This window comes from Gymnodraco acuticeps, unplaced genomic scaffold (genome assembly GCF_902827175.1).
Source record: "Gymnodraco acuticeps unplaced genomic scaffold, fGymAcu1.1, whole genome shotgun sequence".
NCBI classification, from domain to species: Eukaryota; Metazoa; Chordata; class Actinopteri; order Perciformes; family Bathydraconidae; genus Gymnodraco; species Gymnodraco acuticeps.
This window is the reverse complement of record NW_022990004.1, coordinates 773825-834739: the sequence shown is the minus strand read 5'-3', so window position 1 is coordinate 834739 and position 60915 is coordinate 773825. Positions and strand designations below refer to the sequence as shown.

The following is a 60915-nucleotide window of genomic DNA, read 5'->3' as shown; positions in this document are numbered from 1 at the left end:
TGGGGCTCTGACTAACGCCTGATAGATTTGAAGAGTGCGACTGGAAGACAGATAAGGATATATCACAGCATGTAACCAAATGCCATACTAAACTACATGATTCTTAATGTCCCATTGACTCTGGAAGCTTTCTGCCTCTTTTATTATTCCTAATGAATACAAATATTTCTCATTCTAAATCTAAATCATACAAGTCCTCAGTGATGAAGAGTCCATGTCAGGTCCTCAGTGATGAAGAGTCCATGTCAGGTCCTCAGTGATGAAGAGTCCATGTCAGGTCCTCAGTGATGTGTCCATGTCAGGTCCTCAGTGATGAGTCCATGTCAGGTCCTCAGTGATGAGTCCATGTCAGGTCCTCAGTGATGAGTCCATGTCAGGTCCTCAGTGATGAGTCCATGTCAGGTCCTCAGTGATGAAGAGTCCATGTCAGGTCCTCAGTGATGAAGAGTCCATGTCAGGTCCTCACCTCAGTGATGAAGAGTCCATGTCAGGTCCTCAGTGATGAAGAGTCCATGTCAGGTCCTCAGTGATGAAGAGTCCATGTCAGGTCCTCAGTGATGAAGAGTCCATGTCAGGTCCTCAGTGATGAAGAGTCCATGTCAGGTCCTCAGTGATGAGAGTCCATGTCAGGTCCCTCAGTGATGAAGAGTCCATGTCAGGTCCTCAGTGATGAAGAGTCCATGTCAGGGTCCTCAGTGATGAAGAGTCCATGTCAGGTCCTCAGTGATGAAGAGTCCATGTCAGGTCCTCAGTGATGAAGAGTCCATGTCAGGTCCTCAGTGATGAAGAGTCCATGTCAGGTCCTCAGTGATGAAGAGTCCATGTCAGGTCCTCAGTGATGAAGAGTCCATGTCAGGTCCTCAGTGATGAAGAGTCCATGTCAGGTCCTCAGTGATGAAGAGTCCATGTCAGGTCCTCAGTGATGAAGAGTCCAGTCTCGTCGCCGTCTGTGATCTGGCCGATGACGGTCGTGTCGTCAGCAAACTTCACGATGGTGTTGGAGCTGTGTGTGGCCATGCAGTCGTGAGTGAACAGGGAGTAGAGGAAAGGGCTGAGCACGTAGCCTTGAGGGGCTCCGGTGTTGAGGATCAGGGTGGAGGATGTGATGTTTCCCACCCGCACTGCCTGGGGTCTGCCCGTCAGGAAGTTCAGGATCCAATCACAGAGGGCGCTGTTGAGCCCGAGGTCTCTGAGCTTGATGACCAGCTTGGAGAGCACAATGGTGTTGAAAGCTGAACTGTAATCAATGAACAGCATTGTTCTCTGGTCCAGGTGTGAGAGGGCAGTGTGGAGGGGGGGGGGGGCTATGGCGTCGTCTGTGGACCTGTTTGCTCTGTAGGCACACTGCAGGGGGTCCAGAGAGTCAGGGAGAGAGGAGGTGATGAAGGTTTTGACTAACCGCTCAAAGCACTTCATGATGATGGAGGTGAGTGCTACTGGCGGTATTCGTTGAGGCTGGTGATTTTTGTCTTTTTGGGGACAGGAACGATGGTGGAGTGTGGGGACTGCAGACTGCAGCAGGGACCTGTTGAAGGTGTCTGTGAACACCTCTGCCTGCTGAACTGCACACACCCTGAGAACACGGCCAGGGATGCCATCAGGCCCAGGAGCTTTGTGTGGGTTAACCCTTTTAGAGGATCTGCACACATCTACCCTGTATAAAACAAAAGGGCAGGGCTCCTGGTCCCTCTGTGCCTATATTGTATATATTCTCCCCAGTCTATGATGAAGAAGGCTGAACAGGAAGTGTGATGGCTCCGCCTCCCAGAGGGTACGACTTTGACGACTACTTCTGTTTTAAGCAGAAACTAAAGTAACTCATGTCTTTAAAAAGCCCTTGTAATAATTCTGGATACAACATTTGGTTTCACTTCCTTTTTTTATCAGTATTTAATATTATATTTCAAATAACTGAAGTAACTGGACTGGCTGGTGTCTGAGCTATCAGTATGTGTATTTGTAAACAATTGTTTATATTATTGAATGACATATGTGCATAAGGTCAACTTTGTAATCATACAACACACAACAATGTGGCTGAGTGTTTATTGGACACAAATAAATAATGAATGCTACTGATCAGTTAAATGATGATTGTGTTTTTTAATTGAATGTAAAATGCTGCGTTAGTATGAAAGGTTGACTAAAGTGTATGATTTGGAGTATGATACAATGTTACACCCAATCTTCTTCATCAATTGCAGGTACAAATGTGAGCTATTATTGTATGACTGTAGCAGTGGTCGGATCATTCACATGTGATAAGTGCATGTGAAGCGGCTAGAGGTTACATTGACATTTCACTAGCAAAACGTTGAAGATGATGAAGTTAAATCTTTCAACAAAGAGAAATCAAAGCATTCTCTGAGATCAGTGAATCTGATACCATATCAAAATAAATCAAGTAGGTGAGATACAAATGGCCAAGGTTTAAAGAGATTGGAATCTAATAATCATATGTAAACAGAGCGAGCATATACGTTGGATATAGGAAAGCATGAGTTAAAAAGTGCCAGCTGTGTGGATGGGGAAAGCAGGCGGGATAAGTGAGGGATCTGGAGCGTTCCAGTTGAGTTCAGTATTTATGAAAGAAGGCAAACCTGAAACGAGGCACAAAGGTCCACATTCCTTCAGAGGAGGTGTGAGGACACACAGCCAAGGTATATTGTTGGAATTTCAGAACAAATGGTCCTAAAGAAAGAAGTACCTGGAGACCATAGCCTGTGACAGAGAATGTTCAATACCTGTTTCAACATTTCAAAGAATTGCTCATACTATTCTGACATGCTAAGGAAGATAAGATAAGACGTTATTTATCATAAAGGAAATTAGTGTGTCAGAGTTACTAAAGATACAATACATGTAATGTCCATTTAAGTGGTTCAAGAAACAAAGATTTACAAATAATGAATGTGGGAGAACAAGGACAAGGGGCGCTCTTTGTGGAGGATCACGAGAATGAGCGATGTGGGTTAGAGATGCAACCAAACAGAAGGTGAAATTCCAAATGATTTTGTATTTATTAACTTCCAAGAGAGGAAGACTAGACGTACACATAAAGGACAGGTTACCAGCATGAACTTTAGCCCATGCAACAACTATTACAAAAATACAAAGACTGATATAAAGGGGGGGGGGGCAGAATAAGTATTACTAGGGACATCTTGTCAGGACCCAGCTTTTTGACTTAAGTCTCCAGTCTTGTTAAAACTTTGTATCACACCTAGTTCCAACAAAACCCCTCACAGTGCATCACCGTCGACTCCCTCTAGGTGGTGGTAAACGGCCAAACTGGAGGATCTTTAGAAGAAGCGGGGTCAAAGCTTTTGTTTCCATTTCCGGGTCAACGATATCCTTCACAAACCGTTGAAATGTTGACCCGACTGCCTCGGCTTGGGGTCGCTTTGCCCCGGTTACTGTGTAATCCCCCGGCTCGGTTCGTCTCCCAGTCGAAACCCAGTGGTTCTGCCGGAGCGGCCTCAGTGACGGAGCTGCACCCCCCGGAGAAGAAGAGCGGACACGGGGAGGTCAGCCCGTATGTCAAGGTGAGTTCTCCCAGTGGTACCGACAGTACCGGAGCTCACTGAGACCCAGTGACCGAGTCGGGCTCAGGTCATCAGACACACGGACACAGACACTTACTGTTCTGATGTCAGTCTGAAACACACCAGTACACACGGTACTGCTCCGTAGGAGAACCACAGCGAGCTGCAGCTAGCAACATTAGCTAGCAGAGCTACACACACTGTTGATCTGACACTGACAGCTTCAGCCAGAGGTGAAACAAGTACTCGCATCTTGTACTTGAGTAGAAGTACTAGAGTGTAGGAATACTCTGTATTAAGTGTTAGTCGTGCACTCAAGATGTTATTGTAGTAAAAGTAGAAAAGTATTCTCATCAAAATATAGTGAAAGTAGCGACAGTAAAAGTAGTCGTTGTGCAGATTGGTCCATTTCAGAATAATATATATGATATGTTTTATAATGATTGATCATGAAAGTGTTCTCAAAGCTGGTAAAGGTGGAGCTAGTTTGAAGTACTTTGTATACTGCAGGGTAGCTGGTGGATTTACTCCAGGTGGAACTAAAGTCTGATTCAACACTTGATTATATTTCACATCATTCATCCACATCTGTGAAGTAACTAAAGGTATTAAATACATGTAGTGGAGGAAAAGTACACCATGTACCTCTGAATTGTAGTGGAGTAGAAGTACAAAGTAAAGTACTTGAGTAAATGTACTCAGTTACTTTACACTGGCTTCAGCTATGTTGCTTTTAGTTTCTGACAGACTGCGGATGTCTTTTTCAGATTGATGAAGTGCATAAGAAACTGAAAGTGCTATCATATACTAATGGTTTTATATAAATGTAGCACATTATCTTGTCTAAACAGAGGTGTAAGAATATTCTGATACTTTGTAAGTAAAAGTCCTGCATTCAAAATGTTATGTTCCTTTCTTTAGTAAAAGTTTAAAAGTCTTAGCATTAGAAACTACTTTAAATACCAAAAGAAAAAGTACAGTGTTTCCCACAGAATTTGATTCTATTTGTGGGGGCGCCGCGCCGTGCGGAATATTAAACGTCACTACACCTTTACACTGAATCATCAGGAATGTAGAAAGAAAGATGTCTAATAAATCAATGTGGTGTTTTTACTTGTAATATTAATAATTTACTTTACATTATCACAATAATGTTGCAATGGATTATGTGTAATATTCCCACTTAAAGTCTGCATTCCAACAAGTCTGCAGAAAGTGGACACACACACACACACAGATGTTCTTGTCTCCTTCTCTAAATGGTACTGGTTTGGAATGCTCCTATGTAGAGTGTGACTTTGTGAGGATATTGACGAACGCTTAAACCACACTTTCATAACTCGTATTATATTGGTTGAGATGATAAGTCAAATATAAAAAAAGTGTCAGATGTTGAGGTCCTTCAGATAAAGGGGGTGATACTTATCAAATCAGAATTCCTCTATTCTCCCACAATGGGGACATTTGCATTCCTACAACAGCACAAGTATAGAGCAGATAAAGTGAGGAGAATAGACCTCAATATTATAAGTATGCACACTTTATTCATAATAATACACACTCAGTCAAAAAACAACACCCTATTGTAAATACATTGAGGATCAAATGAAGCGTGAATTGCACAAGGGTATATTTAAGAAAGTGTTATTTATATTTACAGGCAGTGTTGAGTGATGCATTCTGAATGTGTGTACTGTGTGTGATGCCTCTCTTATGTAATTGTCAGAATCCAGACTACCATGGCTTCTCCCAGGACCCCGTGGTGGATGAGTGGAACATGAGAGTGGGCTTCTTCTTCAGCATCTCAGTGGCTCTTGTTATTGGAGGAGCATTTATCAACTATTTACCAGACCATGGGTAATGTTACACGTGATAAAAGCTCACTCATTGTTTCTTAATTACTCAGGCTATTAAGATGTTTTGGTGGCCTTCAGTCCAAAGCTACTACCCAGCAGTCAAGCTGGGATTATTGTTATGAATGTTTAGAGTTATTAAAGTTGTATTCTCTTGTGTTTGTGTGTGTAGCTTGCGGAAGTGGGCCAGGAAGGAGGCGGAGCGTGTGGTCCTGCAGAGAGAGCAGGAGGGTGTTCCTCTGTTAAGCGAGTACTACTTCGACCCAGAAAAGATTGTTCTCCCCAGCTCTGGAGAGCAGTAGGATCAAACATCCTCCTCCTGTATTTCATGATTAATGTATTTCACTGAGAGAATAAATGATTCTGTTTGTAACTGTTGAACTGTGTTATCATCATGTGTGAAAATTACTTCTTAAACAGCATTTAAATGTTTTAATGAATGAAAGGTTAATCTTCTAAAGTGTTTGCCGTTGGCTCGGTGCTACAAGCCGTTCTGAGGTTTAAAATCCAGCCTTTAATATAACTAACAAACGATTGAATTGATTGTTCAACATTGACTAGTTTGAAAATGATACAAAATACCTCCAGACCGTACCGTATTGAGGTAACCATCATCATCACAATGTTTCACAAATGTAGCCTGTAGCCTTTGGATACGTTATATTTCCAAGTAATATTTGAATGGAAACACATTTTGATTACGTTCTCTTTAAAAGTCATCTGATCAATAGCTTAATGAATTGCATTATTTAAGCTATAAATATTTAGCCACTAAAACAACCTGTAAATATTATAATGGCGACCTTTAACCTCCAGCACAACAAAAAGCAGGGCACATTGATACAAAGAGTTGCACCTGGACACGAAATTCTTGGACACGTCTTATAATGTTTTCCAAGCATTTATAACCAAGACTAGATCCGAATTCAAATCATCTACGCCCTTTAGAGAGTTCCCTCGGTGAAACTGTTAGCAGTATTGTAGATTGTTCATGGGTGACATCGTTAATGTTGGGTTTTCAGTGAGTCTTTGAACGCAGCAGAGGTAAATTGCTACAGTGCGCATGCGCGCTGGACTGAAAGCGGAAATATGGCGCCAAGCTCGAGCACAGCAGCTCATTGAAGTAAACAGTTGTTCCTGCAGCAACTACTCCTCACTGCGGTTAAAGCAGGTCGAATTATCTGTAACTTTGTTCACACAGTTTAAAGGTGTTTGAAAGCTAACCCGGAGTACTGAGACTTGTGACTGCGGGTTCTGCTGCTGCTAGGAGACCATGACTTCACTTACTCTGAAAGGAGTGACAGTGAACTTCCCATTTGTTCCATATGACTGTCAGAAGGACTACATGAGCAAAGTGATAGAGTGTCTTCAGGAGGTAATGAAATAACTGTGATGGGAGATGTTTCTCAGCTGGACAGGAATCATCCATACATTCATGTACTGGTCATGTTGCAGTTTACAAAAGGTCCTTCTTTCTTAATATGGAGAGAGCTTCATCTGGTCCTCTGTCTGGTTTGCAGGCCCGGACTGGCCATCGGGAGGACCGGGAGGTTTCCCGATGGCCTGGCCTGCTAAGTGGCCTGCTGGCCTGAGGAATCTTTTTTTTATGTATGTATTGTGAACGCAACGCTGCGCAAATGTGGGTCTGACTCTGCCTCACAGAGGGTGACTGGCTGTCTACATGATGTGGCCACTTTCATACAGATCATACTAATGCCCTCGATTGGTCTCTGTGTGTCATTCAAGCTCGGGAGGGTATGTATGTGTGGCGCGAGAGCGAGAGAGAAAGCGCGTGCACCGGTTACGTGTATTGTTGTTGTTAGCATCTGGTGCTAGCTAGCTGCGCTAACGCATATCATGAGCTGTCAACAAGGTGGAGGAGAGTCCTCTGCTGTCAGACTGAGAGACTGATAACTACAGCTCAGGTGAGGTGAAGGACTCTCTGAGTGTTTAGATAGTTAACTCAGTCTAAGTTATCTCAGTGGGTCTCAAACGGTGTGGTCACCATTTATGTAAACACATATTTCCATTTGAAGGGGGAGTGATTAGTAAAACATGGATGAATAATATAAAAAATGTTTTAACTAGGTGAAAAAAGGGTAAGATAAACTTGTTGAGAGCTAAAACTAGTCTTTGCTGCTGCCTCAAAGAGGAGCAGGGGGGAGAGGGGGGAGACAGGAGAGGCTGGTTCAGGAGCACAGACACACTCACAACTATAAATGAACCAAAAACAAATAAATAAACAAGTTTCAGTGTTTTTCATATTGGATATGGTATGTTATTGGTTATGGCCATGTTTTTATGATTTTATGATTATTTAAATGTATACAGTTCTGTTTCATATGGGTGTAGTCTCTTTAGTTCCCCCTCAAAGTGCACCAGATTGATGCTTTTAAGTCCAACATTTAAAAAAAAAAAAATCTTACCGGGGGAGCATGCCCCCGGACCCCCCTAGAGGATTGAGGTCCACCTGCACTTAAAATATGTTCACATAGGTTCCTAAATAGATTTGCACATTATTTTAAATAGTAACCCATATGTTTATTCTGGGGTAGTAGATTTAAAGTTTAGGGCTATCACTATGGGCAGCAATGCTGTAAATATTGACAAATAAATCCAGGAAAATGGCACAAAAGAAAACTGGTAGTGGCCTGGCTGGGTGTATAATTCCCGGACTGACTTATTGTCCCAGTCCGGCCCTGCTGGTTAGTGTGTCCGAATGTCTTTAATGCTGCTGCCTGTTCATCTGCACTGGCTGATCGTTAGCCACTGGTGGAAAGTAACATCGACTCAAGTACTGCACTTAAGTACCATTTTGAGATACTTGTACTTTACTTTAGTGTTTACAGTTGTTGATACTGTGTACTTCTACTCCACTACAGTTCAGAGGTACATGGTGTACTTCTACTCCACTACATGTATTTAATACCTTTAGTTACTTCACAGATGTGGATGAATGATGTGAAATCTAATCAAGTGTTGAATCAGACTTTAGTTCCACCTGGAGTAAATCCACAAGCTACCCTGCAGTATACAAAGTCATTCAAACTAGCTGCACCTTTACCAGCTTTGAGAACACTTTCATGATCAATCATTATAAAACATATCATATATATTATTCTGAAATGGACCAATCTGCACAACGACTACTTTTACTGTCACTACTTTCACTATATTTTGATGTGATACTTTTCTACTTTCACTTGAGGAACATTTTGAATGCAGGACTTTTAGTGTAACAGAGTATTCCTATACTCTGGTACTTCTACTTTTACTCAAGTTCAAGTACTTCTCCCACCTCTGTCTTAACCCTTAAAATAGTGTTACTCCTAAAAACAATCCAATAATTCATACGCCGTATGCGAAGTTTTAGATGTGCTGCCTGGTGGATTGACATGATGTTGCTGGAGTCAAATCCTCTGGGTTGTGAAACATTGTTCAGACTCAGGTAACATCAGAGATAAAAACATGTTTCTCTCTCTCAGAAGGCCAATGGGGTTCTGGAGAGTCCGACAGGCACCGGTAAAACTCTGTGCCTGCTCTGTGCCACCCTGGCCTGGAGGGAGCGCTTCAAGGACACCATCTCTGCCCGCAAGGTCACAGAGAGGCTGAAAGGAGAGGAGATGTTCTCCAACACCCCGCTGTCCTCCTGGGGGACGGCTGCCACAGACGGAGACACACCAAGTACGTTCAGATCATGGCACCATCACAGCAAGTGTTCCACTGCCTGTGTTCTTCTTTAATGATATGAAATAAGAAAGCTTTATTTGTATAGCACTTTTCACACAGCAGGTGCAGCTCAGAGTGCTCACATCACAAACAGACACAAAACAAGAAATTCACTTCAGGTCAAACGTTAAAACATTGTTGCACACATGCAGCATAAAAACACAATATTACAGTTCAAGGGACCCAAGGACGTAAAACATGTGATAAGAAAAGGAAAATACAACAAATAATGATCCCTCACGGTAAATGGAGAGATAAGACATCATTATTAAATACAATAAAATATTAAAACCTATAAAAGAATAATACCATTTTTTTTTTCACGATTAAAAGGCCAATTTAAGGTGGTTAATAAACCTATAAAGTCAATTATTATTAACCTTATTAAAATAAATAATAAGGAATAAAAGACCAATTTAAAGGGGGTGTCAATCTAAATACAAGTTTCTTCAGCTGTTGTTCAAATGTAATGGGACTTGATGTTAGTTATCGTACACTGCTCCCTAGACTCACTTTAAAACCCGCCCACTCTAGCATGTTCCAAACGGGCACTGCACTACTTCTAATCATTGAAGTCTTATATGATACAAACGGCTTGGGGGATATGGTGAATGCTGAATCCTCTCCCTGCTGCAGCTCCTTCCATGTTACTGATGTAGAGATACAGCAGCTGACATGACTCTGGAATATAATGGATTTGTGTTTTTATTGTTTCTCAGCCTACTACACTGATGTTCCCAAGATCATTTACGCATCCAGGACACACTCTCAGCTGGCGCAGGTTATCAAGGAGTTAAAGAATACTTCCTACAAGTAAACTATTCCATTTGTCTACGGTAGTAGATGTTTATGCATGATTAATGCAACATGTGTGGAATGCTTCTTTAGTCGGGGTCAGCTCACTTCAGAAACAACATTTAGAGGGCAAATTAGGTTTTTGATATTAAAGATAAGATAATAACGTTGAATGGAGCATGATGCCTTAATATTGTTGCCCCAGACTTTTTACAGAGAGTCATTACTTGAAACATTCCTGAATGATAGCATGCCTCTCAAGTGAAGTTAGAAGTCAGCGGACACAATGGGTACAGAAAGGGTTAAACAGGGCCTCATATTGCTGATAATCAGGGGAAATATGAAGGGGATTTTTCAAGCTGGTTATTTAAATAAGTTATTGGGCTTTTTTATCAAATAAGATTTGTTAGAAATGTTTTCAACTTTGGGAAAATTGGGCTTATTAACAAATGATTACCCTGTAATGTATTTGTACATATATTTACGAAAAACAATATGAGAAAAGCCAGGTTTCAGGTGTGGGTCATATTCCTTTATACTTTTAGAATTCACTGAGAGCCAGTTTAAAAGGAACCCTAACACCACTACTGTAGTTCTTTGGATGATTTACTATTATTTTAAACACATTTGAAATATGTGACAGTGACCTAAAGTGTCACTGCTCATACAGCTGAATGTTCACAGTACGCATTTTTCTGATGTACACCACAGATGAGCTGAGTGTGTTCCATTCTGCAGGTCTCCCTTGAAAAAGAGGTCATTGATCTCAATGGGATTTCACCTGGATAAATAAAGGTTTTGAATTGATCAATGTCACCATTATGTGTGTGTTTCTGCTGATTCAGGCCAAAGGTGTGTGTTCTGGGATCGAGAGAGCAGCTGTGTATCAACCCTGAAGTCATGAAACAGCAGAGCAACCATGTTAAGGTATGGAAACCATTACATCCTGTTGTTAGATAACAATCAGATTGTCAGGGGCGTACTGTTAGTGCTGAGTCAGCTGAAGTGTCTGAAGGATGCAGGCACAACCCCAACTTCTCCCGGCTCCTTGTCGATATTTTCAAACTCATTCGTGTTCATTCTAAGCACCAACAGGACAATATCTTTCTCTAATCAAATCAGAAGGAAGCATCCTAAAAAAGGAACTGCTAGGTTTATATGAATGAGCTGATGCAGCAGTCCTTGAGTCCATGTTGCTAATATCTTAACAAAAAGTGGTGGTTAATATGGCACAAAGCACTTCTACAGATTTCACTATACTTTTTGCTTTGCTTTTCAGGTCCATTCGTGCAGAGCCAAAGTTTCCACAAGATCATGTGTCTACTACAATAACGTGGAAGGTAATGTTCAATATTCATACTTGGTAGAGCTAGCTTAGTAGAGAGCAGTGACACAACAACGGAACCCTGCAGGCTGCACTACACTTACTAGGAACCCCAACTGAAAGCAAGATTTGAGTGGCGCGTAAGCATTCTGTCTTCCAATCCACACTGATTAGTCTTCTGTAGACGTCTTAAAGCTGCATGCTAACGTGCCTTCACCAGAGGGACTGACAGCGGTCACTTACTGAGCCAGAAGAGATTTCATGTTGGCTCCATGTCAAGATATCAACAGTATTAAACATATCCATTCATTGGTGTTATATCCCCACCCCCAGTAGCAAGTGAGATGTCCTACCTGTAGAAGCATAACACACTTGGTGAGCGCTGTCTCACATTTCTTTCACTCAGTGTGTACTGGTGCATTTGGTAGAGGTAAACTGCGTCTGTGACTGATGGAAGCTTCCAGTAGGTTGACCATATAGTTTAAGCATTGTTACATCTGGCTGTTTTCCAGCTGTTCGCAAGCAGTGATGGCTTTATCATGGCAATGGCATAACACCTTTTTGTAAAAGGCAACTTGTATCCCCTTTTATAAAAGGCCTCCTTTTCTTTTCTTTTGCCTTTTTAGAGAAGAGCACTGACAAAGAGTTGGTGAATTCAGTCCTCGACGTGGAAGACTTGGTCAAATTCGGCAACAAACAGAGGTGTGTCTCACACACTGCTCGTGTGTTTCGCTAATACACTTGTGCTTTATAAGGAGTCCAATCAAACAACATGGTTTTTAGTTGTTCTTGGATTGTAGGACAGCAACATATCATTTTGAAATATTATGAATTAGTCATCCGATATATTAGACCTTAAATAATTAGGAAATCAAGTATTGTAATTATTTTCATCTCTGTAAAAAGTTTAGAATCTTTGTAAAAACAGTTTAGCTTTGTTAACGCCTTACAGCTTTTTGATTCCTGATGCGTTCCGTGTTCTTTTATCTCCCTCTGTCCTGCTGAAAGTCCTCTGTTAGAAACTTATGCACACTTTCACTCACAAATTCACTTTTTTAAAAATCCTTTCTGAGGCAAATGATATCACTGGTTCAGGCGATGTGATGTGAAAGCCAGTCTCATATATGTCGTTTTATTTGTATTGGCTGTGGTTGCAGAGAGATAGAGCAGGTCATCAATGTATTGGAAGGTCAGCAGTTGAATCCTCTTCCAGTCAGCCTTTCAGTGTCTTTGGACAACGTACTGAACCGTGCATTGCTTCCAGAAGGCACAGCCATCGTGTGGGAATAAGATAGATGATGCTGCCTTGTATGGCAGCTCTAACATCAATGTCTTGGTGAGGACATTTTAGCATGGAATGTAAAAAAGCATTGTTGGTGGACTAGAAAGGCGCCATATAAACCCATGTCCATGTTTGAAGAAACCAGGCGGTGACATCAACAATAAGTAAACACAGTTTTATGCTATCTATGGTTCCAGCTGCAGCCCAGTGTTTGCTTCTACACACCAGAGTTCCCGTTAGAATATTTTTTCGCCGGTCAACATGTCCGTTAAAGTTTAAATCTTCCGGACAAAATGAGAAAAGTGCCGGTCAAAGGTCTTCTTTGTTATTTATTGTGCTTTAAAACAAATTGATATGATCCGATATTAAACAATTTAGCCTAATTATAGTAGATTAACTACATTATTCAAAAGTGTACAGTAACTTACAATAACACGGGAATAATAAACGGAGCGCTCTCCCCCTTCCCTGACAGCCCGTCAGTATCATGCAGCTCGCGGATCAGTAATGAGTGACCCGACAGTAAAACTAAACATATCTATAACTAGTTACGGTAGTTTGAGAGGTCATTAAAATAGCTACGTGTGATATTCTAACCTGAAGTGTGTGTTTTGTCCGCTCACCGCTGCATGTGATCATGCAGAGCTGCGTGTCGACTCGTCAGCAGCAGCTGATCTCTCTCTCCCGTCAGATTAGACTTCACTCGCGTTTATGTCCATATCGATCAGATCCAGATAGTTCTAGCTAATGATAGGACTACCTGCTTATTAAAAGACACCTAAACAATAAGCGTCGCTATGCAACCGGGTGAGGCCGCAAAGTATAGCGCAGCATTATGCATTTGTTTACATGCCCACCGGAACCCCGAGGCATTACCAACAGATCAACGCACAATCAACCCATACAGGACATCTCTTTCTCCACATTAAGTGTTAGACATTATAATCAACTATTCTTGTATGTCACATACTCTTCTTGTCTGTCACATAAATGGCGCAAGTTGCGCAACTGATGTGGTATTGCGCTAAATGGAAATTATTTTGAACGGAAACTTTGACCGGAGAGATTTAGATTTACCGGTCTTCAGCATATTTTACCGGTCGTAGTCCGGTAATTACCGGCTAAAGGGAACTCTGCTACACACACTGTGGAACGTTTTGAGAGGCCATGGAGGAGAGAACACAGAATAAAAAGCCCAAATGATTCACTTTAAAATAGGGCTGTCAAACGATTAACATTTTTAATTTTTAATTTTTAATCAGCTTAAAAATTAATTAATCATGATTAATCACCATTCGAACTATGTCCAAAATATGCCATTTCTTTATGTATATTGTTGTGGGAATGGAAAGATAAATGAAAGAAGGCGGATATATCCATTTAACATACAGTATCTATGTTTATTATAACATTGTCTGCGTGTCAAAATGAAAGACAACCCACACACCTATCAATCATCAAACCGTGGGGTCTTAATTCATTACGTGTTGATTTCTATCAACGGGGGAGTACTTCAGGAAAGTCGACGGGGGGGGGGGCGGCTAGTGGAGTACTTCGTGACCACAGAGTGTGAACATTGTGATCAGCTGTTTTAGCGCAGTTCTCCAGTGAAGGCACAATTCCGTTGTACAGACCGACGTTAACAGCAGCCCTGTCTGTGCACACGGAGACCGACTCTGTCGTCCGGTGATCTAACCGCCTTCTGGAAAAGCTTCACAAGTACGTCGGTACGCAAATGCGCTTTGTGACACAAGTGACGGTACGCATTTCAGATTACGCAAATAACCTGCGTACCAGTTATGTGTTACCTGTACTACAGCAAAAGTATTCTCCGTCGGGACTTCCTGCAACAACACCACGCCGTTATCTTGATTCTGATTGGCCAGAAGACATTATCAAAGATGTTCTATTGAGAAGACGATCACTACGTGACAAAAGTTTTCAAAACCGTTTCTGGTCCGCGAGTTGTCAGACTTTATTTTGCTTACTTTAACATCATTTTTCATGGTGGGGCTAAGCCATTTCTTGGTATGGGTGTAGCCTACCCCAGCCATACCCTGGCGCTGCCACTGGTGGGATGTATGGGGCGGGCCATTCTGCACATGCGTTAAATGCGTTAAATATTTTAACGCAATTAATTAAAAAAATTAATTACCGCCGTTAACGCGATAATTTTGACAGCATTACTTTAAATACATGTTCAAAAAGTAGATTTGGGGTAACAGTCTTAGGTAGTTCTTATCAATAAGCTTAACATAAAAGGACTCGATATAAAAGGTAATTTGAGAAGTTAAATGAAGAACATGTCTCCTTCCTGTCATGCAGTGAATCACATCAGCAGTAAGAGAGAGGATGACAGCATCCATCATAACATCTGAATCAGAAACACAGAATTATTTCTCCCTGCTTGGTTATATTTGAATTCACTCAGTGTTTAATTTAAATAATATAACTACTTTTCATTTTTTCAAGGGCGATTGAGTAACAGTGATATTGCTGATTCTGCTGAGTTATCATGTCCCCTGTAATGTAGACAAAGTCCTAGGTATTGCATGCAGTGTCTACATTTCAGTTGAACGTAGAATATGTTTGTGCAGGGTCTGTCCTTACTACCTGTCCCGTTCCCTGAAGCAGCAGGCAGACATTGTTTTCACGCCGTACAACTACCTGCTGGATCCAAAGGTGAGCGCTCACAGAACACACATCAGATGGCTGTAGATGGAGGGACAGAGATTACTTTGTGTCAATCATGTAATTATACAATTCTGAAGCAGGGCCTGACATAATGGAACAGAAACCCACATTGAGCCTTTAGTACTATACATTAGCAAGGGTACCCTTTATATACCTGCTTCATACAAAACAGTTGTTGGGCAGAATATACCATATACCTTCTTTTCTATCTATTTAATCATCCTGTCATTTACTGCTTTGTCATAGTATTCAGTGAAATCATTGAAATGCTGGTGTTTTGTTCTCTCACTTTGTTCCACAGAGCCGCAGAGCGCACAACATCGAGCTGAACGGAGCGGTGGTCATCTTCGATGAAGCTCACAATGTGGTGAGACTCTTTCTCCACATTCAGTTGTTCTGAAGGGATGCACTGTGTGTGTGCAGCCTGCTGTCAGAGCACCCCCGCCTGTTCCAGAGACATGTCTGGCCCTGTATTTAAAACACTAGAACCCGATCCTTCTCCAACATCTCTGTCAACTCTGTAACCTACCAATGTAGATAACGGCTCAGACGCTCTTGTTGTGCATACAGATAGAGACGAGAGTTGTAAAAATGTTTACCTTGTCTACTTGTTCTACTTGATAATAATAACCAATCACTGTGTGTCAAGTTGTTTGTTTGGAAAAATTACAAAATACTTGTGACTCTTCAATTTTTTCAGAAACTGTTAAACTCACAAGCACAGCTGCACATTCCCAGCCAGCCTCTAATTTAAAGGGGACCTATTATGCTATATTTGAAAAATATATTGTAGGGCCATACCTATACAAAACATATCTCTGAAGTCTTTTGCTTAAAATACCAAACAGATCACCCATTGTAGCCATGCCTCATACCCCTCTATTTCAGCCCTGTTAAAAAAAGGCTGATTCTGTGACCGTAGCTTTAAAATGGAACAGCTGCTGCTAGCCACGCCCCTTTGTAGCGTCAGGCAGCTTTCCCCTGCTAAGAGAGTTTTCTACCGGAAGAAACTCAGCTAAACGCTGCCGTGATTACATACCATATTATGTTCCAAACCACTTTAAGCATTATTTCTGAAACAGGATGGAGCTCAAATGTTTCTCTCTCGCAGGGTTTACCGCAAGGACATTACGTTACACATATTCTCTCCAGTACAGCGTTAGCTCTGAGTGTTAGCATGCTTGCTAATGTAAACACAGAGCATATTACTCCCAAAACACGCCGCGCATTGTTCCTGATACAGCACATAGCTTGACATGTTCTTTCTTAAGTGTTTACCGATAGAACAGTGCCATTATATATAACAACTTTACTCTAAGTGCCCCCTGCAGACATCCTGCTGAATACACAGACACACAGCTGCGAGAGGGGATTCAGCTAGACGACTGTATATGGAGACGATAGGTTGGGACGTGTCACGTGTACCACATTTGACCAATGACGTCCAAATCCTGGATCAGATCATTTGCACCCCCGTTTTTTTTAGAGATGTGGGTAAGGAGGAAAAGAGAGGGTTGTATTTTCTGAAACTTTGTGAGTCTCCTTACACACCCGGGACACATATTTATGTATAAAAGACATCAAAAAGTCCCTTTTGGTATATGGCACACCACTGTGGAAGTACACAACATAACCATCTGATGCTTTATATTAAAACATAAAATATATTTTGGTTTTATTTTACTGAGGGTTGCAGACTTGATCTAGGATGATGAACAACGTGGTCCTGCTGGAGGTCAGTCCCTGGGGCAGAGAGTCACCACATTGTGTCTGTGTTGCAGGAGAAGACGTGTGAAGAGTCCACATCCTTTGACCTGACTCCATATGATGTGGCCTCCGCCATCACTGCTGTGGACCGGCTGCTGGCGGAGCAGGCGAAAGAGGCCAGCCATGGAGACACTGTCAGTGACTTCAACGTGGAGTCCCTCAACTCTGGTCCGTTTTATTTGTCCCACCCACTGAGGATGCACACTTTCAAATGTTAACAAATCCATCCCTGCAGTACATGTACTTACAGAGGGGTATCTTTTTGTTTCAGGTTTAAAATTGGAATTAGCTACCATTGCTAAAATTAAACGTAAGTGAAGTTACCACAATCATCTCATGCACTAGATTTGGCTGTTAGTCAGTGCTGTGGGATTGTTACCAACGGTTTCTGTCTGCTCTGACAGAGATACTGCTGGATCTGGAAACCGTTATCGATTCCTATGATGTTCCAAATGAAGTAGGCATCACAAAACCTGGAATGTAAGTGAAGGTGTGAAAGGAGAGAGTAAGAATCAGCACTGTCTGTCAGTGGATCAGTCCTTCTGTGTTCTCCGTCTTCCAAAACAAAACCTGTTTACGGCTTAGATTCTCCGTCCTGATGGTGCAGCTTGCTGCTAACAGGTCATCAGTTATGATGTCAAATAGCACATGAAGTTAAAAATGCTATATTTTCAATCTCTTAACTAGAAAAAAAATTCATTGTTATTATTACATTTGTATAAAATCTAGTGGTGTTAAGTAACTAAGTATATTTACTAAACTACAATACTTAAGTACAATTTGTTGCTACTTTTTACTTCTATTTCACCACAGTTCAGAGGTAAATGGTGTACTTTTTCTCCACTACATGTATTTAATACCTTTAGTTACTTTACAGATCTGGATTAATGATGTGAAATATTATCAAGTCTTAAAGGGGACCTATCTTGCAAAATGCACTTTGTGATGTCTTTTATACATGAATATGTGTCCCCGGTGTGTCAGGGAACTCACGCAGTGTCAGAAAATAAAACCCTCTCTCTTTTCCTCCGTACCCAAATCTCTAAAAACGGGGGAACAACAGAGCTGATCCAGATTTGTGTCCGATATGACGCAATATCGGAAATGTGGACCCACGGGCCAATCAGAAACGTTGCTATCAGAAACAATGCCCGACTGTTTTGGACGTAATATGGTCGGTGTTTACATTAGCATCGCTAACACTCAGAGCTAACCTGTACTGCACAGAGCATGTGTGTGAAGAAGCAGGATCTCACCTTGTGGTATAACCGGCAAGAGAGAAAGCCTTTATTATTACTTCAGCTCCATCCATCCATCCTTGATCTAATAATCCTTGATCTAATAATCCTTGATCTAATAATCCTTGATCTAATAATCCTTGATCTAATAATCCTTGCGTTTCATCACCGCAGCATTTTAGACCGTATCTGCCAGGTTCCGCATGAGCCGCTAAGGCTCCGCCCCCTCTTATTTTTATTTTTTTTTCAGCTAAACTTTTTGTATTTAGCCTTTATTTATACAGGTGAAAATCTCATTGAGACACAGGGTCTCATTCTCAAGAGAGACCTGTGTATACCCAGAATCAGCACTTTTGGAACAGGAAGAGAAATAGAGGGATATGAGGCATGGCTAGAATGGGTGATCTGTTTGGTTTTTTGACCAAAACACTTCATAGACATGTTTTTTTATATTTTTGTATATATCTGAGACCTATGCTATTGCATTATAGGTGACCTTTAAATCAGACTTTAGTTCCACCTTTAGTTCCACAAGCTACCCTGTATGGGCTCAGAACAGTCTCATAATACACACATGCACACAGAAGGATTCAAACTTGTATTTCCGTATTCACACTTGTGTTTTTCAATGCACACACAAATGTATTCCGTTTCATATACATGTAAATAAAATCCAAATACAGAAAAAAGTTTTATATATGTATTTTTGATCCTCACTTATTAGTTTCCCGTTTAAATCCCCTGAACCTGCAAACACAAACAGCTTTCTGTGCACGGATCGCTTTGCATTCGTGTGTGGGTTTTTTGAGACTCCCCTGACGGTCAGCCGATTCGTACTTGTAATTTTTTCTATCTATAGCCAATCAGATGTCTCCTTCATTCTAAGCCAATCACATGAGGGCGCCCCCACGAGGGTAAGATTACTTCATATACGCATTTTGCGCAGTCCGGTCAGCTCGCTAAACAGAGGACGGAGCATCAGGTGATCATGCAGAGCTGCGTGTCTCCGTCAGACTCAGCAGCTGATCTGATCTCTCTCTCGCGTCCGGTTATACTTCACTCGCGTTTATGTCCATATCGATCAGATCCAGCTCTCCTGATCGGCCTTTATAGAGAGCACCGATCAAACTATTAAGAGTGAATATCGGCCGATAATGACCGGCGGGGCTCCCCCCCGTTAACAGGTCACTGTCTAGCACTGGCTTCGTAATGCACTGATCGATTAGGCTAAGCTAACCTGTAGCTGCTCCCTCCACACTCACAACAACTTCATACAGACATCAATAATGCAGCTGTATTCGCCATACAGGAAACACACATTTAAAACGGGTTTCCCTTCCGTTTTTGTGTACACAAGCATTCATCAATGGTTTGGAAAGTGGCGCTGTACCTTAATAATATAAAGGCTTGTATTTGCGTGCATTTCCTGTTCGGAAAGTGGCGCTGTACTGAGAGTGGAGGGTGTCCTGAGATTAGCGCCTGCAGGCAGGCTCCATGGAGCTGTCAGCTCCGGACTGCGTAAAATGCGTACATGAAGTGCTACGTCATGAACGCAAGAAATCTACCCTCGTGGGGGCGCGCTCATGTGATTGGCTTAGAATTGAGGAGACATCTGATTGGCTATAGATAGAAATAATTACAAGTACGAATCGGCTGACCGTCAGGGGAGTCTCAAAAAACCCACACACGAATGCACAGCGATCCGTGCACAGAAAGCTGTTTGTGTTTGCAGGTTCAGGGGATTTCAACGGAAAACAAATATGTGAGGATCAAAAATACATATGTACAACTTTTTTCTGTATTTGGATTTTATTTACATGTATATGAAACGGAATACATTTGTGTGTGCATTGAAAAACACAAGTGTGGATCCGGAAATACAAGTGTGAATCCTTTTGCAGATCATGAAATACAAGTGTGAATCCTTCTGTGCGCATGTGTGTATTATGAGACTGTTCTGAGCCCAGCTTTGAGAACACTTTCATGATCAATCATTATAAAACATATCATATATATTATTCTGAAATGGACCAATCTGCACAACGACTACTTTTACTGTTGCTACTTTCACTATATTTTGATGAGAATACTTTTCTACTTTTACTTGAGTAATATTTTGAATGCAGGACTTTTACTTTTACCTAAGTACAAGATCTGAGTACTTCTCCCACCTCTGATAACATGTAAAATGTCTTCAGTTATCTCAGTTTCTGGATTGTAATGAAGTGTCCTCTGTCCAGCTTCATCTATGAGCTGCTGGAGAGAGCCCACCTGACCTACAGCTCCAAGACGGCTGTGCAGGAGGCTCTGGAGCAGATCACTGGATACCTCGCAGGACGTCAGTACGGCTTCATCACTTTCTATTGTTGAACACATGTCACTTGATTTACCTTTCGTTTTCTGCTGTCCACCATGTGATGGACATTTTGTAGATGTTTCATTTCCATTCACACAGAAGTAAGAATTATAGACCTTCAGCTGTATATATCACACACACCCCGTTTCTGTTACAATGCAAAATAATGTGTGTATTCATTTGTATCACTAACAAAGAGTTATGTTTTATCCTCAGAGCCGGGGGTGTTTGTGAACACAAGTGGACTGCAGCAGCTGACTAATATCATACAGGTGTGCTACATGGTGAAGTTATAGTAAAAGTTTCTAGAATAAACTTTTCACACTCTGTATTCCTGAGAGCGAGATGTTCCTGAGATGCTAGGCTAATGTTTAAGGCCTCAATTGTACTGTAATTTGACACTAGAAAATGCATTTCCTGCAGAAAATGCGTGCGAATGCTGTAAACTGTGAACATTTATGGCTGAATTTAGCTGAAAATGCAGAAAAAGCTGAATGTGTTATTAGCTGAATGGTAGCTGCTTTTAGCTAAAAAATGCAGAAAAAGCTTAATATTTCAAAGAAAAGGTTTAAAAAAAGGTATAAACAACAACATGTATAGCCTTGATGTCCTGAAATAGCTGAATAATGTAATAGTTGAATGGTTTCTGCAGCTGAAAATAGGCTGAAGGAGTTAAATATCAGATGTAAGTAGTAGTGAATGAATTTGTATTAAGATGAGAAAAGAAAGTAAAAAGGCTTGGGAAACTTTTGAACTAACTTGATGGTGAATGATCTGTCGCCATGGCAACGGCATTCGATGACATCCCATAATACGCTTAGATGTGTTGATGGCTGCATCGTTACCAAACCTGTGAAGTTTTGGGCCATTTCGAGCATTTTCACTGAAGTTATGAGAAAACCGTGTTTCATGGTGAGCATTGTGTTGCCATGGCAACGACATTTGAAGAAATCTCAAAACTGTCCCGTAGATGTCTTCAAGGCTGGACTGTTAGCACATTTTCATAGGAGTTATACATTACATTAGGAGGTTACATTACTCTCTCTCTTCTCTTGCTCACCCTCTCTCTCTTCTCTCTCTCTTCTCTTGCTCGGCCTCTCTCTCTTCTCTTGAACGCCCTCTCTCTTCTCTTGATCGCCCTCTCTCTTCTCTTGATCGCCCTCTCTCTCTTCTCTTGATCGCCCTCTCTCTCTTCTCTTGAACATTCATCATCATCATCGGTGTGTGTCAGAGAGAGAGAGAGAGAGAGAGAGAGAGAGAGAGAGAGAGAGAGAAAAACAGCTGTAAACAGCATTCGCACTAATTACTCTCTCGTTGAGTTACTATAGCTGGCCCTCTGTGAATTTACAGCAGGACCACCAAGCTCTCCTATCTTCACATAACTCGCGGAGACGGCTAAAGCAGCTTCTTTCATTTAACCCTTCACATTCAAACAGAAATTGAATAGGCAGATTCGAAGGATTTATTTCTTTGGAAATGTTATTTTAAATACAATTAAATCCAGTTCTTTTGGTAAAACTAATGAAGAATATAACAAAAAAAATATTTAAAAAATATATATTAAAATACATTTTAAAATATTATTTTGTAGAATATCTTAGGCCATCAGAGAGGGCCTAGAGAGCCCTGCTCGCCACTGCGCTATAGTAACTGAACGAGAGAGTAATGTCAAATGACAGTACAATTGACCAATCATATCTTCCCTCTAAATGGGTGGGCTTTATTATCGCGGACTTTATGACAAGTTCTGCCCGCTGTGAAACTTTTCTTGTTTCCATAGCAACAACAACTTCCTGTCAACAGCATGAACTCATCTTCAAAATAAAAGCATGCCAAATTACACTTAAGACATACAACTGCAACAAAAGTAATAAACATAATGCAATATCCTTTTCAATTTCAAAGAACACAAATAGGGTTATTTACAGGTGTTGTTTTGTGTGGTAGAGGGTTGCTTTCATTGGTGCGTTTTGCACCCCGGGCCGTTGTTTTGATATTCCGCTGAAGTATACGCTGTGACGTAATAACTCTTTTATTTTAATTTTTTTGAGGGAAGGGGTGGGGGTCAGAGGGCCTAGGTATAAAAGTCACGGCTCGCCACTGTCACTGACAAGCATGTTTTTGTCTGATCTGTACACAAAGAAACATGTAACAGTTAGTGGTTTATTTTTTGTGTTAGTCAGTCCAATTTGAGCTTCCTGTACTGTTGTCACCATAATGAGATTGTCAGGTTTTGTATCATCGTGACTGAATATAAAACCTGTTCTCATTGACTCTGTGAACACCTGCACAAATGAGCATACTTCACAAAATGAGCTGCTGTAAACTGCACATTATACCAAAACGATGGAACACACGATTACTTTGCTATAGCTACAATCATTTTGTCTCTTGTAGCTGGTGTTCTGTGGGGAACCATCAGAAAAGGAGAAACAGCAGCAGATGGAGACCAACACGGCTCATTTTAAGGTGCGCGTTCATTCAAAGATTTGCATGTCCTCGCACGTGTTAGATATGTACACAGTGATGTCAGCCCTCATATCTGTGTGTTTGGCTCAGGTTCATATCCATCAAGACACCAGCCATCAGAAGAAAAACCAGAGCATGGATGTCTGGGCTTCATCATCATCATCATCATCATCAAAGAAACAAGGTTTTATTTTTATTTGTTCAACTTTATTCAATAATTATTGCAATACATCATACAAAGTCACATAAACATCAGTATTCAGTACATTAGCTCAAAACGGAGGGTGGTGACTCAGGAATTAAGTTGTTTAGAAATGTAAATGGTTAGGCTTTTTTACGTTTGCACAATTTTATAAAAATGTTGTATAATTTCATATTATACAACAATATGATTTAATATCATTAAATGTGGGGAAATATTTAGCTAAAATAATTGAATTATGAATTCCAAATTTCAAAGAATCAAGGTAATAAAACACCCTGAGCAAATTTGCTGTGAAATGGTTTAGTTTGTCGTTACCTTTGCTCGCCTATCTGCCTATATTCTTTGTAAATCTTAAATAAATGTGTCTCTGCGCCCTGTAGGCAACATCTTGAGTTACTGGTGCTTCTCTCCGGGCTACAGCATGCAGAGCCTGGTGGATCAAGGGGTCCGCTGCATCATTCTGACCAGCGGGACCCTCTCCCCTCTCTCCTCCTTCACCTCTGAGATGAGGATGTAAGTACCCGTTGCTCCTCAAAGCAGAGGTGATGGAAGTATTCAGATGCTTCACTTGAGTAAAAGTACCAAAACATGAAAGTCCTGCATTCAACATTTTACTTAAAAGTATTATCAGCAAAATATACTTGGTGTATAAAAATGTGAAGTAATCATTGGGCAGGAAAATGTGTCTTTTAGTTTGTTTTATATATTACATTTATATATGTGACATTTCTAGATAATATTGTTGCATCAAGTAGCATTTTACTGTTGTAGACAAACACAGTTCTGATTGACTTTTTGTTCAATATTTAAATAATTTGAATCTTTTGTAGCACTAGATGGAAATACTCAATTTAAGTACAAGTACCTCAACATTTTACTTAAAGGTCCCATGTCATTCTTTTCCGAGGGGGGGGGGGGGGGGGGCAGGAGCTCCAACAAGCCGTTTAGGACAGAGAGTGAATGCACATACTATACAGAGATGCTGTATGAGAAACCAATGTGAGTTTGGAACATTGAACAATGTAAATCTATTCTAGTAGACCTCAACAATGGAATTATGATCAGTAGAAATGGCCATGACATGGGACCTTTAAGTACAGTTCTTGAGTAAATGTACTTAAGTACTTCCCACCTCTGCATTTTACGAACAGTAGTGCATGATGGGCCTTACCACTGACTTCAGAGATCGCGTTAACAAGGTTTTTTGGCCAATTATTTTTTATTTTTTATTATAAATGTAAACGCCTTACATAAAAGTAATCAGGAAAGTTTCTCTCAAGCACTTTAAATCAAACCCTGGATATGTTCATGTTGTTGTTATCATCAGGTAAAAGATAAGATATACTTTGTTAATCTCAAATTGGGAAATGTTTTAATTAGGGCTGTCAGTCGATTAAAATAGTTAATCACGATTAATCGCAAATTAATCGCACATTTTTGATCTGTTCTAAATGTACCTTAGAGGAATATTTTTCAAGTTTTTAATACTCTTATCAACATATGAGTGGACAAATATGCTTTATGCAAATGTTTATTATCATTTGAACAATGACAAATATTCTCATGAATACTAAACACAACAACTTCTGAACATTACAAATATTCGCCTCAATTCAACCTGGAACCTCTCTCATACAATAATACAATACAAAGTGTGTGTGTGTGTGTGTGTGTGTGTGTGTGTGTGTGTGTGTGTGTGTGTGTGTGTGTGTGTGTGTGTGTGTGTGTGTGTGTGTGTGTGTGTGTGTGTGTGTGTGTGTGTGTGTGTGTGTGTGTGTGTGGTGTGTGTGTGTGTGTGTGTGTGTGTGTGTGTGTGTGTGTGTGTGTGTGTGTGTGTGTGTGTGTGTGTGTGTGTGTGTGTGTGTGTGTGTGTGTGTGTGTGTGTGTGTGTGTGTGTGTGTGTGTTGTGTGTGTGTGTGTGTGTGTGTGTGTGTGTGTGTGTGTGTGTGATGGATTGTTGGAGCTATGTGCAACTCAAGGCATATGCTCGAACCGGAGCTGCCTGGACGCTGCAATCATGTTGCGCACTACCCGTGCTGAGTGTGCTGACTTCTCGTACAATGTCCCACTGTCTGGCTTCCTGCATAAAGTCAAGTGCTCGGCGCAGTTGTGGCGAAATGTCGCTCCTCTGTTTTCATTTAAACAGCTCCTTATATCCGTTAGCGCAGCTAGCTAGCACCAGATGCTAACAACAACAATGCACGTAAGGTCTCTCTCTCGCTCGCTCGGGCCACACATACACACACCCTCCCGGTCCTCCCAACAGCCAGTCGGTGCCTGCCGGTGAGCGTGGAAGTGTGGTCTGCCACAAGCGGGCGGCAGGAGCGGGGCTGTCAGCATCAGCTTGTAGATGGTATTTTAAACTCGAAAATAAATACACATGCGTTAATCGCGTTAAAATAATTAGTGGCGTTAATTTTTTTTTAACGCGTTAACTTGACAGCCCTAGTTTTAATATATAGGTATATAGTACACTGGTGTTGATCCCAAAGTGTTTTGTTGGTGTAGAAAGTTCCCTGTGAGTCTGGAGAACAGTCATGTGATCGAGCGGGACCAGATCTTTGTGAGCGTCATCGAGCGCGGCCCGGATGGAGAGCAGCTCAGCTCAGCGTTTGCTAGAAGGTTCGTATTCTACAGATAGGCCTCATACTTTAGTGATTTAAAACAAGTCCCATCAACAACCACAGCTGCAAAACTATTTTTGTTTGTATTTTTTTTACGAGTGTGTCTGCCAAGATACAAGTCATTTTAAAGTTTGATATTTATTAGAATAGAAGTCAACCATTCATGTCTTCTCTTTCCTTTTGGTTTGTTTCCCATTCTGAACCTTTATTTCTTAACTTTTACATAACATAATTCATCTCTTCATACACCGACAATATCTTATGTCTACAATAAACAGTATTTCATTTTACTGTACAATATTTAATTTTACATTCTGTTCTTGTATATCTCAAGGCTCAAGGCTTTTATTTGTCATACGTACATAGCTACAGTGTAGTTATGTCGATGAAAATCTTTGGTCACAGGCTCCTCCAACAGTACAAGTAAATACAAAAAGAAAAATAGTGCAATAGGAGTCTATATACAAGTGATTGGAATATGATAAATTAGATCAATAATTTCTAAGTTGCAGTCAGATGACTGTTATGGATGTTGTTTCAAAAGTTCAGGTGTTTAACAGTCTTATGGCCTGTAGGATGAAACTGTCCCTGAGTCTGATGGTTTCAGCCAGTCAGGATCCTCTCTATGGTGCACCTGTAGAAGGTGAGGATCCTCTCTATGGAGCACCTGTAGAAGGTCAGGATGCTCTCTATGGAGCACCTGTAGAAGGTGAGGATCCTCTCTATGGAGCACCTGTAGAAGGTCAGGATCCTCTCTATGGAGCACCTGTAGAAGGTCAGGATCCTCTCTATGGAGCACCTGTAGAAGGTCAGGATGCTCTCTATGGTGCACCTGTAGAAGGTCAGGATGCTCTCTATGGAGCACCTGTAGAAAGTCAGGATGCTCTCTATGGAGCACCTGTAGAAGGTCAGGATGCTCTCTATGGTGCACCTGTAGAAGGTCAGGATCCTCTCTATGGAGCACCTGTAGAAGGTCAGGATCCTCTCTATGGAGCACCTGTAGAAGGTCAGGATGCTCTCTATGGTGCACCTGTAGAAGGTCAGGATCCTCTCTATGGTGCACCTGTAGAAGGTCAGGATCCTCTCTATGGAGCACCTGTAGAAGGTCAGGATCCTCTCTATGGTGCACCTGTAGAAGGTCAGGATCCTCTCTATGGAGCACCTGTAGAAGGTCAGGATCCTCTCTATGGTACACCTGTAGAAGGTCAGGATCCTCTCTATGGTGCACCTGTAGAAGGTCAGGATCCTCTCTATGGTGCACCTGTAGAAGGTCAGGATCCTCTCTATGGTGCACCTGTAGAAGGTCAGGATCCTCTCTATGGAGCACCTGTAGAAAGTCAGGATGCTCTCTATGGAGCACCTGTAGAAGGTCAGGATGCTCTCTATGGTGCACCTGTAGAAGGTCAGGATCCTCTCTATGGAGCACCTGTAGAAGGTCAGGATGCTCTCTATGGTGCACCTGTAGAAGGTCAGGATCCTCTCTATGGTGCACCTGTAGAAGGTCAGGATCCTCTCTATGGAGCACCTGTAGAAGGTCAGGATCCTCTCTATGGTGCACCTGTAGAAGGTCAGGATCCTCTCTATGGTGCACCTGTAGAAGGTCAGGATGCTCTCTATGGTGCACCTGTAGAAGGTCAGGATGCTCTCTATGGTGCACCTGTAGAAGGTCAGGATCCTCTCTATGGTGCACCTGTAGAAGGTCAGGATGCTCTCTATGGTGCACCTGTAGAAGGTCAGGATCCTCTCTATGGAGCACCTGTAGAAGGTCAGGATCCTCTCTATGGTGCACCTGTAGAAGGTCAGGATCCTCTCTATGGTGCACCTGTAGAAGGTCAGGATGCTCTCTATGGAGCACCTGTAGAAGGTCAGGATCCTCTCTATGGAGCACCTGTAGAAGGTCAGGATGCTCTCTATGGTGCACCTGTAGAAGGTCAGGATCCTCTCTATGGTGCACCTGTAGAAGGTCAGGATGCTCTCTATGGTGCACCTGTAGAAGGTCAGGATCCTCTCTATGGTGCACCTGTAGAAGGTCAGGATGCTCTCTATGGAGCACCTGTAGAAGGTCAGGATCCTCTCTATGGTGCACCTGTAGAAGGTCAGGATGCTCTCTATGGTGCACCTGTAGAAGGTCAGGATCCTCTCTATGGAGCACCTGTAGAAGGTCAGGATGCTCTCTATGGTGCACCTGTAGAAGGTCAGGATCCTCTCTATGGTGCACCTGTAGAAGGTCAGGATCCTCTCTATGGTGCACCTGTAGAAGGTCAGGATGCACTCTATGGTGCACCTGTAGAAGGTCAGGATGCTCTCTATGGTGCACCTGTAGAAGGTCAGGATGCTCTCTATGGTGCACCTGTAGAAGGTCAGGATCCTCTCTATGGTGCACCTGTAGAAGGTCAGGATCCTCTCTATGGTGCACCTGTAGAAGGTCAGGATGCTCTCTATGGTGCACCTGTAGAAGGTCAGGATCCTCTCTATGGTGCACCTGTAGAAGGTCAGGATCCTCTCTATGGTGCACCTTTAGAAGGTCAGGATCCTCTCTATGGTGCACCTGTAGAAGGTCAGGATGCTCTCTATGGTGCACCTGTAGAAGGTCAGGATGCTCTCTATGGAGCACCTGTAGAAGGTCAGGATCCTCTCTATGGTGCACCTGTAGAAGGTCAGGATGCTCTCTATGGAGCACATGTAGAAGGTCAGGATCCTCTCTATGGTGCACCTGTAGAAGGTAAGGATGCTCTCTATGGAGCACCTGTAGAAGGTCAGGATCCTCTCTATGGTGCACCTGTAGAAGGTCAGGATCCTCTCTATGGTGCACCTGTAGAAGGTCAGGATGCTCTCTATGGTGCACCTGTAGAAGGTCAGGATGCTCTCTATGGTGCACCTGTAGAAGGTCAGGATCCTCTCTATGGTGCACCTGTAGAAGGTCAGGATCCTCTCTATGGTGCACCTGTAGAAGGTCAGGATCCTCTCTATGGAGCACCTGTAGAAGGTCAGGATCCTCTCTATGGTGCACCTGTAGAAGGTCAGGATCCTCTCTATGGTGCACCTGTAGAAGGTCAGGATCCTCTCTATGGAGCACCTGTAGAAGGTCAGGAATCCTCTCTATGGAGCACCTGTAGAAGGTCAGGATGCTCTCTATGGTGCACCTGTAGAAGGTCAGGATCCTCTCTATGGTGCACCTGTAGAAGGTCAGGATGCTCTCTATGGAGCACCTGTAGAAGGTCAGGATCCTCTCTATGGTGCACCTGTAGAAGGTCAGGATCCTCTCTATGGTGCACCTGTAGAAGGTCAGGATGCTCTCTATGGTGCACCTGTAGAAGGTCAGGATCCTCTCTATGGAGCACCTGTAGAAGGTCAGGATGCTCTCTATGGTGCACCTGTAGAAGGTCAGGATCCTCTCTATGGTGCACCTGTAGAAAGTCAGGATCCTCTCTATGGTGCACCTGTAGAAGGTCAGGATGCACTCTATGGTGCACCTGTAGAAGGTCAGGATCCTCTCTATGGAGCACCTGTAGAAGGTCAGGATGCTCTCTATGGTGCACCTGTAGAAGGTCAGGATCCTCTCTATGGTGCACCTGTAGAAGGTCAGGATCCTCTCTATGGTGCACCTGTAGAAGGTCAGGATGCTCTCTATGGTGCACCTGTAGAAGGTCAGGATCCTCTCTATGGTGCACCTGTAGAAGGTCAGGATCCTCTCTATGGTGCACCTGTAGAAGGTCAGGATCCTCTCTATGGAGCACCTGTAGAAGGTCAGGATCCTCTCTATGGAGCACCTGTAGAAGGTCAGGATGCTCTCTATGGTGCACCTGTAGAAGGTCAGGATCCTCTCTATGGTGCACCTGTAGAAGGTCAGGATCCTCTCTATGGAGCACCTGTAGAAGGTCAGGATCCTCTCTATGGTGCACCTGTAGAAGGTCAGGATCCTCTCTATGGTGCACCTGTAGAAGGTCAGGATGCTCTCTATGGTGCACCTGTAGAAGGTCAGGATGCTCTCTATGGTGCACCTGTAGAAGGTCAGGATCCTCTCTATGGTGCACCTGTAGAAGGTCAGGATCCTCTCTATGGTGCACCTGTAGAAGGTCAGGATCCTCTCTATGGAGCACCTGTAGAAGGTCAGGATCCTCTCTATGGAGCACCTGTAGAAGGTCAGGATGCTCTCTATGGTGCACCTGTAGAAGGTCAGGATCCTCTCTATGGTGCACCTGTAGAAGGTCAGGATGCTCTCTATGGAGCACCTGTAGAAGGTCAGGATCCTCTCTATGGTGCACCTGTAGAAGGTCAGGATCCTCTCTATGGTGCACCTGTAGAAGGTCAGGATGCTCTCTATGGTGCACCTGTAGAAGGTCAGGATCCTCTCTATGGAGCACCTGTAGAAGGTCAGGATGCTCTCTATGGTGCACCTGTAGAAGGTCAGGATCCTCTCTATGGTGCACCTGTAGAAAGTCAGGATCCTCTCTATGGTGCACCTGTAGAAGGGTCAGGATGCACTCTATGGTGCACCTGTATAAGGTCAGGATGCTCTCTATGGTGCACCTGTAGAAGGTCAGGATGCTCTCTATGGTGCACCTGTAGAAGGTCAGGATCCTCTCTATGGTGCACCTGTAGAAGGTCAGGATCCTCTCTATGGTGCACCTGTAGAAGGTCAGGATGCTCTCTATGGTGCACCTGTAGAAGGTCAGGATCCTCTCTATGGTGCACCTGTAGAAGGTCAGGATCCTCTCTATGGTGCACCTGTAGAAGGTCAGGATCCTCTCTATGGTGCACCTGTAGAAGGTCAGGATCCTCTCTATGGTGCACCTGTAGAAGGTCAGGATCCTCTCTATGGTGCACCTGTAGAAGGTCAGGATCCTCTCTATGGAGCACCTGTAGAAGGTCAGGATCCTCTCTATGGTGCACCTGTAGAAGGTCAGGATGCTCTCTATGGTGCACCTGTAGAAGGTCAGGATGCTCTCTATGGTGCACCTGTAGAAGGTAAGGATGCTCTCTATGGAGCACATGTAGAAGGTCAGGATCCTCTCTATGGTGCACCTGTAGAAGGTAAGGATGCTCTCTATGGTGCACCTGTAGAAGGTCAGGATCCTCTCTATGGTGCACCTGTAGAAGGTCAGGATCCTCTCTATGGTGCACCTGTAGAAGGTCAGGATGCTCTCTATGGAGCACCTGTAGAAGGTCAGGATCCTCTCTATGGTGCACCTGAAGAAGGTCAGGATGCTCTCTATGGAGCACCTGTAGAAGGTCAGGATCCTCTCTATGGTGCACCTGTAGAAGGTCAGGATGCTCTCTATGGTGCACCTGTAGAAGGTCAGGATCCTCTCTATGGTGCACCTGTAGAAGGTCAGGATGCTCTCTATGGTGCACCTGTAGAAGGTCAGGATGCTCTCTATGGTGCACCTGTAGAAGGTCAGGATCCTCTCTATGGTGCACCTGTGGAAGGTCAGGATCCACTCTATGGTGCACCTGTAGAAGGTCAGGATCCTCTATGGTGCACCTGTAGAAGGTCAGGATGCTCTCTATGGTGCACCTGTAGAAGGTCAGGATGCTCTCTATGGAGCACCTGTAGAAGGTCAGGATCCTCTCTAAGGTGCACCTGTAGAAGGTCAGGATCCTCTATGGTGCACCTGTAGAAGGTCAGGATCCTCTCTATGGAGCACCTGTAGAAGGTCAGGATGCTCTCTATGGTGCACCTGTAGAAAGTCAGGATGCTCTCTATGGTGCACCTGTAGAAGGTCAGGATCCTCTCTATGGTGCACCTGTAGAAGGTCAGGATGCTCTCTATGGAGCACCTGTAGAAGGTCAGGATGCTCTCTATGGAGCACCTGTAGAAGGTCAGGATGCTCTCTATGGAGCACCTGTAGAAGGTCAGGATGCTCTCTATGGAGCACCTGTAGAAGGTAAGGATCCTCTCTATGGTGCACCTGTAGAAGGTCAGGATGCTCTCTATGGAGCACCTGTAGAAGGTCAGGATCCTCTATGGTGCACCTGTAGAAGGTCAGGATGCTCTCTATGGTGCACCTGTAGAAGGTCAGGATGCTCTCTCTGGTGCACCTGTAGAAGGTCAGGATCCTCTCTATGGTGCACCTGTAGAAGGTCAGGATCCTCTCTATGGTGCACCTGTAGAAGGTCAGGATGCTCTCTCTGGTGCACCTGTAGAAGGTCAGGATCCTCTCTATGGTGCACCTGTAGAAGGTCAGGATCCTCTCTCTGGTGCACCTGTAGAAGGTCAGGATCCTCTCTATGGTGCACCTGTAGAAGGTAAGGATGCTCTCTATGGTGCACCTGTAGAAGGTCAGGATCCTCTCTATGGTGCACCTGTAGAAGGTCAGGATCCTCTATGGTGCACCTGTAGAAGGTCAGGATCCTCTCTATGGTGCACCTGTAGAAGGTCAGGATCCTCTCTATGGTGCACCTGTAGAAGGTCAGGATCCTCTATGGTGCACCTGTAGAAGGTCAGGATGCTCTCTCTGGTGCACCTGTAGAAGATCAGGATGCTCTCTATGGTGCACCTGTAGAAGGTCAGGATGCTCTCTATGGTGCACCTGTAGAAGGTCAGGATGCTCTCTATGGAGCACCTGTAGAAGGTCAGGATCCTCTCTATGGTGCACCTGTAGAAGGTCAGGATCCTCTCTATGGTGCACCTGTAGAAGGTCAGGATCCTCTATGGTGCACCTGTAGAAGGTCAGGATCCTCTATGGTGCACCTGTAGAAGGTCAGGATCCTCTATGGTGCACCTGTAGAAGGTCAGGATCCTCTATGGTGCACCTGTAGAAGGTCAGGATCCTCTATGGAGCACCTGTAGAAGGTCAGGATCCTCTCTATGGAGCACCTGTAGAAGGTCAGGATCCTCTCTATGGTGCACCTGTAGAAGGTCAGGATCCTCTATGGAGCACCTGTAGAAGGTCAGGATCCTCTCTATGGTGCACCTGTAGAAGGTCAGGATCCTCTATGGAGCACCTGTAGAAGGTCAGGATCCTCTCTATGGTGCACCTGTAGAAGGTCAGGATCCTCTATGGTGCACCTGTAGAAGGTCAGGATCCTCTATGGTGCACCTGTAGAAGGTCAGGATCCTCTATGGTGCACCTGTAGAAGGTCAGGATCCTCTATGGTGCACCTGTAGAAGGTCAGGATCCTCTATGGTGCACCTGTAGAAGGTCAGGATCCTCTATGGTGCACCTGTAGAAGGTCAGGATCCTCTATGGAGCACCTGTAGAAGGTCAGGATCCTCTATGGAGCACCTGTAGAAGGTCAGGATCCTCTATGGTGCACCTGTAGAAGGTCAGGATCCTCTATGGTGCACCTGTAGAAGGTCAGGATCCTCTCTATGGTGCACCTGTAGAAGGTCAGGATCCTCTATGGTGCACCTGTAGAAGGTCAGGATCCTCTATGGTGCACCTGTAGAAGGTCAGGATCCTCTATGGTGCACCTGTAGAAGGTCAGGATCCTCTATGGAGCACCTGTAGAAGGTCAGGATCCTCTCTATGGAGCTCCTGTAGAAGGTCAGGATCCTCTCTATGGTGCACCTGTAGAAGGTCAGGATCCTCTCTATGGTGCACCTGTAGAAGGTCAGGATCCTCTCTATGGTGCACCTGTAGAAGGTCAGGATGCTCTCTATGGAGCACCTGTAGAAGGTCAGGATCCTCTCTATGGTGCACCTGTAGAAGGTCATGATCCTCTCTATGGTGCACCTGTAGAAGGTCAGGATCCTCTATGGTGCACCTGTAGAATGAATGAAAAGGACTAAAATGTGGGTTGTGTGGGTTAACCCTTTTAAAGGATTTGCACACATCTGCCCTGACTAAAACAAAAGGGCAGGGCTCCTGGTCCTCCTGTGTCTCTACAGCCTGGCTGCTCTCAAATCCTGCAAAAAAAAACTGTTCAGCTCATCTGGGAGAGATGCGCACGCAGACACTCCCGCAGCACCCCCCGCTGCTCCTTTGTAGTCTGTCATTGTTCTTAGTCCCGCCCACATGTTCTGGGTGTTACAGCCTTTGAAGTCAGACTCCACCTTGTCTCTGTACTGTCTCTTTGCGCTGTTGATTGCTCTACGGATATCATTTCCTGTACTCCTCCAAATCTCCAGCTCTGTGCGCGATGGTGCGTGCTTCCAGTTTGCCACGCACCTCGCCGTTTATCCAGGGCTTTTGATTTGGGAATGTTCGTACAGAAACCTTCGGTACCACGTCATCGATGCATTTCCCAATGTAGCAGATGACCGTGTGTGTGTTGCTGTTATTGTCCTCAAACACACTCCACTCCGTAGATTCGAAGCAGTGCTGCAGAGCTGAGTCTGACTCCTCACTCCATCACTGTACAGTCCGTGTCACCGGTCTGTCCCGTTTAAGTTTCTGCTTGTAAGCAGCAGCAGCAGCAGCAGCAGAGAGATGTGGTCTGATTTGTCGAAGGGAGGGCGAGGGAGAGCCTTATATCCATGTCGACAAGGGGAATAAACATGGTCCAGTGTATTTCCGCCACGCGTCGGGCAGCTGATGTGTTGAAAGTATCGCGGCAGAACTTTCTTCATATTGGCGGTGTTAAAATCCCCGGCCACAACCAACGCCGCCTCTGGTCGTGAAGTCTCCGTCCTGTCAATCACTCCAAACAGCTCGCCCAGTGCTGTGTTGTTGTCAGGGTAGCGGAATGTACACAGCTGTAATCACAACGGATGAAAATTCTCTTGGCAAATGAAAAGCCCGGCATGTGATCATGAGGTGCTCTAAATGAGGGGAACAGTCCGAAATAAATAATCTCCACATCTGTGCACCAGTCATTGTTAATCATGACACACACACCACCTCCCTTGCTTCTCTCTGAATTAGCAGTCCGATCCTGGCGAAATATAGAGAAGCCGTCAGGAACAATGGCGGAGTTGAGCCAAGTCTCCGTGAAAATGAACATGTTACAGTTCTTAATGTCCCGTTGAAAAGCAATCCTGCTTCTGAGTTCATCTAGCTTATTTTCCATCGATTGAACATTAGCCAGAAGAATACTCGGAAGAGGGGGTCGGTTTTCACGTTTCCTCAGCCTTGCTAGCAGCCCGGCCCGGGACCCTCGCTTTGTCTTCCTCCTGCGCCTCTCAGGTAGGACAGCAGCAGGCAGCCATGGCGGGTCTCCATATCTTATTCTATTTACATGTGTATGGACTCCTGCATGTACTTGGTCACTTACAACACTCTCTGCATGATTTGGCTTATTGTCATTGTTTACTCACATGTATGTAGTTTACTTTATCTTCACCTGCATTACTTGCACATTGGTGCAACCTGCACTATTCTACTCTTCTTGCACTATTTTAATCATCTTTTACAATTTGTTTTATGTCATATTATGTTGCATTGTTGGAGGAGCTCTGGACTTAAAGGAGACCTATCATGCTATATTTAAATGATATAGTGTATGACCATACCTATATAAGGTATATTTATACATTTTATTTTTCAAAATACCAAACAGATCATTTTTTAGCCATGCCTCGTTTCGCTCATTTTCGCTCTTTTCCAAGCCTGTCTTTGAAAATTCTGAGCAGCAGCTGACCACGCCCCCTGCAGAAGAGGGGGGCATGAGCCGGTGAGAGTCACGTTAACATGCTTGCTGTGATTACGAGTGTGGAATAAACATGTCATCTCAGAGCAATGCATGTGTTCAAGCGTATTATCAATTTGATCCAGAGACTGACCCTGAAGCAGCGGAGGTTTTGGTGGAGGTGGAAACATCTCGGTTGCAGCAGGACGTTTCTGAATGGTTAGTTGACAAGCTGTTGTTCCTATTTATTTTACTCTGTTACGATGCTTGCTACTTATTCCGTTCATATTTTGGCTAATTAGCAAGAATGCTATGTGTACAGTTTATAACTTAGAGCTTGTAACGCAAAAACAGCGATACATATATATATTTATAAAGGGAGACATTCATATTTTCAGCATATATACAATGGCCTCATTGCGTTTATTAATAGTTTACAGTCCTTTTCTTCCAACATCGTGCAACAACCGTTGGAAAGTTCAATAACTTAGGGTGATAAAAAGTATAACTCCAACAACACCTCAGTTGTCAGCAGTGTGTGTAGTTTCATGTGTTTTTAAAAGCTCAGTTATTGACTTCTTTCTACAGGTGTACATGTGCAAATTGCGCCACGATGCCTTCTGAACGGAGAATGTGTGCTGCATGGAGATACCACAGGTAACATTTTTGATAGCTTCACTAAGTTGTCTGTTTAGAGAATACATTTTTAACATGTCATTCAATATATCTTTATCACACTAGGTGTCAAGACGGATTCAGGAACTTGAGGACTCTATAACCTGTATGGTGGACCATCCTGGATTAGAGCCTGTGTGCCTGAATGTGTTCTCCCTGCAGAATGCATTGAATATTTACAGAGCTGAACATGGTGGACTACAGTTGAGGCAAATAGAGCAGTGAGTGGTTTGTTTCTTTTGACTGAAATTGTAAAACGAATGCTAATATTGTTCATGGAAATAAATACTGGTGTATATGGCTTTATGCAATCTTTCATTGTACATGTACTATTATATATATATATATTATTACACAGCAATGGCATAACACACCCATGTGTACGACAAAAAAAGTCCACACACAACCTTATGCTTTTGAAATCAGAATATTCTTTACCCATCCAAACATGAATAATCACGACACATTTGATATCAACTCTGAACTTTATTGTCAAAATGAACGGTTCTTTGAACCCATAAAAAAAAAAACGAAATGTACTTGTATTTTGTATAAATTACACTAAATATTTTTTTTAATGATTTCAGGCGTCACAGGTATCTAGCCTACAGAAGCTTTGTGAGCTGGTGCTGGGGCTTCCTTGGACGCAGGATCAGAGTGGTGATTCCGGTCTGCGTTGTCCTCAAGGAGGCAGGAGTTTCCTGATCCGCAAAATGTCGATGTTGGGTTCAGACAGCAGCCAAATTGAACCGTGTAGCATACCCGGCGATGACCTCGTCCCTGTCAGGTCGCTCATAATGGTGCAGGGTCCACAAAGACTTGGTCGAAGATGAGGTCCATCAAGTTGGCCACGTAGCCTGTGCAATGTTAAAAAAAAGCACAACAAAAAATGTGGTTTAGATTAGTATATGCATGTAAAAAACTGAAAGTTCTTTCTAATTTTATATTTGTAAATAGTTGTATAATAAATATTTTAAACACTTACGGAATGTGGGGTCAGTCTTTACTGGTTTTGCTCTGCATTCTCCCTTCCTGGCCTTTGGGAACTGCAGTTTATACAGAGGGTTTCCAGGGGATGTAGTGGCTTGTGCACGCTCAGCGTTTTCATTGTAGTGCAGGGCTGCCAGGTACAGTCTTTCATTTCCGCCATGAGAAAAAAAAAATGTAAATAATAGCAAAGGATGTACAAATTGTCACTAATTAGTAAGTATGTGAGGTGCTGGCCTGTAAAGAAGAAAACATAGTTAGAACAAAATCATCTCAATTTAGTATTCAGGATGAGAAAATACTATTTGGATAAATATCGTCTGAAATCCCAAAAGATGGGGCTTAAAACTCTCTATTTAGCAAAGCTCTTTGCTTAGCCTTTTCCAATCTGAGTTAGTTTTGAACCGTAACGTGCATGCTGTGTTTCTGACTCAATACAGATGATGTGTTGGAGAGGGGCTGAGCTCAGTAGACTGACTGTAATGAGTGCTAGCCACTAATTAGCCTGTTGCTAGGTAAGGCCTTGTCAACAACAACATACCAACGGGGCTTTAGCTCCGTTTTACTCGTGGTGTGTGTCCCCCCTCGCATACATACACACAGTGTTGTATCCTCACACACCCCCATTTATATTCATGTGCGCAAACAAGTAAACACACAAAAGCTTTTACATATAACGCTGCAAAAAAACGGCATGTCTCATTAGCGTAGCTTAGCTTACAGATCTGATCGTTCTTAGAGACTACAATCACAAAAGCTTTTACATATAACGCTGCAAAAAAACGGCACTTACCTACAGAAGATTACGTTTGTTATTATAACTTACTCAATATGATTTTAGAGGATACAAAATACTAATAAATAGGAGAATAAATACTTGTGTTATCGGCTAGGGCGTGGCTTTACAGCCTTCACACAGATCGCCATTACGGCAGTATGTCTGAACATGTTAGCAAATGCCTGATAATTAAAATAAAAGACAAAGCAAAGACTGCGGAGCGTACAATATAAAATGTTACAAAAACATATAAACACCTAACCGATTACTATTTGGGTTTGAGGCGACATTGATACGGTGAAGCTACATGCTACATGCTACATACTACAAGCTAGAGATAGCTTTATCAGGAAAAACACCGCTAAATAAAAACTTACAGCTTCAAAATTGGATGTGTCCTCACTGGCCTGCTCCCGGATGGTTGGTATTGATCCCGGCAATGCACGTGGCCGTGGCTCATTCCCCTGATAGGTGGAGAGTTGACCAATAAGCGGAGCACGTCTCTTTGTGACGTAGGAAAGTGTTGAAATCTGGATCCGTTTTTTTCAGATCCGTTTCAGCCACTTTTTTAGAGATTTGGCGAAGGAGGAAAATAGAGAAGGTTGTGTTTTCTGACACTTGGTGAGTTCCCTGGAACACCGGGGACACATATTCATGTATAAAAGACGTCCAAAGGTGCATTTTGCATGATAGGTCCCCTTTAAGCTTTTCAATGCATATCTACACTGTAGCTGTGCATATGACAATAAAGCCCTTGAATCTTGAATCTGACACAAGATCCAGTTTTTATTCCTGTAGCTCCTGTGATTAATTTTACTCCAGATAATTGACTTTCTTGTTGGAACAATGTGACCTAAATAAAATGAATTCTTTTTTATTCCGTGACAGATTTATTCCTGAAAACATGTCATCTTTAGGCAAAACAGTTGGTAAGATTAAGCACTATAGGCAACATTTATTAAGCACCATCCTTGTTTGCATGTCTTTAAACGGTACATATTATTTAAAAAGAAATAATAGCAATCCCATCATTTGTATTTGTGCCCGTAGTATGGGATTCCTCATCCTCACATGATGTGTTCTCTCCTCAGCTAACCTGAGCCGAGTGGTTCCTCATGGCCTCCTGGTGTTCTTTCCATCCTTCTCTGTGATGGAAAAAACCCTGGACTTCTGGAGAGTACGTGGGAATTCAGAACATCCTCTCACTGTTATTATATTTGTGTTTTTAATTGTTAGAGCTGAAATGAGTGTTTCCTTGTGAGATCATGTTCAGTGTGTGTGCCCCCCCAGGCTAACGGACATGCAGATCGCATTGAGACTGTAAAGCCCATGTTTGTTGAACCTAGAGGAAAGGGCACCTTTAATGAGGTGAGTGTGCTTTATTGAAATATTCAGAGGAGTATTTCTAGGGTTCCTCAAAGAAACCTTGAAGAAGCAGCAACTTCTCCTGAGCTGGTCCTGACAGATTTCTTTACAGGTCTGTCAGTTTGAGGGCTGATCTCTTCTCTCCTACTATTCTCAGGTTATGGACGGATATTACAACAAAGTCAATGATCCATCATCCAAAGGGGGAAGCTTTTTCGCTGTGTGCCGAGGAAAGGTGAGGCCAATGAGTCCGGAGAGCTGGAAAAATTCTGAAATGATTTGAAAAATCCAGTTTATCATTTTAGTCTTCTAAAGGTCAGACATCACATTATTCATAAAATGCAGTGTATATTGACATAAATGTACCATGGTCTTCTACAAACTTTAAAATCGTAACCTATGGTTAATGACAATAAATCCGCTTTAATAATAAACACTAGTCCTTTCATTTCTGAAAGGAATATGTCAGGCACAGATTCCTATATATTGACATGGATTTATAGAGTAATTTTCATCATATCACATATAGTAAGTATACACAAACACTTCCCTCTCACACCTATGACCAGGTGCCAACAGGCCACATGTGGGACAAAGAGTATGTTTGTGAGGGACAATGTAGGACATGTTACTGCGATGCACAGGACTGTTTGCACAAACAATGCAAGTGAAAGACTTACATTTATCTGGTTTGAATGGAGTTTTTTGCAATATGTGAGTTGAATTACATTGTGTTCACCTGCATGTGTGATTGAAAAAAACGTCATTAAAAACTCTCTGGGAATCGCCCTCCAATAGTTGAATATATTTCCAAAATGTGTTGATTGATTGACATCACAGCTAATGGTGCGTTGCCCTCTGTTGCTTTCTAAACAGCCACTGGATAAATACCCTGTTCGCCAGCTCATGGAGTCCTGTTGTGAACCTGGACATGTTGAGGACCCTAAAGTGTTATGATAGAAATGTATAGTAGGGTCCCCACTCCCCAGCACATAGAAACTGCCGGATGCTAACCTGAATTTGTTGGGCAATTGGCATAATTTGTGGATATTATGCTATAATTAGCATTTTAGTTTATGTCGCCAATAGTAAAACAAATATTTGAATGATTTGGACAGTTTTAGAGTGGTTCTGTTGTTATTAAGGATGCTGAATCCATTCAAGGTCAACAACAACATTTCTGGGTTCACAGTGCTGGCAGTGAGACTAAAAAGCCAAGTTTTAAAAGGGCAACTGTCAATCAAATTAGGGACATTGTCTCAATTTGTGGGATATGGGGGAATTGATAAAATGCTGTGCAGTCCAGCACAAAGCAGGACACCTGGTCACCCTACGCACACCATGTCTGTAAATGTGTTCCTGTGCCAGGCGAGTGAGGGTCTGGATTTTGCAGACACCTTTGGTCGGGGTGTGGTCATCACTGGCCTTCCTTTCCCCCCGAGGATGGACCCTCGAGTCGTCCTGAAGATGCAGTTCCTGGATGAGATGTGTCGGAAGAAAGCTCCTGGGGTGAAGGTGAGTGTTAGAAAAATATTACTCGTCACCGGCTTGAATTTCAATATTAGGATACATGCATTTATTATCCTTGCAAGAATGGAAGTAGTCATCACATACAGAGGTTGCATGGGACAAATAGTTCCCAGAACAGTGTCCTTCACATGCTTTTATACAAGAGAGTGTTACAGTCACAAGATGCAGAAATACCGGTTCAAAGCAGTATACACCAGAGCCTGTTTTAGATATTGTAACTACGCAAGGAATGAAACTTGAAGTGGTTACCTGTTACAAATACCTAGGTATCTGGCTTGATGATTGTCTCTCTTTTAAACGTCATGTCAATAACCTGCTTAAAAAGCTGAGGGTTAGGCTAGGTTTCTTCTACAGGAACAAGTCCTGTTTCTCGCTTGAGGCCAGGAAAAGGCTCTGTGACCTTTTTACCTGTGCTGGACTATGGTGATTTGATGTATATGAATGCACCTGCCAATTGCCTGGTCAAGTTAGATGCTGCGTATCACAGTGCACTAAGATGTGTTACTAACTGTAAAGCATTAACCCATCACTGTACCCTGTATGCAAGGGCTGGTTTGCTTTCACTAACTGTACGGAGGCTCAGTCACTGGTACATTTTTATATACAAAGCCATGTTAGGGAAACTTCCATCTTATATCTGCTCCCTGATCTCACGGAAAAGTGTAAGTGGCTACTGCCTGAGATCGAATGCTGTGGTTTTATTAAATGTGCCAACTGCTAGGACTGTCTTAGGGAAGACAGCTTTTAGATGCGCAGCTCCTCTGTCTTGGAATAGTCTGTAAATTAAATGGAAACTGAGCAATCTGGTGCCACTAAATGTTTTTAAAGCTCGGTTGGATGCTACTCAATCGGAAGCTGTTGGTACCTGTTTATGTGGATAATTATGTAAATGATGCTGTATGATGTCCTTTTGTTGTTCTATTTATGTTTTTATGTTTCATGTGAAACTACTTGAGCAGGTCTCCCTTGAAAAAGAGATCAATGATCTCAATGGGATTCACCTGGGTAAATAAAGGTTTGAATGAAATGAAATACAATGTGTAGTTCAGATTAGCTAAGGCCCACGTAAGCAATAAACATGACAGTCATTATGCATACTGTATCTCCATAGAGGCTGAATCATCATGTTAATCGCATAGCTATCATATGCCTCAAACAGTCCTGATGCTCTTCTAGGTGATCACACATCCTGTCATGTTCACAGCTACAGTTGGGATACCTTTGTTATCATGTTACTCTCATATTAGAAGAGTGCATTGAGTTTCACTGAAGTGTGTGTGTGTGTGTGTGTGTGTGTGTGTGTGTGTGTGTGTGTGTGTGTGTGTGTGTGTGTGTGTGTGTGTGTGTGTGTGTGTGTGTGTGTGTGTGTGTGTGTGTGTGTGTGTGTGTGTGTGTGTGTGTGTGTGTGTGTGTGTGTGTGTGTGTGTGTGTGTGTGTGTGTGTGTGTGTGTGTGTGTGTGTGTGTGTGTGTGTGTGTGTGTGTGTGTGTGTGTGTGTGTGTGTGTGTGTGTGTGTGTGTGTGTGTCAGTACCTGTCTGGGCAGGAGTGGTACAGCCAGCAGGCTTTCAGAGCTGTGAACCAGGCCATTGGCAGAGTCATTCGCCACAAGGACGACTACGGAGCCATCCTGCTGTGTGATCAGAGGTCAGACACACATCACTTAACACAGCCGATCTGTACACCTAAAACATTCATTTAGTTGATTGATCAAAAGAAAAAGAAATCTGCAGATCAAGAAATATTTTGTAAAAATGCCAAACATTAACTAGTTTGCCCTTTTCAGTTGTGATGGTTTCCTGCTTTCCCTGGACACTACATATGTTGGTTTTCCGCTGTTGGTCAGACCCTAACCCAAACACAGGGTCAACAATTCAGCCACAGTTTTTAAAATAATAATTGCCTAAGATCACCAATTTCCTGACCTGAGTTTTAAATATTTGGCATGGCAGGCGCTGTCTAGTAATTGGATATATATTGAATTATAGTGGACACTAGGAGGCCAGACAGCAGATATATCCGCTGTCTGAAGTCCATCTGTGCAGCTGCCAGATCCACAGAGTCCTGCGGTCTCATACATTATTCATGCTACAGTACTATGATAGCTTGCACATCTTCCGGCGCAAACTGAAAACTCATCTCTTTCGACTCCACTTCGAGCGTTAGAACTATTAACGAAGCACTTTTATACTAATAAAGGACTGGCTTATCTAAAGCCAGTTGAGTAGCACTTGAAATGTTTGGCTCTATGAAACCTGATGTACTTATATGATTCTGTTTTCTGCAAGGTTGTGTCTTCCTGGTCGAATGTACTTATTGTAAGTCGCTTTGGATAAAAGCCTCAGCTAAATGCAATGTAATGTAATGTAATGTCACCAATGTTTACTTACAGTGAGAAGCAGTAGAGAGACAAACCCCATAACTATAACGCTCATGGTTCATGACAGAGGTGTAAACAATGAAATAAATCATCGCTGACTTCTATTCAGCTGCTTCACTTTCACGATCCTGGTTTAGACCCCTCTCATAGACATTTAGCAGAAATCCTAGCTGGATTGTAGCCGAGCCCATGTTTGGTGTGAGGGACATGATATAGAATAACTTGACCTTCCCCACAGGTTTAAAAGCTCGAATGCACGGGCCCAGCTTCCCTCCTGGGTCAGGCCTTACGTGCGTGTGTACAGCAGCTTTGGGAATGTGATCCGAGACCTGTCCCAGTTCTTCAGGGTGGCCCAGAAACTGGTAGGTTTCTCAGTCTTCAGTTAACAAGGATGCTACCATTGCTTGCATTGACTTTGTTTGTTGGTCTTACATTTAAAAGCTTTGTGATGTCTGATGTGAGTGCAGTACACTGTAACTCACTAACTCACTAAGCATAAACAATATGTACTTATATATTCATAAAGAATAATAGTAATGTGTGTTTCCAGAAATCAGGATATTGTAGGTAAAATCCTCAAATACAAATCCATGTCCAACTCGTGTCTCAAATCCTGCTTTAAATGATGTTGCTATAGCAACCACAGCAAAAATGCATTAGTGCAGTAGTGATCAATGATATACTACTGCAACAGGAGATTACTCGTAAAGTAGAATCTCAAAGTTGACTTTTCATACCCAAGCTTAATGGACTACTCACATTATTATTACAATATCCCCATCCCACCCCCCCACCCCCCTTAATTTTGGTCTCAATAATACAGCTGTAAAGTTGTGTGCGTCATGTATTATGCTCTTAACCTTTTATTTTTATTTTTTATATTACCATATTTTATTCAATATGCTCCTTTTAGATATCTTGATAATTGTGCTATATAAATCAAATGTATTATTATTATTAATATTATTATTATTTATCATTCCACGTAGATAGACTCGACCCCACTGCCACTGTGTGATATCTCAGCACATATATATATATATATATACGTATATACATACATACTCTGAGTGGAGTCCAATGCAGTTTGTCAGCTTATATTGACTGTCTGTGTTTGACTGTGCCAGAGGCCTGTGGCAGAGAAGAAGGGTGCAGCAGAGAGCTGTGAGGCAGTGTGTCTATCAGCCCCTCTGTCCTCCTGCTCCACTTCCTGCTCACCATCCCAAAGCTCCATCACCCAGAAGGCCAAGGTGCTGGACGCCCACCTCCCCAGCCTGAAGAGGAAGAGACTGAGTGAGTACAGAGATAAAGACAGAGCTGCTTTAAACCCCCAGAGGAAGGGTGAGTCCTTCACTGACCTGATACTCCTCTGGCATCTGCTCTCTGATCAGATGACCACTCTGGAGCCGCTGGGATGGCCAGGATCTGTGTGGAGTATGAGTGTGAGCTGCAGGAGAGTCAGAGGAGGCCCGCCAACCTGCTGGATGCTCTGGAGCGGGGGGACCACCACAGTGGGGAGGACGAGGGTGCTGCTGTGGGAGAAGAGAAGGTACTGTACTGCTCTGTGCATTTACAGAGATACGCTTTGTGCAAAAATCAAGACCTGATGAAAGCCAGATATAATACATGTGTGGCACAATCAGTGTTGGGGGTAATGTGCTACAAGTAACGCAGATTACATTTTTGTCTGTAACGTTTTAATGTAACGTGGTTCTGTTGACAACAGCAGTAATCACATTACAGTTACTTAGCACAAAATTATCTCGTTACTCGCGTTACTTTAAGGCAGGGGTGTCCAAACTGTGGCCCTGGGTCCATTTTAATTGGCCCTCAGCTAATTCTAAAAGTATAATGGAATGTGACCCACACATGAAGCTTGTGCTTGAGTTATAATGTACCTCTTAAATATATATCTAAACATATATTACACAGTATTCATGTGTTAATAAGCATCGGGGAGGAAATGATGCCTGTTTCCACGGTGGAATCGCAATCTTTCCAAAACACGTTGAGTAAGATACAGGTAACTGGCGGGCGCCATCAGACAGGAAGACTTGAAGCTACCTGTATGAAGGTAGATATGGTGCAAAATGCAAGAGCTTGTAAAACCTGATGTGAGCACTTGCAGAAAATAAATCTGAGCTTGTGTGCATACATTTACACTTGTATACAAATTGTAGTGGCATCAAGGGTTTCCTTTTGCCACTAGAGCGGGGTTGACAGCACGCAATCCAAAACAATAAGCAGCCGAAGGTTTTCAGTCAAAAAAATGTAATTTATTAACAAAAAAGTATTGACTTAAATAGTCTCAAAATAACAAATCTTAAACAATATTTCGGCTATATACTTTCCTATATAAACTAAACTATACTTTGTTTGCAGTCCAATTTGCAACACCAATCTCTGTCTGCAATTTGCGGTCGAAAAACTGTTCCGCTCCCCGTCTCATCAGGTCTCCGAGCACGCCGGCTGTCCTCAATTACCTCACTTAAATACACACCGGAAGGTACAAGTGAAAACAGATCATATTTACGATATAAAATTAACAATCATTTCATCAAAACATATTCACCATGGAAATATAAATCATTTTCCATCATTAAATCATTTATCAAATTATGAATCGAAATAATAACTTTGTGGCTCAAATATCCACGTATCTGTGAACCAAATTTGAAGTCACAGAAAGAAAAAAAAAAGTTGACAAAAAAATTCACTTAGTGATCAAATGTTCACTTGCAGAAAAATATATTTTTTTAAAATATATTTTCCATTACAACTGCAACTTGGCTATTACAACCTCTCAAATCAGTCATTACAACTTGACGAATCTGCTCTGTGGCAGTACAAATCGACGAATCTGCGGTCTTGACTTTTGCTACACTTCTTGCAATGAATGTGTCGCTAAAGTGTGTGGTTGCGTTCTAGTCACTTTGCTCAGCGCTACTGCTTATTTCAACTTGTATTTGCCGTAGGACTACTCTCCATGAACTGTTAGCTCAGGTTAATCTCACATTTTTTCGAGCTTGGTAAGAACCGGTTTTCGGCGAAAAGAGCCGTCTCCGCTGCTGCGCGAACAGGAAAACCCGGTGCTTTTCAGGCTGAAGCTCCAAACTGGCCCTGGAACCGAGTTTATGTGAAAGGGGCAACATCCGGTTCGACCTGACTATGGCTGTATGACTGACCCGAGCTTGCGCCTCGTCGTTCTGATAGCTCCGCCCCTTCCTCCCCGCACATCTACAGGTGGAAATTACTTTAGCGACACATTCATCGCAAGAAGTGTAGCAAAAGTCAAGGCCGCATATTCCATGGGAGCCTGCCTGCAGGCGCCAGTCTCAGGACACCTCCACTCCAGGGTTTCCGCTAGGATTTTTTCTCGCCGGTCAAATGTCCGGAAAGAATTTATTTTACCGGACAAATTTGAAACTTACCGGTCATGTTTCAATAATAATAATAAAAATTGTGTAGCAGAGTTTCCGTTAGCAGGTAATCACCGGACTAGGACCGGATATGCTGATGTTTAAAACTCAGTTAATGGGAGTCATTTTTATATTGCTTCAGTTTATAATCATAACAGATCGAAAAATTCGGATTCATTTTTCAGTATATGAACAACAAACAACAAAACAACAAACAATATAATTATTACATTCAAAGAAACTACTTGTAGATGAAGTACATTATTCAAAAGTTTACATTAACTTTGAATAATAACACGGGAGAAACGGATCCTCTCTTTTCCCCTCTCCCTCCCTCTCTCTCCTGACAGCCCGTCAGTTTCTCATGCAGCGCACTAAACAGTGGGCGGGGCTTCAGGTGATTATGCAGAGCTGATCTGATCTCTCTCTCTCGTCCGGTTACACTTCACTCGCATTTATGTCCATATCGATCAGATCCAGCTCTCTTGATCGGCCTTTATAGAGAGCACAGATCAAACTATTAAAATTGAATATTGGCCGATAATGACCGGCGGCCGATCTATCGGAGCATCGGACATTTTGACCGGCAGGTTTTGAATTTACCGGTTTTTATTAAATCTTACCAGCTAAAAACTGGTAATTACCGGCTAACGGAAACCCTGCTCCACTCTCAGGACAGGAAGTGCATGCACGCTAAGAATGACAAAATAAAATCGCCACTATCAGTACAGCGCCACTTTCCGAACAGGAAATGCACGCAAATACAAAATAAAATCGTACTGACACTTATAACATATGTATTTATATTTGTATTTTATATATAAATAGGGACACCTTGTATCGTTTACTCTCAGTACAGCACCACTTTCCGAAAAGGAAATGCACGCTAATACAAAATAAAATTGCACTGACACTTATTATATATATATATACTGTACACTGAACAAAAATATAAACGCAACACTTTTGTTTTTGCTCCCATTTTTCATGAGATGAACATGAAAACATTTTCTATTTACACAAAATAACCATTTCTCTCAAATATTGTTCACAAATCTGAAAAAATCTGTGATAGTGAGCACTTCTCCTTTGCCGAGATAATCCATCCCACCTCACAGGTGTGGCATATCAAGATGCTGATTAGACAGCATGATTATTGCACAGGTGTGCCTTAGGCTGGCCACAATAAAAGGCCACTCTGAAACGTGCAGTTTTGCTTTATTGGGGGGGTCTGGGGGGGTCCGAAAACCAGTCAGTATCTGGTGTATGGCTGGACACAGGCCGGTGGGGCGACACCCGAGACCGGGCAGTGTCCCCGGTAGAAGGAACCGGGTGAAATTGCCACAAAAAAAAAAATTAATAAAACCGGGGAAAAGTGAAAAAAATAGGCACTCATGAGGCGGACAGTCAACTCCCGTTACATTCCTCCATGGTGTCATTTGAGCCAACTTTTGCGAGAACCAGGCTGGGGGGGTCAAAAGGGCTTGACCAAGACCGACCCAAAGTGCATGGTGAGCGGACTCATCACCTCCGTGATGAGTCTCCATTGTGATTTGAAAACTTCCATCAGACGAGTCCTTCGGGGGGCGGGGGAAAAAACTTATTCGTGAGAATCGTCACTTCCTGTACTGAGAGTGGAGGTGTCCTGAGAGTGGAGGCCTGCAGGCAGACCCCTCTCGCTGATTCATCAATTTATACTACCACAGAGCAGATTCGTGAAGTTACAATGACTGATTTGAGAGGTTGTAATAACCAAGTTGCAGTTGTAATGGAAAATATATTTAGTTCATTTTTTTTGTACAAGCTACACATTTTTTTTTTTCTGTGACTTCAAATTTGGTTCACAGATACGTGGATATTTTATACAAGTGTAAATGTATGTAAGTGCTCACATCAGGTTTTACAAGCTCTCGCATTTTGCACCATATCTTCATATACCTGGACCAGTGTTATGATGAAACTGAGCTAAAGAAAACATGGCTGGTGTTCAGACAAAGAGCAGAAACAGAGGTCTGTGTTCAGTATTGTCCTGATTAGATTAGGGTTTATGCTAATCTGGCATAAATGAGGTTTCACTTTATATTGTTATTTGTCTATGATTCATAGTGCCTCTCAGGTGATGCTACAGAGTAGACAAAAGTAATGTTACTAGTAGTGTAACTAATTACTTCAGCAGTGAGTAATTTAGTAAAGTAAGGTAAAGTACTTTTTTTTTTAAGAAGTAACTAGTAATGTGTAATGCAATCATTTTTTGATAACTATCCCAACACTGGGTACAATACCATTCTACTGTCTAAAATAGCACGTGTGTGAAATGGGTCAGCATGGTTTTTAGTGACGTTGTGATCTGCAATGAAACATTTTTCCATGAGGAATATACTCATTTGTTGAAATGATCTTCTTTTCCTTTTAAGGCAAACCATTTGTCCACTCTGTCTCTGCAGTGTGATAAGAGGATGGACGATGAAATGCGGGGAGGAAAACGTAAAATCAAACTGGTCCAGCAACAGGTGGAGTACATTTCAAAGGCATCGGTTGCAGGTGCTCCTTTCTCCATGCTTCACACCACTCATCATGATCTCTGTTGGCTCTGTAGGGCCACAGTGTTGCTGTGCACTCAGAGATCCACACCCAGTACACAGCCATGTCCTTTGGGATGCAGTAACACACATACAGCACGGTGAAGTCACTGGTACAGACAGTTGCACTTTGTAAAACTAACAGTCTACCCGTTAATATTACATCTGTTGTAGACAAGGGTAGTTAAAGGGCATTTTTTTGCTTCACCACTGAAACATTGTATATATATGTTATTATTTATTTTGACTTTTTATCACCCATGACATGTAGCGCTAATTCAAAAAGCAGGACAGTCTGAGAAAAGCACAACTACAGTAGCTGCGGTGCGCCTTTTGTAGACTAGGGGTTATAAACTCAATTTTAAAAATGTATTTTACAGTAAAAGTGTTAATATTACTTGAATCAACACTGACAGAACATACTTAATAAACCAGAGGGGGACCGTTACACTTCCATGACAATCTGACTTAAATGGGAAATAGACATGCATCAACTCCAGCCAACAGCATCCCTGACAGCCACTACGGGGCGTCTCTGTGCCTTTTCTTTCACAAAGTAGAACACTTCTCTGTGCCATTATGTTAGCGTTAATGGAAATGAGAGTGTGTCTGTGTGGGGGTTACGTTACACGTTTATCCTCAACCAACAGGGCAGGTTGCCCCAAGGACCAAAAAGGTCTGTGTCCGGCCATTCTGAACTTCAACTGTCCCCCAAGGTGTTGATCAAACCTTGGGCAAACACATTTAACCATAACTTCACTTATTGTACATTGGAAAATACCTTAGCAAAAATGGCTAGCTTGACTACACATTTATGAATTATTATTATTTTGGAATTTGGTTTCAGTGTATTTTTATCTAAAATGAAATGTTATATTGTATAGTACCTGGTAGTGTTCAGGACATAAGCTCATTATAAATATGCTGGAGAGATATTTGGCTCGATTTGTATTACTATATTAAAAAGGATTTTCAGTGAACATTGCAGGTGTGAACATTGCAGGTGTGAACATTGCAGGTGTGAACATTGCAGGTGTGAACAGTGAGTTTTTCTCCCTCTTGTAGAAGAAGTCGCAGGTGTCGGAGGCGGTCTCTGGGGAGGGGACCTCCAGCAGGGTGAAGGGTTTCCTGGCAGAGATGAAGAAGTCTCTGAGCCAGTGCAACTTTGAGCAGATCGTTCAGACTCTGCAGACCTACAAGAAGACTGACGACCTGGACATGCTGCTGACGGACACGGCGGTGCTGACGGAGGACGCCAACACCTACAGCCTGCTCCGCGGTAACACTTCTGATACTGCATGCACTGCATTTCAGACTAATGTTAATCTTATTCAAGAGTAAAGCCTCAAAATGGATAAACAAACTAACCCTTAATTATGTCATCAAGTGACACAAAAACATCAAGTTCTATTATAGGGAATGGGAACCGTGGTGCATTTTGGGGCGTTGCGGCCATCTGAGGAGGATAGCGTCTATAATACGACCTCCTAACGACCTCCTAACCTATCAAGCTCTCCTCTCCTCTTTCTCTGCTTCGATCTCTCAGGCAAAAAGCACTTTCTTTCAAGATAAGATCCAATCTTCCTATTCCAATCCTAAAAAACTATTTTCCATCTTCTCCTCCCTCCTGGACCCCCCCAAAGCTCCTCCCCCCTCCTCACTTCTGTCAAGCGACTTTGTTAACCACTTTGAAAAAAAGGTTGATGATATTCGCTCTTCTTTTTCTGACACACCTATACTCACCGCTGGGTCACCAGACCCTCCTTCCACCAACACACTCACCTCCTTTTCCCCTCTCTCTCCAAGTGAGGTTCTTACCCTCATTACCTCTGCCCGCCCTACCACCTGTCCTCTGGACCCTATCCCTTCAAACCTCCTTCAGACTATCGCTCCTGATATTCTACCGTTCCTCTCCCATTTCATCAACACTTCTCTAACTTCTGGTCACTTTCCAAACAGTCTCAAGGAGGCAAGAGTAAACCCTCTCCTAAAGAAACCCACTCTCAACCCGTCTGATGTTATAAACTACAGGCCTGTCTCTCTCCTCCCGTTCCTGTCTAAATCACTTGAACGCGCTGTCTTTAAACAACTCTCCTGTTATCTCAATCAGAACAACCTTCTGGATCCGCACCAGTCTGGTTTCAAGGCAGGTCACTCCACAGAAACTGCTCTCATTGCTGTCACGGAGGAACTGCACACTGCTAAAGCAGCCTCCCTCTCCTCTGTCATCATCCTTTTGGACCTGTCTGCTGCATTCAACACGGTGAATCATCAGATCCTCCTTCGCACTCTCCAAAAACATGGAGATTCAGGCTCTGCACTTTCCCTCCTCACCTCATACCTGAAAGACCGCACCTACAGGGTTACTTGGAGAGGGTCCGAGTCCGACCCTTGTCAATTAACTACAGGGGTCCCTCAGGGCTCTGTTCTTGGTCCCCTCCTCTTCTCCCTGTACACAAACTCGCTCGGATCAGTCATTAGCCCGCATGGTTTTTCTTACCACTGCTACGCTGACGACACCCAATTAATTCTGTCCTTTCCCCGCTCAGAGACCCAGGTCGTTGCACGCATCTCTGCTTGTCTAGCTGACATCTCTCAGTGGATGTCTGCTCATCACCTCAAGCTCAACCGTGACAAGACTGAGCTGCTCTTCCTTCCGGGAAAAGATTGTCCCACTCTTGACCTAACAATCAACATCGGCACCTCAGTTGTTTCCCCGACTCAGACTGCAAGGAATCTGGGTGTGACCCTAGATAACAACCTGTCCTTCACTGCAAACATCGCTGCTACAACCCGTTGCTGCAGATACACGCTTTACAACATCAGGAAGATACGTCCCCAGCTGACACAGAAAGCGACTCTGGTCCAGGCTCTCGTCATCTCACGCCTAGACTACTGCAACTCCCTCCTGGCTGGTCTACCTGCATGTGCCATCCGACCTCTGCAGCTCATCCAGAATGCAGCGGCTCGTCTGGTCTTCAACCTTCCTAAATTTTCCCACACCACTCCGCTCCTCCGCTCCCTTCACTGGCTTCCGGTAACTGCTAGAATCCACTTCAAGACACTGGTACTTGCTTACCATGCTGCGAATGGATCTGGCCCTTCCTACATCCAGGACATGGTTAAACCGTACACCCCAGCGTGTGCACTACGCTCTGCATCAGCCAAACGACTCGCTGCACCCTCGCTGCGAGGGGGACCCAAGTTCCCATCGGCAAAAACACGTGGGTTTGCTGTCCTGGCTCCAAGATGGTGGAATGAGCTCCCCATTGACATCAGGACCGCAGATAGCTTGCACATCTTCCGGCGCAAACTGAAAACTCATCTCTTTCGACTCCACTTCGAGCGATAGAACTATTAACAAAGCACTTATATACTAATAAAGGACTGGCTTATCTATAGCCAGTTGAGTAGCACTTGAAATGTTTGGCTCTATGAAACCTGATGTACTTATATGATTCTGTTTTCTTCAAGGTTGTGTCTTCCTGGTCGAATGTACTTATTGTAAGTCGCTTTGGACAAAAGCGTCAGCTAAATGTAATGTAATGTAATGTAATAATACAGCACCAGCGTCAAATATATCAGCGGTTTCCATTCGAAATGAATAAAGAATGTGTGAAATATAAATGCCCTTACACAGAGAAGCTGTTTGCAGGAACAGAGGAGTGTTATTCAAAAGGAGAAATGAATTATTAACATCTACCTGATAACGGTTACTGATGTCGGTCCTCTCTGGTGTTTGAAGTTAGCAGTGTTCCCAGTGTAGTGCTTTATGTTCCTGTAGTAAACACATTCAGCGCCTCTTGCTGATAGTTTAAAAGAATAAAATGAAATCCCATTGTCATTTTACGTTTGTTTTTTGGTGAAAAGCGTGGCAGTGCCAGCGACATAAGAGGGCCTACCGAATGTTTAAAAGGTTTTAAAGTGAAAAAGTGATGGCTTCTCCGCTGTCCAGGTTAAGTGGAAAGATTGTGGTTGCTAGTATCCTCCAAAGATGACAGTTAACACATTCCCATTCCCTATTGCACAGAATAATATGAATATGTTTGGAGTGTCTGCCATGTTGATGTGTGTCTCTCAGGCCTGTACCAGTTCATCCGGCCCCATCACAAGCAGAGGTTTGACGAGCGGTGCAGGGACCTGACGGGGGGGGGCTGCGGCTACGAGCCCAGCCACTCTCTGTCTGTGGAGGAGAAGAAGGCCCTGCTGAACAGCGGTACAACACTGCACGCTGCATATTTACTAAATGTGTTTGACATATTCTCACATTTCATGAACATGAAATGTCTTTTTTTGATTCATGTGTTAGTCAACATAGTTTTTAAATGTTTGGGTATTTTTGCTTTCAAATGTAAATCAAATTAAAAACGTTTCTGTAATAATTCATATATAGATGGCTAAATTATTAATGATTCCTGTAGACAGAGCGATACCATAATACTTTATTGTCAGATCGAGTCGGACATTTTCCTTGTATCCATTGGCAACATCAACAAGGACACATACTAAGACAAGATACACAGAAACAGACATTTAACCAAACATCACGATCACTGAAGAGAACATGTTCAAGACCCTCTGACGTACATTAGATCTGGGATTACCTCTGTGATTGATTTTAGGATGACTGGTGCACAAAGGAGAGTTTCAGTCTGACCTTATTCAAATGTGGGACTCAGATGTGATAGTAACAATTCATACTCACTGTACAGGACATGGTTGGGTCAGAGATGATGTTAATATGTTGTTATGGTCGGCTGGTTATTAAAATCTCTCACAGGGTTGACCTACAATCTTTGAGCAGATTAACTGGTGGAGCAGTTTGGACTTTAAAGCGAGAGACAAACACTTGTACCAGGTAGTATTGCAGTGCTGTAGAACACTCACAATCACAGATGTAAAGAACAACAAGAGTTTGTCTGATAAGACCAGAAAGACCTAAAGAAAATAAATGATTTGTTTTGTCCTTTTGCAGATATATTCCATTTGGTCTTTTCATGACAGAAGAGTACACTGGCAGTAGGAAAGGAGGGCTAATCTGTATCTGTGTTTGTGTGTTCTCACAGCTGCAGTCAGACGGCCTGCCGTGAGTGTGACCCCCCCCCCCCTCCACCTGCAGTCAGCTGAACACAGAGCAACTCAACAAGGGAGGACTCCACCTGAGCCAGAGGCCTCACACTGGTATGACATCACACCCTCTACCTGTAGAGTTCACTAGGCGAGTGGGGGTGTGCAGTGAATTTAACACCACGTCATTAAGTTCTTCATGTTCACATGTTCAGCATGTTATAGTCATTACTCAAAAGACAAACGGAGCATGACTTATCATGAGTTTATGTCGAGTAAATGTTTGTGGTGTTTGTGGAAGAGAGGAATCAGCTCCATGGTAACACTGGCTGATGTGCTCCATTTAAACAAGGGCAAAGAGATTCACTCCATGTTCTGGGAGAATATTTTATTTTCAATAGCTAAAAAATACAACTTGTTTAGCTGGGAAAACATTATTAAACATGCAAATGCTTACCTTCTGTACAAGTTTATACACTGACTTCACCTCCACTCAGACTGCAGATAGGTTAACAAGAGGTGCAGCGAGAGGAGATGCATTATTCCACTCCGGAAAAGTTATTTAAGTCAGTCTGCATTTTCTGTTAAAGCTGCACAACAATGGAACTCAATCCCAGGTAAACACTTAGAACAAAACACATTCGGTTTATTGAAATCATGGTTAGTGAGCAATCAGCTCTGTCAACACTGAAAATAAATCTTCTTGCTATTTAATATGTATGTTTTGTTGCATTGTTTTTTATTAGCATTTCCAGTATAGTAAGCCTCTATGTTGCATGTTTTACTGATTGTATTTACAAGTCCTTCTTGACTGACAGAGAAGATGGTGCAGCTTCTGTCCTAGTTAGACACATTGTGGCGCTCCGGGGGGGTGCTAACTGTCCAGCCGTATTTAATCATTACTATCAGTGCTAATACTAAGCTATAGGACACACAAACATGTGGCTTTAAATGGTGACTGTATTGAAGTTTTAATGTAAATGATATAAATATCTATGGACGGTTATTGATGAAAAACTGAACAATAGCACTGCAGGATGACACTGTTCATCCTGCAGCTTCAACAGGTCTGTACAGTGTTGTGTCAAAGAAAAGGTTACAGGCTACAATCTGACCACGGACCTCTTGAAGAACATTTTGAATCTTCAGCTGTTCTGTAGCATTAGATCAGGGGTGGGGAACCTTTTTCCTCTCAAGGGCCATTTCAATTTTTCCAACATCCTCCGAGGATGAATGATTGACCTCTGATTAAAAATACTAAAATCACAGCCCATTCATTTGACCTTTCTTTCATGCTGTGCAAAGAAAAAGCAACCTCTTAATCCAAATATCTCACCATGACTCGCGCATGCATGCACGTGCACGGTGTGGCATGACCACCAAACAGAAAGATATGGACACAAGATGTGTGCAAATGTATTTAGATTCGAGGGGGGGTCCTCACCTCCTCTAGGGGGGTCCGGGGGAATCAGGAAGATTTTCTTTTTAAATATTGAAGTTGAAAGCATCAATCTGCTGCATTTTGAGAGCAACATTAGGAGATCTATGGAAACATCTCTCAACACCCATATGAAACAGAACTGTAAACAGATTGACTTTTTCTTTATGGATATTTTACAAATCACTCTCCTTTCAAACTGTATTCTTGTTTATTAATAACAACTTTTTGTTACTGTCATATAGTATTTTATACCTGTTTACTTTATTCTCTTATTTTTTTATAACTATAATGATCATATAAAGATGTGCCTTTACCTCACTGGTTGTAGAAAAAGCTTCTTATATTCGTTAGCATAGCTAGCTAACCAGATGCTAATAACAACAAAGTTATTGACTGTATGATCAGAATGACAGATGAACAGATCGCCACTGGGCTTACAACTAAAGACACAGCCACACAAAAACTGCGGCATGTGTAGCTTACGGACTTATGGGTACTGACATTTCTGAAGTGCCGGAGTGGCGTTCTGGTGCTCTCCGTCAGCACTACACCCCTGTCAGACAAGACATATACCACGTGATGACACGTTAGGCTTGTGTTGTGTTCAAGGACCCTGACCTTGGCCAGGAAAAAAAGGCACTCGCTTGTTTAATTATTTTGCGGTCTAGATTTCTTCAATTTTCTTTTTGCCGTGTGTTTATATATTACCTGGAGGGTCGTACCAAATGGTCTCGCGGGCCATATACGGCCCGGGGGCCGGAGGTTCCCCACCCCTGATCTAGATGATCCATGCTTGAAATCATCTATTCCGGTTTTTAAGTAAAAAACATGTTCGTTCACACACACACACACACACACACACACACACACACACACACACACACACACACACACACACACACACACACACACACACACACACACACACAAGTTACACACGCACATATCTGATGCAGTCCCTGGGCTGACACTGTACACACCTTAACATTACACTTATTTGACTAAATTCAATACCTTTATTTAACCAGATTGGTCCCTTGAGATCATAGATCTCTTTTTCAAGGGAGACCTGCAAATACTAAACACTAATTGTACTCTAAATTGTTTTCTAAAACAGAGCACTTTGTTAAGGGAAATTCTACTCCAACAACAGGGTACAGCTTTTTAACCGTTGTCTTGTATTTGGTTCTTGATTGTTTGTGAAGTTGGGGCTCACCATGTTGTTGATGTCCTTTTGCGATGCCTTTTTTTTTATATTCACACAAATGTTTACTATAATGATGACAATTTCACTCAAATGTCTAATGGATGAAAAAGCTGAAGTGATGCCAGGGATGCACCTGTACTGAATGGTGGAGGCAATGTGTTGTTGTGTTTGTTTGATCAAGAGGAAAGAAAGACCAAAACTCTATCTGTGTTTGTGTGTTCTCACAGCTGCAGTCAGACGGCATGCTGTAGGTGTGACCCCCCCCCCCCTCCACCTGCAGTCAGCTGAACACAGAGCAGCTCAACAAGGGAGGACTCCACCTGAGCCAGAGGCCTCACACTGGTATGACATCACTAGAGTTCAAAGTTCAAGATGCAAAGACTTTATTGTCATATGCACAGTGTTTAGAGTCGGAGAGGTCCTGATAATTTATTCCGGTAAATTACTCTGACCTCCTAATTGACCTTTCCGAAGATTATTGAGTCTATGTAAGTTTGCTGCTTGGCTCAGATCCACCAACGTCAGCAAGATCTCACCTCTTCCTAACCCCCCCGAAGAACCAGGTTCAATTAACTGCTGTTTCAATTCAGACAACTCTTTTTTAATCTGTTTAAGCGATCCCGAAGGATTTTGATATCAGTAAATGGAGTGTGCTCCTACCTAAGTGTGTGTGGCAGGGTGCAATCTTACCTTTGACGCAGGAGAGGAGGGCACAGGTGTCTTTTAAAGGATCCCAATCCAACAGGTGGGATTCAGTTTATTTGAAGAAAAATAGGTCCAAACTAATACAGGGTTTTTACCTTCTCTCTCACAACATTATAATCATCCTAACAAAAAACCGTGCTGTGATCATGTTCAAATGAAACTTTAATTCACAGTCTTACATTTATTACCAAAATGTTTTAATTCCAACTGCCCATTTCAGTTGTGACATTTTAAAATTCTCCCGATAGAATTTAGAGGTATTTCCTCGTAAAAAGACCGGTGACAATAAAAAGCGCATTCAACTTTCCATTCACCCATTTATTCACATCAGTTTCATACCGTTTTTTCCGACACAGACGGCGGATTAACACTCAAAAACCCATACCTGTCCGCAAAATTCGGGGGACCAGATTTTCCCCACAGGTCGCGGTATTTATAAAGGTTCATACACTTTTTCCGACACAGACGGCGGATTAACACTCAAAAACCCATACCTGTCCGCAAAATTCGGGGGACCAGATTTTCCCCACAGGTCGCGGTATTTATAAAGGTTCATACACACATCTCTCATCAAATCATTCCACTCAGCCAACAACCAATAAATTCGAGAGATATTTACCCCGTCTAGAAGGACCTTACCGAGAGCTATTAACCCAGCTCTGAAGCACACAGCCTGCCGGGAGAGAGTCTACCAGGGGTCAACCCCCCTCTCTCTCGCTCTCTCAAAAAACCAGTCTCTTTATGTTAAAAAAACTGGATCCTAAACCCAAAAAAACAAACTCCTCCTCTTCACGTAATTTGTGAAGAACTGCGCATGTCCTATAATGTACAAGGCTGAACATGCCTCAACATGTTCCACAGCTGTTATGGGATAAGACACCCTTTCATATGAGGTAAAAAAGACATGAACTCTCTTTGGCCTCTTAATGTGTCTCCTTAGTGTGAAGCCCCCCCCCCTCTGTGGACTGCTGCCAGAGGAGAGGAAGAAAACTCAACCTAAACATACCACTTTGTTTTGTTTATACTGTAACTATAGAAAACCTAAAATATGAAGCATTTTCATTGTGGGTTATACAAGAATATAATTGATTATATTTGATTATAACTAACTTTCGTTTTTAAGTATTAAACATACTATGCAAACTCACAACAACAGCTACAGTGTAAATATGCAACGAAAGCTTAAGTCCCAGGCTCTTCAAACAATGCAAAATATGAATATATAAATGCAGAAATAAAATAGTGCAAGATTATTTTGCAAGTAATGCAGGAGAAGTTAAATATATATATATGCAAAATAGAATAAGATGAGCTAAAAATAGAATTTAAAATGAAATGCTGTAAGTGAAATAAAGTCCTGCATATTGTAATAATAACTGACATTTATTAATTTAGGATATACCCCTTGACATGAACCATCTCGTTTCAAGGGGGTCCTAACATATAGTACAAAAAGCAAGACAGTAACAAGAAAATAAAAGTCTAAAGATAAATATGTGAGATGCAAACAGATGACTGGTATGAAGGCACGGAGCTCAGGAGTTTAGCAGTCTTAAATGTGAGTTCAGTCGTGTCCAGTGCATGTGGGGCTGCTGTGGTATATCATGTGCAATGATGTATCTGCCACTACAGTTTTTACATTTGTTTCTTTTAATTTGTTGTAGTATTATTATGTATTGTATCTTTTGTAATTCTGGCACAAGAATTCCTTTCAGGATGAATAAAGTCTTATCTTAACATGTCTCTGTTTACCATTATGGTAACTATGTGCCTATTTTCCAATGCAGCCACTCAGTTTATGTACATTAACATAGTACACTATTAGCCACTACCTTTGTGTTAAAACAGTATCATACATTCCTGGAAGACAACTAGTCTGTAAAACAGCATATCATCTGCATAGCACACAGAACAAAGTCTATATAAAGTTCATAAACTAGTATGTTTGAGTGGATTTGGGTAAAGAATATATTTTTGGTGGTTTTGCTCAGGTTCTGCTCCGAAGACTGAGGCCCACGCTTCCTTTCAGGCTGATGTGAAGAAGGCCATCGGAGCAGAGAAGACGGCGCTGCTGCTGCAGGCCATCCAGAGCTACAAGAGGAGCGACTGCTACGAGTCCCTGGTGGGCACCGCCGTGAGCCTGTTCACAGAGAGGGACCAGGACTTCCAGCTGCTAGTCCGTAAGTCCCTTCAAACCAGGATCAGAACAGGTTTATTGCCAAGTGAAATGTGTCTTGTAGTGTATGGTGCAAACATAAACACAGTTAAAGAAGATCAAAAGTAAGAAAAACAACCAAACAATTATAAAACACTATTTACTATTATACGTTAAGATATAGAACATTATTTACATGAAATCTCGATAAACCAAAAAACTACTCACAGTATACTAAGAATAGTACTAAGAATAATAAAATAAAAGATGTGCTGTATGTATTGTTTTGGTAAGTGGAAAGCTGTGTAGATGCTAATAGAATATTCGGAGGGTTGTGCAGAACAATACTTCAGTAAAAACGATATATTGTTTGCATAGTGTGCATTCATGTAACGCATACTGAAATCTAAATCACGGCATAAACTCAATACATTTTGAAGTTTGAAGAAGTTATGAGAAGTCACTTTACACTCACTTTGATCTTTCTTTTCTGAAGGATTTGGCTCGTTTATTCCCCCCCGCCATAAGAAGCAGTACAAAGAGATGTTGCAGGCTCTGACGGGCCAGTCCTCCTCTGCTGAGGTTCCTGCTGTGAGCGAAGACGAGCAAAGACACGGTGAAGAAAAACCCAATCTAGCACCTGAATCAGTGTTTATGTGTTTGTATTACTTCCGTCCTGAGACTTGTTGTACTTTCCTTTTAATGTTAGAGAAAAGCTCAGAAGTCACTGAAATCCATGAGAATGCTCTTCATGGAGGATGTTTGGATAAAGGGATATCTTATCCAGGTTTACATGAGAAGATAAAAGGACAGTTTAGCTAAAAACACCCAGTGTTTCCCCTACCATTGTCTTGGAGGGGCGCTGCACCCCCCCAACAGAACTCCTGAAATTGAAGATGTTTTTTTTTCATATATATATAAAGCGCCAAATCACAACTGAAGTAATACTACGGTCATATTTAATATTGAACAGGTGCTCTTTTATTAATCAAACCAAACGTTGATGTTATTGATCAAATGTATGTGCACGTTTCAGTGTCCACTGCGTTGCTTTGCGCATTCACATTTTCTCCTCTGCTCTGTTTTCCGAAGGGCGGGGCTCCGCTCCCCGCACACACGTGCGCAGACACTACAGTCAGAGACAAGAGCGGAGGAGAGGAGAGAACTATAGAGTGGCGAAGTCACGCCCATCTACTTCCAGTCCATGGGACCTTATTTCGGAAAAATAATGTATTG

At 42.5% G+C, this 60915-nt stretch overlaps 2 protein-coding genes and 1 long non-coding RNA gene across 7 annotated transcripts; 2 read left to right on the top strand and 1 right to left on the bottom strand.

Moving 5' to 3' along the window:
- The first annotated feature begins 3302 nt into the window (after positions 1-3302).
- Positions 3303-5779, top strand: ndufb11 (NADH:ubiquinone oxidoreductase subunit B11). The gene is made up of 3 exons (XM_034213020.1): positions 3303-3545; positions 5272-5402; positions 5571-5779. Exons 1-3 carry the CDS (start codon positions 3372-3374, stop codon positions 5698-5700), a joined length of 435 nt encoding a protein of 144 aa, XP_034068911.1. The 5' UTR covers positions 3303-3371; the 3' UTR covers positions 5701-5779.
- A 706-nt stretch (positions 5780-6485) lies between these two features.
- On the top strand, positions 6486-59652 carry rtel1 (regulator of telomere elongation helicase 1). 5 transcript variants are annotated; one of them, XM_034213006.1, is made up of 33 exons: positions 6486-6773; positions 8884-9082; positions 9847-9940; positions 10768-10849; positions 11202-11262; positions 11873-11948; positions 15126-15210; positions 15524-15589; positions 17004-17157; positions 17261-17299; positions 17394-17469; positions 20468-20565; positions 20800-20855; positions 22981-23052; positions 23143-23236; positions 23638-23770; positions 25766-25879; positions 38723-38763; positions 38926-39011; positions 39125-39202; positions 39357-39434; positions 40568-40714; positions 42258-42373; positions 43345-43468; positions 44234-44399; positions 44498-44655; positions 48970-49035; positions 50170-50383; positions 53186-53320; positions 54171-54285; positions 54762-54788; positions 57047-57161; positions 59516-59643. In XM_034213006.1, the coding sequence occupies exons 1-32, from the start codon at positions 6672-6674 to the stop codon at positions 57105-57107; spliced, it is 3213 nt and encodes a 1070-aa protein (XP_034068897.1). In that variant the 5' UTR covers positions 6486-6671; the 3' UTR covers positions 57108-57161; positions 59516-59643. The 5 variants fall into 5 exon arrangements, with proteins under 5 accessions (XP_034068897.1, XP_034068895.1, XP_034068896.1 ...); XM_034213004.1 differs by having other exon boundaries at positions 48940-49035; XM_034213005.1 differs by lacking the exon at positions 54762-54788 and having other exon boundaries at positions 48940-49035.
- Positions 39169-42359, bottom strand: LOC117544175. Its single transcript, XR_004568655.1, has 3 exons — positions 42261-42359; positions 40597-40703; positions 39169-39468 (listed from the first exon to the last, which is right to left on the bottom strand). It is a non-coding gene; the product is annotated as an uncharacterized LOC117544175 (long non-coding RNA).
- Positions 59653-60915: the final 1263 nt, after the last annotated feature.

What these genes read in the sequence shown, in the direction of transcription:
- rtel1 (XM_034213004.1), top strand. Translation starts at nt 6,672, where the DNA reads ATGACTTCACTTACTCTGAAAGGAGTGACAGTGAACTTCCCATTTGTT. An exon ending in ATCTTTAGGCAAAACAGTTG is followed by an intron (nt 38,764 to 38,925) that starts GTAAGATTAAGC and finishes TTCTCTCCTCAG; the next exon opens with CTAACCTGAGCCGAGTGGTT. An exon ending in CTGCTGTGGGAGAAGAGAAG is followed by an intron (nt 44,656 to 48,939) that starts GTACTGTACTGC and finishes TTTCCTTTTAAG; the next exon opens with GCAAACCATTTGTCCACTCT.
- ndufb11 (XM_034213020.1), top strand. Translation starts at nt 3,372, where the DNA reads ATGTTGACCCGACTGCCTCGGCTTGGGGTCGCTTTGCCCCGGTTACTG. An exon ending in AGGTCAGCCCGTATGTCAAG is followed by an intron (nt 3,546 to 5,271) that starts GTGAGTTCTCCC and finishes TGTAATTGTCAG; the next exon opens with AATCCAGACTACCATGGCTT. An exon ending in AACTATTTACCAGACCATGG is followed by an intron (nt 5,403 to 5,570) that starts GTAATGTTACAC and finishes TTGTGTGTGTAG; the next exon opens with CTTGCGGAAGTGGGCCAGGA.